General features: G+C 47.5%; 1 protein-coding gene across 1 annotated transcript; it reads right to left on the reverse strand.

Annotated features, from left to right (window-relative positions):
* Positions 1 to 4,839: 4,839 nt before the first annotated feature.
* Positions 4,840 to 47,767, reverse strand: LOC144157751 (stearoyl-CoA desaturase 5-like). The gene is made up of 4 exons (XM_077688524.1): positions 47,554 to 47,767; positions 44,890 to 45,020; positions 15,329 to 15,534; positions 4,840 to 5,344 (listed from the first exon to the last, which is right to left on the reverse strand). Exons 1-4 carry the CDS (start codon positions 47,765 to 47,767, stop codon positions 4,840 to 4,842), a joined length of 1,056 nt encoding a protein of 351 aa, XP_077544650.1.
* Between the last annotated feature and the right edge of the window lie 24,322 nt (positions 47,768 to 72,089).

Raw genomic sequence — 72,089 nt, forward strand, 5'->3', positions numbered from 1 at the left:
CTTCTTTCAGAGCGTCAGCATAATTAATAAAATGTCAGGAATAATTATTTTCTCTTGTGCTCCCGGTGGTTTTAGGAAACAAATAAAAAAATTATATTAGAAAATAACCTATGCTATACTTCGTAGAGTACTACTGTATGTGAATTTGCACTGTTACCGTAACAGTTGATAGGATGTTTTTCTTTCTTTTTATATTTAACTTTCGCATGTAATAGCAGATCTTGGAGGCCATGATGACTATTTAAATTATTTTATAAACCTGTACAAAAACAAATTAAGTTATGGATAAGTGTGTGTAATTTGATCTTGGTAAGTGCTGATGTATGTCACAAGATGTTTCTTTTTTCTTTCTGAGTGATTAGTGTTTCACTTTGTGTGCACTTTACGACTGAGAGGATGCAATGTGATGTACTTGATATCTCGCCAGTGCTATTTCAATTTGTTTAAATTTATGAAGCTATGTAACCTTGCGCCTGTATCCGGGGCAGTCGCCTTGTCAAGCCGCCTCAACCTGCCGCTTCTGCGGCTGCCCCCTCCTTTGTCAAAAAGTAAAAAAAATGAAGGCTTTGAAAAATCGAACCGCTCCTGCTCTTTTCCACCTAACCCCAGCACCTAAAACTACATCGGTTTTCTCCAACGCATTGCCCATCAAAAAACGAAGTTACAAAATTTAAACACTTTTCCGCTTTCGTCGTCGGTGTCTCCGCTGCTCTCCGCACGTCCGTACCGTCCGCCGCCGCCAAGATCGAACAGATTTCGACGGCAGCAGCGCAACGCAGGAGGGTGAGCGATTGTTAAAGCTTGCAAATGCCATGGAAATTGCAGTGGATCACGGCGGATTCTGAATGGCATTCGGAACCCCTCATTTGAGTCGAATGACATTCGGCTCGAAGGCACAGATGCCAGTGTAGCAGGGGTAACAGAAAAAATGTATAGACTCATTGCAGGTAGATGGGAGTGCGCCGGTTTGTACGTCTGAGAGTCTGTGGCTCCCGCATATTAAGCTTGATTACAAGGGCAACTACCTTCTTGTTACTTACTTAATTGATTTGTGTCAATATCCTCAGTGTCATGAGGGTTTTACACAGACCAGTGGGTTCACAATGCAAGCAATGGCCGTTCCGAGTGGAACCTCACAGAATCCCCACAGCTCCTGAGGACTACAGGCTGCGAGCGCCGTCAGGCGTTTCCATAGAAGTAGAGGGGACGACAACTTCGCCACTGTGGCCAAGTCTTGTGACATGGTGGAGTGCTCATTTGTGCCCCAAGAAGTCTTCGTAGAATGGCTGCACCTGTCTAGTTTAGCCTAACTGCTATTCCAGAATCTTTTTTTCTATTGCAGAAGGTGAGGTATGCGAGGTTCCGAAGAAAAATTTGCCCGTGTGTACAAAGTCCACAATCCGTCGTTATAGCCTGGCCACTGAGCACTGCAAAGTGGGCTAGTTGTGTAGACCCGCTGCTTCCCCAAGAGCTGCCCTACCAAGTATTGACCTGCTCAGTGCTGCTTAACCTTTGTTATCGTACGTACACCAGCACCTACATTGCCAAGGCTGACGGGATACAAGCAATATATTTACATGGCTACACCAAACTAGTCAATATTGATGCAATCATGAGGCTACAAATGTCTGCTTAAAATTTGCCCCTTTGTTGGCGAACCCTCTCAAGTTTTTAACAGCGCAGCCGCGTTGCTGGCCCTAATGCATGCGGCGTCATCAGAAAAGTGTGAGTCGTAGTTACTCACGCTGTTTCTTGCGCTCGGGAGCACGCGCTTCACGAGGAGCGCCCGGCGTCGTCCAGGCTTGCGCGTGGCGCTCGCAAAAAGAATTCTTTGAGGCGTCCGCGTCTAAAGGAAAGAGCACAAGACAGCTCGCGCTACAGACGCCCAGTTCGCGAAGCCGGTTGCCGCCGGTTCTATCGCGCGCTTATGAGTTCCCCTGTGTGAGAAATGTGAAAGCCTACGGACAAAACGATCCGGGTCCGCCAGTCACGCATGAGAAAGAGGACGATATAGAAGGATATGACGATCTCTACTAATACTAGAGTGAAAAGCGACGACGGAACATCTAAATAAACAATTTTAAACATAATGCCATGCGTGGTGGTGTGTCCTTCAGTGATTACATAAAAAGAAATCCTCCATATGGTCCTTGCGTGACTTAGTGCAAGCTTCGCCAATTTTTATCAAGAATCTCTGACGAATACAGCGAGAAGCAATCAGGCAAAGAAGTTAACTTACCAGCTCGCGATACCCCTTCCCTCTGTACAAAGCACAACGAAGCCTGGTCGGCCGCTTTTTCTATAATATTTTGCTTGTTTATTTTTTGTGTTTGAGAGCGAAATCTCCATAGGGAAGCGTACCCTGCGATTTGACTTAGCAGTTCGCTAACACACGTAAATCTATGGCAGTGAGCGCGGCATTACAAAGGCGCTGTGGGCGCTGCAGGTATGTTTTCTAGGGCCGCAGAGATGACCCACAGCAGCGTTGCGTAACGGTGAGGGCGCACAGTTGGGCCTGGACCTTCTATGAGACATGGCGAATTGCGAAATCCCGTGCTTGCTTTCGGTAAGGTCCCAGCGCGAACGAGTCAAATTGTATATCGCATCTTGTCTTGGCTTACTTTGGTCTTCTTACCGCTATGATGCCATTTCCGGATAGTTGCGGCAAGGCGTACCTGTATACCTGCGTACCTACTTGAAGGGTGCAATGAAAACAAAGCAGCACTTCAGCAGTGGCCACAACTGTCTCTGTATGGAATCCTCTGCGGGGATGTAGAAGGTCCGCATTTCTTTTTTTTCTGTTTAGAATCCTGAAACACGAAAAAGGTAATTAAATAGACCACTGTCATTTCGTGAGGTTTCATTTCATTTTTATTGTACACAAGATGACTATATACAAAGCTTTTATTGCGAAATCCAGCGCTTGATATTCACAGCACTGTCCCATGTAGTGGAATACATGCTCGGCTTATGAATGGGAGTATATTTGTCGCTGAGTTAGCATTCATATCCTACAACTGGCGCGCAAAAATCCACCCCTTCATTACGACTTCATACACGATGCTTCGTACACTTCGAGTGAAGTCTTATTAAAAACTTCAAGAGCAGCTAGAAAAGGCATTGTATCCATAGGTATTGCAGCCACCAGTTCAGCGCTGGACCGAGGTCCAACTCAGCAAATTTTCAAGAAGAAAGAGTGCATTTCTTGGTCATTCGCTTCCAGCAATTTATAAAAGAGTGACCCCTTTTATTTTATAGCTTCGCATGTTCTAACAATGCGTCTTTTGTTTGCCCGCAATGACTGTAAACATGCGCTATGCATACATTTTATGCGAAAGGGGGCAATAAGTCCGCGATGTAACATGATCTGGTACCAGACACCAGCAGTATTCTGTGCTGTCGATGATCCCATTTTTGGAAGTTGCATATAGCACACAACATTAATCTAAATGCAATCATAAGTTCTATAAAAATATGCTTCAAACATTCTCTAGAGCTTCATTTTCACGTAAAAACTATTTCAATGCTGCACGAGCCAACGCTGCACGCCTGACAATATACCGACGAAAGTGCCTGCGCTTTCTCGCTTTAAGTAGTTTTCGCAGTCAATTGCGCGTATGACATTTTTCATGCAAAGTGGCTCAAAAGAGGGTATTGCTATTGTTTCATATGACGCTTCAACACCAGCATATGACACATGAACCCTACTAACAAAACGTAAAAGCCGCTTTACTGCCAATTCAGTGTTCAAAGATTAAATCTCTGACACGCTACTACCTGATAAAATAAGTCTACCCGAACTTCTGCGGAGTTAATTTGCTGAACACGTTTTACAAAAAGTTTAATGGGTCAGTAGGAAATGAGGATTAAGTAATCAAGGTGTATTAACATGTCTAGTTTAATGGTGCCATTTGGCTGCACTACTTCGCAACGGCTCCAAAAGAACGTAAAAGTCGCAATTTTCAGAAAGGTTGCTGGTCACGGGTAACGTCCACTTGTTTCTAGGCGGCCAGCGTTTAGAATTCAGGGAGGGGGTTTAAGCACAGCGGCGTAGTTCGACTACGTGGAACCGGGGTACAGTTCTTGTATTCACTCGACTTTTGTTGAGCAAATCAAAAATCAACTCGCAGAAGGAACTAAAACAGCTAAGCTCTGCATTTACCCTTCCCTCTACGCGAAATGATTGCGCATCCGCGCACATGGGTTATGCAACTGTGACTGAACAATGTATTTTCTGTCGCCTTTTTTTTAGATAACTTTTCTCACTTTCTTAGAGTAATTGTTATGTTAGGCGAAGTTTCCTCTGTCCGGGTCCTGTATTCTATGTCTACCGCTGTTTCATACTTGCGTAGCTCCTTGGAGCGTTAGTTCTGCCTCGAAGCTGAGCTGTCAACTCTCGGCAGGATGCAGGCCGACTCCTAGAACTATTGCGCAAAGCAAATAGTGCGAAAACCACGGGAAAATGAAGATGATCAGCTGAGCGCTTCATTGTTCTGTCATTGCATGGCTTGCTTCCCTGAAGAATTGCGCAGTGGAAAGCTTACATAAGCGGTATTTCTCTCGTTCCTTCACCTTGCTGGCATTTCAATTTTACGAAGACTCTGGCACATGTAAGTAAATAAACTAGGAAGCCGTCAGTCTGGATATGCACATTCACATACCCACTCAAGAAAAAGTTCTTGCCAACAAAGTATGTTCATCCGCCCGTAGTGCTACACGAAAACGGTGGCTGCATACGCTCTTGGTGCAACGAAACACATCACTAGCGCCATCTCTGAGCTCTCTATCAGCTCACGCCACCATTTTTTCGCATTTCTTGCTTGTCCTAGCTAAACTGCTTCACCCCTGACTGCTGCAGGTCATTGTCGCTGCCGCCGGGTCTGTCACCGCTGCCTGCGCCATCTTACGGAACCTTCCCGGCAGCCGCGTCCCGTCCCCGGTCCTCAGCTTGCGGGCCAAGATGACCTCCTTGGACACGGATTTGAGGTCGTAGGCTTGACCCAGCATCGCCATGATATCAATGAACATGGTGCTCATGTTGAACCGCCACCCGAGCTCGCTGGTCGAGTAGTCCCAAGGGAACGTGTGGTGGAAGTTGTGGAAGCCCTCGCCGACGGCAACGAAGGACACCCAGGGCGTCTCAGTGGGCGATATGTTCTTGTCGAAGGGCTTGGTGCCCCAGAGGTGGGCGAAGCTGTTCACCGACCAGGTGAAGTTAAGCGACAGGATGAGCCGCAGCATGGTGACCGTGCAGAAGGCGTTCCAGTACGACTCGCCCCACAGCAAGGCCGGAAGGACGGTCGGCAGGAAGAAGGAGAAGAACATCACCAGCCGCATGTAGTACCTGCAAAGCACGAAAACGAGGCAGCAGTTGAAAGATGAGGGAATCGTCCGGCAGGCTTACGAGGAGCCAAGCTACTGTCGTCATACGGGTACTATGGCCCGTCCCTAGTGCGACTCCAAAGAAACGTGCGGCAGAAACCCTGAATAAAGACACTCAAGTTTCAGGTCTGCTGGAATTATTACGCAGCATCAACGGCTGTATATTTTGTTCGATCAAGAAAGTAGAGTTTTTCTGAGTTCTTTCTGCTGACGCGTTGCTGTGCGGCTTTAATGTCTCCGCTGTTTTCTTGCGTAAAAGAAAACGACTGGCAGACTACTGACATTTCAAGCGATTTGCATGGCAGTTACAATTGTCACCTGGTTATGCTAGAAATTACTTGCATCTTCCGAAACTTTATTCAGTGTTGGAAATTATCACATTTAAAAGCGACAGTGATGGAGCGAACAGAATGTCGGCGGTTGCATCGAAGTAATCTGAAGTGAATATGAAATGTCAAAGTACAGGCGGTTATTCAGATCTCCGAAGGTAGTTAGCCTCCCTACGGAACCATTTCTTACATTGTAGTGAGTATCTATGAACAGAAGTTTCGTCAAGGAACGTAAAATTAAATTAACAGAAAAAATCCCTTTAGGCTTCCACAAACACGAAGCTTCAGTAGCGAACACAGTGAAGTTTTGCGTCATTCCGCTGATTAGCCACCTCTAACCGCATAATATATTATTGATGGCAGCGAGCTGGCTACTCTTATGCAGCCCCGTTATATGTAAAAAAAATCTGATCCCTGTTTTGTTTCGCATGACAGATTTAGCTATGCGCCGGTGCTATTCTAGGCACAGACTCCACGAATTTTTGAGAGCGACTATTTAGCAGACCCTTTTTTAGGTTCGGAGTGCCTTACGACTTCACAATGGCCGTCCGCGTCCGTGAGCATAGCATTTAGAATTTCAAAAAATCACACAGGCACCGGCAGGATTCGACGCTGTGTCTGGTAGACCAGACAGAGTAAGTGTCAGTCGTCTTGCCCACTGGGCTACGACCGTGAGTCAGTACCCGAGAGTCAAACGGCTTACGCCCTCACATGTAAAGTTCGGAGTACATTAGAACCCCCCAATGTCCGTCCGTGTCCATCCGTGCGCACACCACCATCAAGCGATTTAGGGGATAATCAAGGTGTAACTCACGGCTCAAATCGAATAACGGTCGGGGCGCAAATAAGATGTCACTCGGGGCACAACTTCGATGTCATTTCGAGTCCCCGTACTCCGCACCCTCCCCATCATCCACGGAGTGGAGATGCCGCCATTTTTTTAGACAAAGACCATTTGTATGCAGGCAGAAGATCCATCGACTGCGCGTAAAGAACCTTTAGATGCGTATTATACCTTAAAATTGGGTCGGCTTGCTATAGGAAACCCTTTGTGATGTTTCACCAGGAGGTGCCAATGTTTTTGACAGGTGTTCAAGATAACTTTCACCCACCTCAAAGGTCCGGCAGTCAAACGCGCCTACGCAATGCTGCCGGTTTGTATATCACTTGTGAACCTTCGTTTAAATTTCAACTGAAAGTTGTTCTCGTGTCATCTATTCCCAGGTTCTGTACGCGCCTTTCGGGTGGCTGTAGTGTGAAAGAGTTCGCAATTTTATTCGAAGTGGTCATAGCTGGGCTCCTTTTCCATTTATCTCCGTTAACACACCCACTTCCTCTATCATTGCCAATTGATATGAAGATACCTTATTATATTACTGCCTACCTCCTCACACGTTAGCCTGCCTGGTGTCTTGTTAAATTATAAAGTGTTGTCGAGCGTGGGCGACAAAGTAGCACAAAAAGAAAGTAGGGTCTGGCGACGGCATGCATGCAGGTTTAACCAGCAAAAACCAATATTACTGGTCAGAACCAATTATGAAGAAAAACGCCTCTGAGTTGTCACATAGCCGAGCCAACCACCAAATTCTACGCATCTAGTCGCTATTATGTCGATCAAATCAGATTTTTTTAGTTATTTGTTTACCGATATAATTACAAGAAAAGCATCTTAGACATCTCTGTCTACTCTCAAAAAATAAAAATTACGGGACTATTTCACACGTTGCGCTTACGGATAATATCGGCATCATGCATTTTCACTTTGCTCTCTGTGTCATTTCCCCACAGTGTATACGCATAGGCAGCGTTGCGCACATTTACTCGCTTCTGAAGGACCTGCAAAGCTCCGTTAGGTGGCGAGCCTTACTGATACCTGGCGGCGGACCAACGCCTGGGGTGCGATTCCCACAAGGGGCCATCCTGATTAAACACGTGTGCAGGAAAATGTCCCTTAAGCACATTCGGCGCCATCACACGGATTATTATAAGCACCTGTTTATGGAATGCGTGAAGCTAGCCGGAGGGCTTGCGTATTATGCGATTGAGTGAAAGTGGTCATTTAAGTACGTGTAATACTACGGCGCATTGCTTATGTATTCAACGCATGCGGGTAAAATCTAAGGCGACCTTGGAGTCAACAAAGAATGCACTTAAATGTTTTGTACACTGCGAGGTGTAATTTCTTCTGTAAGGTGGCACATGGAGCTAAGGGGGGAACTGAATGTTAAACTTGTTTGAAAGCACAGAAAAGGGAAGCAGATGAAGATCGAAAGAAATAGAGGGATAAGGGCACTTATGTACTGGTGTGTCTCTTCTCTCGCGCATATTTTCCCATGCTGGAAACTGTTTCACGCGCCGCTGCAGTTCAAGGTGATATGCCTGCATAAACATGCTCTTATCGGGGACTGCAATCAGAAGTTACGGATAAGCGTGGGATCTTCACGTATGCCCGCCTTCGCAAATAATCGTAGTCTGAAAATCACAATGATAGCTACCAACGGCTGTGATTGCTTCCCTCCTTTCTTTTCTTCCTTGTTGTCATGTCGCCGTGATGAAATGGCACGCATAAATTTTAGTCATTAGACGAACCTTTCTTCCTATTTATTTTCTTCACGCCATCATTCATTTGCGTGCCTCCTCGTTCGATTATTTCGCGATTGTTATGATGGTACAGACCACGTGGGTAGCACTGTTGCGCTCGATGAGAAAAATATGAGATTTAGCTTGTGAAATCTTTCCCTGTTTCAGTAATGTTGCCACCCCAGTAAAACAAAACATGGCAGGGAATATGAGTGCTCGGAGGCGTAAATGACATACATGCGAAGCCGGTACATGGTTTAAGAAATGTACCGATTATAATCTGCGTATTCGAATTAAACCTTTAGTCGGTGGCGCATGATTGGAATAGAAGGTCTGGTGATTTTATTCAAGCGGAACCAAGTTACGTTTGTATAGCCTTCTAAAACCCTAACAGAGCAAACACATGGCATCGAACCACCTCTGGGCGCTCTGATGTCATGTTCTTGCTAAACCTGCATGTGCACTGGGCTTGGTAGTATTCGCATACAGCGATTACCATTATAGGGACAAGCGGCAATGGCAGTATAAGCTAATTAACACGTACTCAATAATTTCGTGTTGGTCAAAGTAGATTCTTGCATCGTAACATTCCGGGTGTTGTTACGATGGTCGCCACGTAAGCCCAGAAGGAATTTGCGAGGGAAGATGGGTAGATCCGGTTTCATTAATTTGGTATTCTGAGCAAGGGCTTATAGAAATAAGCATTAATTCAGCGTTTAATGTCACTTAAAATGTTTGTGCGTGTTGTTCTCATTTTGAGCGAATGACTGGCCTATTATTTTTTTTTATCCGTGGAGGTTTTATTGTTGCACACACGGATAGTGATCTTCTAGTCGTGTACTCGCATACAAAAATCCTCTCATTTCGGCCGTGGCCACGAACGTTACTACCGTGTACGGGCACGGTTAACTTAAGCTGGCAAGCACCTCGCAAAATCTTCCCAAAGTGTCTTGTTCCCGTCTGACCCTCTTGCACCTAAATTCAGAAGAATATTTTAGAGGTAATAAAAATACCAAAAGCCACATTTATGCGAATATCCTCCAAGTCACGTTCCGCAAAATGGGTGTTCAAAATAAATTAATTCAGTAAGTGTCGGAACTTGGTTTGTGTTTGTTATTTAAAAGAATAAATTTTACAATACTAAAGTACAATGATGAGTAGGGTATTTCACCTTCGCTCTACTTTCTGTTCTGCGATCGGGCATATCTTCGGCGGGCTCTTAAAAACCTTGATTTCATCTCCTTAACTGACAAAAACTGACTGCTTTTTCTGCAATGCATTCAGTTATCTTTCACGGGTGCACAAGCCGTCCAACCTTTGTTTCAGTTGGTTTCACCGACGCAACCCAATAGTGGAACTCAGGCTATATTTTTAGTTCCTTAGTCGCTCGGCGTAGAGGGCGAATTTGACAAGGCCTTCAGCGTTGAAGGGGAGTGTTTTTATGGGCGAAGCCTTGGCTACGGAGCACGGAGTAGAGCCAGGCTGGGAAATAATAAGTCGACCAAGGGTTGCGGAACACACGCAACAACGACAGCCGCGATCGGGAATCGAACCGCAGGCCGCACAGTCAGAAGCAGTGGCGTCGCTAGGGAGGGGGGGGAGGGGGGGGGAGCAGGAGGAGGGGGGGCTGGGTTCGGGGTACCAGCCCCTCGGTAAAGAGAAGGGGGTGCCACTTGTGCCCCTCTAATGTGTAATGCGCACGTCGAAAACTAGAAGACGACTGTAACTAAACCACAGCTTTGGCCTGTAAAATTTACGTCCCCACCAGTCTATATAATTTGCTTCCTGCTATAATGGAAGAAATCGAGGAGAATTTTGGCATCCAGGAATGTCGCGGGAGTCGAGGATGTGAGCGGAAGCGAACAAACAACGACTCCTCCAGAGCGGGTGCCGTCGGTATGGCTGCGACGCTCGGAGTGGTGTATCGAGCGAACTTGTTTTTCAATGGGGCGACAGTGGGGCCAACAGAGCCCCTTCATCACGTCCAGGACCAGTGTTAGCGCGGCAAACGAGAAGAGTACGGAGGGAGGCATCAGGGGCAACGAGACTCTGGTTATGTCCTCGGCAGTTTTCCACGTGGGTTTTTTGTTTGTTTGTTTTGGTTTTGTTTTTTTGCACACATGAGATGATGTGTACGGGCGCACGATAAATGGTGAAACGATTAAATAATTAATTAGTTAATTAATTAATTAATTAATTAATTAATTAATTAATTAATTAATTAATTAATTAATTATTAATTAATTAATTAATTAATTAATTAATTGATGGATTGATGGATTGATGGATTGATTGATTGATTGATTGATTGATTGATTGATTGATTGATTGATTGATTGATTGATTGATTGATTGATTGATTGATTGATTGATTCTAGGGTTTAACGCGCCGACGCAACGCAGACGATGCGGCGCGCCGCAGTGGGGGCTCCGGATTAATTTCGACCACAAAATGGTGAAACGAAGCGCGAAGAAACAACGAAAACACCAGGAGGAACAAATACAACGGGATGGAGCGCTGGTTTGTTCCTCTGTATTTGTATTTGTTCCTCCTGGTTGTCGTGTCTTCGCGCTTTGTTTCACCATGAACCCCCACCAACTCGCCCAGTTTTCTTTGCTACGTCATGGTAAATGTTTAGCTTTTTTCTGGCGTGTTTGCATTGACGCGTCGGAGACCGTGCACCCCGGATCCCGGTCCGCTTGTCATATTTTCAAAAGGAAACCAAGGTGTCTCAAAATACAAGATGTGGGGAAGATTGAATCTTGAGGAAGCTGGGGACTACGAATTAAAACGAAATGAAAGTGGGAAACATGAAATGAAGGTTGGTGTTGAGGGGCTAACTGTACAGATTAAGTCTGTGTCGGGCGGGAGGGGGGGGCGCAAGGGGGAGGGGGAGCAGCTCAGGTGTCCAACAATGGGTGAGACGAACGCGATATAGACTATCTCCCACTCTCCTACCGCTCTTCTCTTCCCCCTTCTCTCTTCCTATCCTTTGAAGCCCCAATCCCCTTCCCTGGACTGGGTCGTATGAGGGTGAACTCCCCGTTGAGTTCAACAATATCCCCAGGCCTTTTCTCCTCCCTCCTTTGTTAATAAATCACCACCACCACCACCCAATGGGTGAGACAGTTAAGCCGTCGCGATTTCCCTTGGTTGCACCACAGTCCTTGAATTGTTGCACTAACTAACCAGTTCGCGACCGAAGCAATTCGCGAAGGATCTGAAATGGGGTGTTGATAGCTCATATTTTTTAAGTCGTTGACTTTCGTTCATTGTGCCCAGAGATGCAGTCAGTGCATGGCGCTTGCACGGAGATGACCTTATATTGAAGGGGCGTATCCCGTGCAGTCCCATGCAATTAAGCTAAAACAACAACAACGGACGAATAGCTTAATTGTCCGACAAATTATACAAGAAATTATGCAAAAGTTATGTAGGCATTTATTGTATTTACCTGACTGTTAATCACGTAAATCTACGCTTTTTATTTCATTCTCCTGTAAGTTAAAAGCAAAATAAATGAGTATTTGCGTGTTTTTTTGTGCTGCGCACATGAATGAAGCGGATAGACTTGTGCCCATTTTTTTTCTATTTTATCATGGTTTTCGGGGGGTGGGGTGTCGGGGGTCACACGGAGTTCTATGTAAAGAATATTTCAAGTGGATGACATAAATATTTTGCTTTAGTAGGTGCATTCTTAAAGGTAGCGGTCTAGTAAAAAAAAAAGGACAGGGCAACAAAATTAACTGCATAACAAAAACATAAATACCTGGTACGTCCCCCCCCCCCCCTTCTGTCATTAGCCATTTGATCCGCTGAGTGTTGCCCATCTCCGAAGGTGGTCGGGAGAGAGAGAGAGATGAAACATTTATTGTGCTGCAAATGTAGGGGGGCGATCCTCAGTTCAGGAAGTCATGTGTTGACCGTGGTGTCGTAGCCCTGGTTACAAGGAGTGCTTGGTCCTCCAGGCGACCGCTAGACAGCAGTAGCTCCCACTGCTCAGGGGAGAGAAAGCGCATTTGGAAGGGTGGCAGGTCGGGGTTTTTCCTGCAGTCCTCAATGATATGGCGGAGCGTACCTAACTGATTGCAGAATTTGCATTCGGCTGCTTACTGGGTCGGTAACAATAAATGCATTCTTACGGGGTGTACAAAAGTGCCTGGGTCATAGGATAATTGAGGTGGGCGAGAGGGGCCGTTTCTGTGCCAGGCGAAGCGATCTGCCAAGTGCTTTTTGAACGTTACTAGAAAGAAAATGTCAAAAACTGTGCGACAAAGGATCGGCCGCCTGGTGTCGTATATAAGATTTTTGCGCTGAGTGCCCGTCGTCATGCATTGGGGAGGGGGAAAATCGACCGGAACGAGTTTGGCAGCGCAAGAACGACGCTCGGCTGCAAAACTGTGGCCCAGTAGTGCGAAAAATCAGACTATATAAGAGACTTCGGTGACACGCTCCAAAAGCGTGACCAACTGGAGAAGAAGACTGCTACTTAAGTCGTACGTGTTTACAGAGCTGCAAAGAATAAAAATACTTCCCTCCCAACGTACCCTCCCACTTGTGTGCACGCGGGCACCGCGCTCCACAGCGAGGCGCTTTGTGAGCGACCGGCGCTACAACGTGATCCCAGTCACCCCTGAGGAGGGAACCGAGCTGATTCCCAAAACGTTTGGTTCTTGGTTAAAACTTTTGGTTGGAGAGGGCGATTTTATTTCTTCAGCTATCGGCGAAAGTCTGATTCATCTAGGATCCGTCTTGGGCTAGTCGACTGCACAACGACGTGAATGAAATCGTTGCCGCCAACATGTCGGGATGCCCAGCGGGTGGCGCCAATAGACTCGGGCTGTAGGAATCTGATATTATACTCACGAGTTCCTTCTTTATCGCTTCGCAACCTCCTTCGATTCGGATTTCCTCCGTTGGCTAGTGGCTGCTTCACTGGTGAGCGCCAACCTCACATTTTATACTGTAGGTTCATTTCCCCAGAACAAAATGTAACTTAACTTGGTTGCAAATGTGCGATGGAATACTTGGTATAACTTACGAAAGGAAACAACGACATCGTCGCCGACAAACATCCACGCGATCAGCCGTGCTCTGGCCGTAGACGACTCATGTACGGCCAATCGTCTCCTTCCACGCTAAATGTCCTCTTTCTATCTGCTTCCCTTTTCAGTAACCAGATAACAATTGTAATAAACAGAGTTGACAATGTATCTATTTCAAAGGCCCTGAAATGCTCACACAGATAAATTGCCAGTATGCAGTTGCTGCCACAAAGGCTGCCTTTAGTGACAAAGCAGTCGGCGCAGGCGTACTTTCTGAATTTCTTGGGTGGTCATTTCCTTTCACATTGTACACCACTTTTCCTGCACAATATTTGGAAATGGCTTTTTTTAAGCCAGTCCGACTTTTGTTTAATTGCTCGGACAACTTTTATTTCTCCCCCAGCCTCCTTTCCCCAGGCTCCGCCTGTGGTCCTTCAAGCTTCATTTGTTTAAAGTGTGTTCCTAGACACGAGAATTTCTCTGTATGAAGCAACTAGTTTTCTTGCGTGTGTTGCCTTTAAACAGCCCTATTGTTGCTGGTAACTCTCCTTTAATCCCGCGCATTCAGTATCCGTGGAAAGGTTTTTTTACATTGTTATCTAAATGAAAGGTACAAAATTGGTCGAGGCCAATCGCTCTTGTCGCGCGACAAAAGCGATGCCAAGCGACGCTATCGCTTTTGGTATCTCCAGTCGCAAGTGTAAACGAGCCTTAATGCGGTAACGATGGGAGACATTAATATAATTAATAATACCAATAATACTCTTTTTATTATTACTTCTTTCCTGTATTTGAGGGGGTGACAAATTTTCTGGGCCCCGGGTGCAAGTTTACCTAGCAACGCCACTGGTCAGAAGCTCACCGCCACAGCCGCAAGGCGAATGCCAGTGCAGCTGCATGCACGTTCAGCTCTGGCGCAGAGCGCTTGGCGTTCGCTATGTCATCATCGAAGGAAAGGGCAAAAGTAAAAGGCGCAAGAGTAACCTTGAGAGCCTCGATGAACAAAGCGCGTGCGATAGCGGGGATTTGAATGTTTGCAGAGCAATACGGTCCACACTACGAGTTCTTCCGGCGGCGCACTTTTATCGCTCTAGTCGAAACAACCTTGGCCTGGAAAGAAGACGGAGTTTTGCTCGCCTCCTCATGTTCGCTCCTTTCGTTCCTTCGTTTTTCACACAGCCGATTGTTTTCTTTTGAGAGCCCTCCGTAACCACGCAAGAACAGTGCTATCTTCGACCTTTCATTAGCCGACATCAATGTTTTTGGGGCATGTCCAGGTTATCAGAGTCCTAACTGTGTCGATTCGGGTGTGAATTATGTAGCTCAGACGACGGTGCACACGAACTTGCACACTCACCGACCAGATCTTGTCGCATCACGGACTCATTTATATGGGGTGAATGATAAAATCCATTTTAAGTTCCTGGCATTTAAAGTTATTTTCCGGCATCACAATCAAGCAATGTTACCGCCCATTACATGTCAGCGTACTCGCTTTCACGAACCAGTGTGGTACATGTTTTTCCTCAGGAAAATAAGTTAACTACGCACGTACAGTCATAGACAAAAGAAACGCAAACACAAAGTATGAAGCAGAACACACAAACAGCACGATTTCTTTCCATGCAAGTCAAAATGACGCGTGGTAGTTACAACAACAAAGTTGGAAAATGTGGCTTTCCAACTGTACCAATAGCGCGCCATTATTTGACCTCAACGAATAGTATTCGTTGAATTTTGCGTGTTCTGGTTTTTGCGTGTTCTGGTTCATATTTCTGTGTCGAATTTCATTTGTCCATGACTGTACACACGAGCCGACACCTAACAAAAGCTCGTTATACCCATGCGGCAAGAGATCTAATCTTCCTCGTAACAGCATATTCGGTATGCGGCACCAAAGATCTCCGAGTGCTGTCGACGGGTTTGCAGCGCCGTTACAAGATTTCCGGGCGCGTGTTCGAACGAAGAAAAAGAGATATGATGACCCTTACTTCTTTTGAAAGCGGACCACGGGGTCATCCATGACGTCACTGCAATCGATGTGCTTGCCCTTTTCGGTGACATCCGGGTGCTTCTTGCACATGAGCCAGCCCACGTGAGCGAAGAAGAAGCCCCTGTTCACGTTGTGCGGATCCGCGTCCGTCTCTGAGTACTTGTGGTGGACCCGGTGGTCGCGCACCCACTCGTACAGGTCGTTCTGCAGAGGAGAGCAACGGCACGACGGTTTTGGAGGATAATTGCAGCTGTCTTAAAGTATAGGGGCCGAATTGGGAGCTTTGGTCGTTTTGAAAGAGTCCTTTTTCATGCAGCTGTTTACTGGAAGCAGAACCCTGCCACTTCCGGTGTCAGTTTCATCCTGTGACACTCAAAACTGACGCTTATGGAACAAACAACACTCAGAATTTCGCCATTGACATGAACGAGAAGGCGCGTACATCAAATAAGAGATCGTTCCAGGAGTGGCTGAAAGGATACGAAGGACACATTGACAGAGTAAGGTAACGACTGCTCGCCGTCATCACCATCATCATCACCAGCCTATCTACGCCCACTGCAGGGCAAATGCCTCTAATCTCCAATTATCTAAGGAACAAAAGCTAAAAAACACATGACAGCGCTGATGTAGACGAAGGCTAAGGAGGCACATGCTACAAGCGCTTGTCACGTCTGCCTTCTTTCAAGCCTTCATCAACCTTCGTGCTGTAATGTGCTTCCTAACATCAATCCTTCGTTGCACTTGGCAGTACGCAGCTTATCACCGGCTGTTTTTTTTTCGTTGGGATATCTAAAACCCCCACAGGGCACTGTTCGAGGAGTTATCCATGGCATAGACCAAGGCACCACACAAGAACAGCTGAACAAAATTAATAGCCAAGTGACAGGACCGAGAATCATCGACGCTCGCATGGTGGGGACTTCTACTTCTGCAGTGATCACCTTTGAAGGCCCTCAAGTGCCGTTTTACATCAAAGCTTACGGCCTCCTTACGCGCTGCAGACCATACCAACCGGCAGTCCAGTGTTGCTCACTGTGTGGTGAACTGGGCCACCGGCGAGACGTGTGTCGAAACACGCACACATCTACCTGTGTTAAGTGCCACGCGAAAGGCCCCGCACCGGATCATGACTGCACATCAGTGTGCCAACTTTGCGGACTTAATCACTTTGCAGCTAGCAGGGGGTGCGGAAAGAAATTGCGCCCAACACCTGCCGGAGCGGGCCCTCCCCGAGCAAGCGCATCGATACTCCTGGTGCCATCACCAAGGGTCACCGCCTCCGCAAGCACCACGACAGCGCCCTGCCCAAGTCCAGGTGAGCTGGTTAGCTGTGGCCGCTACCCCACCCACTGCTCTAGAACAGCTCCCACCTGTACCCACTCACGCTGAAATACCCCCACACCCATAAATGACCCCAGGTACACCGCGCTTGAACAAGAAAACGCGCAATTGCGCGCTCAACTCGTTAACAATACGAAGCACCTCACCACCCTCGAACAAGAATTGCAACAACGTCGTATCCAAATACAATGGCATTCTCCTCCTGTTCAGAAACCACAGCCTCATCTACGTTGTAAACCACACCCCCCGCTAACAACTCCACCCCTTCAGCTGAAATACAACAACAAAATTCCTGTTCCTTCTCTGAAATACCATCATCCGCATTATCTACCTCACTTCCGCTGGCGGCGCCCCGACTTCAACAATGGACGACCTCGAGCGGTTCATATTTGATATGGTCTCGCAACTCCGATCCGAAATCCAGGTTCTCGACAAACGCCTCTGTGCAATTGAAGCAACGAAAAAGAAGATGCACCAGAATCCCAAACACCGCTCATTACCTTCCAGCTCGACGGCAAAACTCACCCCCTTCGGCGACTCCCTTTTCCCCTCCACCTAATGCACCCACAACATCCCCACCCTCCATAATACTTTGGCAATGGAATTGTCGATCTTTCTGTACCAAAAAGTCCTCACTTCTTTCACTCACCCAGCAACATTTTCCTTATGTCATCGCCCTACAAGAAACCGACACAGTCAATGTAACTCTCCGAGATTAGGCAACATACACCACGAAATCCACAGCACGAACAGCCGTCCTCGTGCGAACCAACCAAACAGCACAGCTCCATTCCCTCCCTACAACCATTGCTACACCTTTGTCGAAAAACTCCCTCGAAAAAAGATTCTCAGCCAACCGAACTGCGTGAAACGCCGTTTTTTACGTCCATAGCGCACGATATGACTCTAACGTCGGATAGTCTGAACATAGCATTAGTAATCTTAGGCGACTTTAACGTACAGCATACGGCATGGGAATATTCTCGCAACAACCGCAAAGGCAGTCAACTATACGAAGCCATCCAACAAAATCATCTCCACCTCTGCAAAGTTCCACACACCCCGACCCGCATCGGAAAAAGCGTATCCCGTGATACCGCGCCCGACCTGACACTGACCTACAATATCAAGAACGCCATTTGGACGTGCCTGGAAGCAACGCTGGGGAGGGATCACTACATAACAGAGCTACAAATTCCTTACAATAAAGACGCTCAACAACGCATTAGAACAGCCCGCCTGACCGATTGGAAGCAATTTAGAAAACACTCCCCCACAGATCCAATCCACAATCTGGAAGATTGGATCGCCACACTACTTACAGAAATGGGCAAGCACACCAAGGAATTCCCACTCACACAGGAAAACCCTTTCGTAGACAACCCCCTTCGCCACCTGTGAAATGCCCGTAGGGGAATGCTCAAACGCTGAAAAAAAACTGAAAACGAATTTATAACTCCGAATCCGCATAGCCCACACCACGCTAGATGCAGAAGCATACGCTCACCAACTCAGCCGGCAAAACTGGACGCAGTTTTGCGACAGACTTCAAGGAACACTCGGAACCCGCCGCACCCGGTATTTACTTCAGTCTCTTATGGGTACAAAAGAATCGAAAGCGTCTACAGCACACAAATTACGACGCTCATCCACAACTACCCAGGGACTGAACAAGACCTGCTATGAGAACTAAAACGGCCCCTTGAAGCACCGCCGTCAGTCTCCCATGATACCTCACCATATACCGGCCACTCCAATGCGGAACTCGATGCATAACTGAAATGGAAGCTGCAGTGCACAATCTAATCAGGAACACTACCCTCGGCAAGGACAAAATTCTCAATAAACTCCTCTGTAATCTGGATCCCGTTACCCTCGACAATCTACTAAACTACATCAACGAACACTGGATCGCAGGCACTTTGCCTTCACAATGGGAGCACGCAGACATAACACTCATCCCAAAACCCGGAAAGCCACTTAACCCCAAGAACCTCCGACTTATTTTCCTCACATTTTGCGTAGGAAAACTCTTCGAACATATGGTCCACAATCGCCTCTCACCCCACATTGAAGACAACAATTACTTTCCTCACACAATGTTCGGTTTTCGGCCGCACGTCTCCGCTCAAGATATTTTACTCCAGCTGAATAAAGATATATGAGCAAGCTGTCAAATCACCACAAATATATACACCAACATGCCCACACTGCAGTGAACATGCAACACTATACCACACCACGTGGGCTTGCCAGAACACACCAGCAGCCCCCATTATTCGCACCCCCACCCTCGAACAGTGGGAGGCCGCGCTGTGCAGTTCGGACCCTGAGGACCAGCGACAGTTGGTGGACCGGGCACGCAGGACCGCAGCCGCCGCAGGGGCCCTGGACTGAGGGCTTCTCCCGCTTTCAAGCGCAAATCTGTTGAATAAATGTTTTTACCACCACCACCACCACCATTCTTTCATTAGACATCAAAGGTGCTTTTGACAACGTAACACATCGGGACATCCTGCGAGGACTCAGCTCAATCAATTGTGGACAACGTCTTTACAACTATGTCACCGCATTCTTCACCAAGCGTACCGCCACAGTGGGCATTGGGCACCTCCGCTTAGACCCCTTCACAACCATACCACAGGGGACCCCGCATGGCTCCGTTATTTCACCACGACTCTTCAATATCGCGATGAATCACCTCCCACCACTTCTGGAAGTGATCCCCAAACTCCGACATGGAATGTATGCAGATGATCTGACACTATGGACCCCTACAGGATCCATCGGTGGCCAAGAAGAGGCCCTCCAAACTGCAATACATGTGACACAACCATACCTCCAAGCCCGTGGTCTTGAATGTGCTCAAGAAAAATCGGCCCTTATAACACTCAGCAAAAGAACAACCAGGAAAACGCGCAAGATATACCCAACCAGTAACTCAAGATCAACAACCAGCCAGTCCCCAACGTCCCCCACCTCCGTATATTGGCACTAACCATTCCAAAGGATGGCTCAGGTTCCCAAACAATCCTCCCCCTACAGCGGAGCATCGCACAGCTCATGCACCTCATACGTCGCGTCTCCCATCGTCGCTTCTACCTCAAAGAAGCCGACACGCTTCGCCTCATAAAAGTCATCCTCATCAGCCGGATAGCATATGGTTCTCCATTACTAAGCCTCAAACCAACCGAGATCCTTAAACCTAACTGAGCGATCCGCCAAGCCTACAAGACAGCCGTGTGTCTCCCTCCCAAGACCGCAACTACGAAACTTTTGCAGCTTGGCGTCCACAACACATGGGAAGAAATTGAAGAGGTACACCCCACCTCTCAAATACAAAGGCTTAAACTAACTCCAACGGGTAGGGCAACGCTCTTGAAAGTACAGTACTCTATACCGCCCAACCACGACCAGAAAATTCGCATCCCCCCGGCTATACGACAATTGATTGATTGTAGGGTTTAACGCGCCGACGCAACGCAGGCGATGAGGTGCGCCGTAGTGGAGGGCTCCGGATTAATTTTGACCACCTGGGGATCTTTAAAGTGCGCCGAAATCTGGTACACACGGGCGTTTTTGCTTTTCACCTCCATCAGAAAAGCAGCCGCCGCGGCCGGGAATCGAACCCGCGGCCTCGTGCTCAGCAGCGCAACGGCTTAGCCACTGAGCCACCACGGCGGGTGGCTATACTACAAAACATTCGCGTTTCTCCGATCCCACGAAATATGCACCCCACCTACAACAAAGCACGCCGAGCAGCAAGATCCCGCAGCATTCATAACCCCCATACCTCCACCTCCCATGCACCCGATATACGGACGCATCGCCATACCCCCACAAATCTGTACAAGAAGCCAGAGGGGTCAATGCCAGAGGAACTGAGCTCACGGCAGTGACTGTTTTCACCAACTCCATGGAAACAGTTGAAGAGGTTGCCATTGCCCTTGCCGCCACAACAGGCCAAGAATTTTTAAGCATTCTTACTGACTGCCAAGCCGCTTGCAGGAACGACCTAAAAGGACGCATATCGCAACCCGCCTTGAAAATTCTACAACAAGCGAAACCACTCCCACAATTGCAAATAATTTGGACTCCAGGTCACGAATCCCTCGGGGTTAACGAAGTGGCACACGCTGCTGCCCGCGCTCATTCACACTAGGCCGTTTCCCACGAGGGCCACGAACCCCCATCTGAAGCAACAGTTAAGCCCACCCAAACATACGACGAAATACTCACCCACTACAGGAACGAGGGTCGCAAATACCCATTCCCCTACCCGAACCTCTTTCGTGATGAAGATACGATTTTCCGGTGGGTACAGAATAACTCCTATCCACATAACACCCTGCTACATGCCATGTATCCCACCCTATACCCTGCCACATGCAAATCCTGCCCCCAACCAGGCACCCTGTACCACATTGTATAGGAGTGCCAGCAATTCCCTTCCCTCACCCCTAATCCCAACCCTACCTATGAGCAGTGGGTGGAGCTGCTGACCAGCTCCGGCCTCCCACACCAGTGACGATTGGTGTAGAGTGCACGGATGGCCAGCATAGCCCAAGGCATTCCGGACTAAGGAAGCCTCCCACCGGGCGGGTGCCCTAACATCAGCACCTGGTCTCAAATAAAGTTTATTCATCATCATCGTGTAGAGGGAGGGTGTAGCATTTATTGCAGGAACCTTAGACATAGTGGGAACTAACAGCTTCCACAATCGAGCTGACTACAGGACTGGTTTTCCTAGATACGCTTGGAGCTTTGCAAGGAAGCCAGATGGTGTGGTCGGGTACGGAGTTCCGAAAGAACAGATCGCGAAATACGAAGCCTGCTGCTCCAGGGCTCCACGCATGGGCATTCAAAGAACGCTGAAATGAACACTCAGAAATATCTGTAAGTCAACGGGGTCATAAACTATAGACAAACTTCACCATGATGCCCGCCTTCATTTAGTGAGAAAAGTTTCACTTTGCCCACCTGACTGATTCCGGGAAGCATACTCCGCTAGCCTGCCTCAGCAAATAACTTAAGCGAGCACTTGAGAAACTCACGAGCAGCCAGTAAACGAGTCACAAACTCTCGTATCGAAGAAAGCGACCTATTCATAGTAAGGTAAAACCAACATCAAAGAACATACAAAGGCCTATGTTGCTGCACGCTAAACATTTAATAACGAATGCTCATTTAGCCTAAAACATTGATTTCAGCCGTATGATACACATTTTTGCGATCCCATCTTACCTAAAGGTCATAATAAGGGCAGGCTTCAGTAATGGCTCCTTTAAAAGCAGTCATCCGTCACCCCACACCCCTCCCCAAAAAAATGTATCTACCGCACAGTAATTTCCAGGTCTGTATGGTCGGAGTGTTATGGCTGAAGGCGAGGATTTGCGAAGGGTGCGATTTTTTAACGCGATGTGGTTATTAGGCTCATTTTTCGATTTTCCCGTGGCTCATGGCCGTCCGCTGGCGTCCACGGAAATACGTCATCGCTGCCACCCGGAAGCTACGACTGAGGCAGCAAGATTCGAAGGCTCCGCTGAATGCTTAATATGGCGTGACGGTAACAGAAGTTTGGAAAGGAGGACAATGATAAAACGTCGGATACGAAAGAAAGGACACTCGTTTTCAGCAGGTGCCCTGCCTGCGCGCTGAATTTTGCTCTATGCCCAGTCGGTGGTAGCATGCCCGCCAGTCACGGTCGCCAGCCCTGTCCGCAACTTAAGCCATCACACCAAAGCGTGTTTACACCAGACGATAAAAAATACAAATTTTCGGTAAATCATGCCCCGAAGCTACAAGTGGGCTACGAGGCACGCCGTAGCGGATGTATCCGAGAGGATTACAATCCCTTTAGCATCTTTACGTGCACCAAAATCTCAATGTACCAGCGTTTTTTTTCCTGCTCAAACCAGGAAAACGGCCGCCGTGGCTGGGAATCAGTACCTTAACGCCTTACCCACTGAGCCACCTCGGCGTGTTTTCCAGCGGGACTTATGCCGGCACCAACATTGCGTGTCCTAACTAAAGCAGGGGGCAAAGGATTAACACCGGTCTCTCAGAAAACAAGGGAGGCAGAGATTACAATCATAAAAGAATTCAACTAACGTCCACAAAGTAGCGTATAATCACATAAGTTTTCAAAATACTTTTCAATATTTCCACGGTTCCGTCTCCCCTGCAAGCTCCGTTTGGCAAACGACAGATGGCGCCACGCGGTCAAGCTAAAAATCATCCTAAAATAGGTACGGATGTCCTCCCAGACAACAGTCGCGGAAGAAATCTCGAAGTTGCTCTAGAGACCAGCGGTAGTGCCAAACTCACAATCGCCAAAAGAAAACTTTAATCAACTGCCCACAGACAAAACACCCAACAGAGAGCAGAGCAAGGAAAAGAGAAAAAGGAATGATAAGACCCATGAAACCACTGATCTTGACCCGACTATTTCAGCGCCTACCGTTCCACAAATATACTCGCAGCGAAGAAAGTGCAGAGAACACCATCATCAGGACAGCGTATAAGACACTTCTTAATCTCGCAATTTGACAGTAAGGCGAACTAACAAAGGGTGGACCATCACGGTAACACGGTCAGACGCGACGGAGCGGGCCGGCGGGCGTCTGCTTCCATTCGATACCGCCGAAAAGCCGTCCACCAAACGCAGTCGTTTCGCGATGTCTGAGGTGGTTAAACTAAAAGCAAAGGGTTGCCCACAGTATATTGTTGCGTGGTCGGCTGCCACAACAGTAGAAAGAAGACGAAGGATAAGAATCCACCCGTGAAATTCTACAGGTTCCCTCGAATAGCTTACCAAGAGGAAATACAGCAAGCATGGATCACTGCGGTTCGAAGGGCCAAGTAGGTGGCACATTTTTTTTTGTACTTCCCCACTTTTAGTTTACATTTTCCGTCTTTGAAAATGCGGAGTAGTGTTCCAAAATTATTTGGAGTTCCCGGCTCCTTTTTCTTAAGAAATGCAGGCTGCCAATTGTTTCCCGCTATAATAAGTGAATTTGGCCGTTGTTCAACTGGTGCCGTTTGATAGCGTCCATATATGGCGAGTTGATTGCTGTTCGTGCGTTTTTTTATTTTTCCTACATTTGCTAATACAATTAAAAGAGCTTAAAACCGCATTGCGAAGATAGCGGGCACGTCCTTGCCTGCACCATGACTCTCGGGTCCCTCAAAATTCCTTCAATGACAAACAAAATGGAAATGCGGGTTGTCAGCGCACCGCTTTATAGCATGTGCCTCTTTAATGTGTCTCTCATATTAAGCAGCTGATCATTCGAAGGGTTAGAAATAATTCATTAATGGGAATCAATCACGTTTATGTCCCATTTCTTGTAAGCCTCATTGTTCCTGTAGTCCATAAAATCCAAATGTTCAAAGTGCGAACACGTGGAGAAAGGACGGGTGGTGAAGAAAAAAGCGCTCTGACAAGTAGCACAGCTGTCGCCTGGCCGACAAAAAGACGGCAGCCGACGACCACCCAAGAGCACGTTTCATCTTGTGAAACCGCCAGGGAACTCGGCCGTTCGACTGGCGCGTAGCAGACGACAAGACAAGCGCTGGTAAAAATGGACACGAGATATTGGTAGCGTAGGCACGCCCCAGGGGTCTGTTATCTCACCGCTGCTGTTTAACATCATCATGATCCCGGTCGCCGAAGCGGTGGCTGGCGTCAAGGGCGTCCGGCATACCATCTATGCTGACGATATTACGCTGTGGACGACCGGCGGCACGGACGCCAGTATTGAGAGGAGGCTGCAGAGAGCAGTCTCGGCTATCGAAGAGCGGCTTGACGGGACGGGCCTGCAGTGCTCGCCATCCAAGTCAGAGCTCCTGGTGTACTCGCCTCGCAAGGCCGGCCGACCTCTGTTGCCCCCGAGAGAGTGCGATCGCCTGGTTCTGATCACTAAGACCGGTCAGAGAATTCCCGAGGTTCCTGAGATCCGGGTGCTGGGCATGCCGATCAGCAGCAACGGCAGCAAGGATACTCTGATGAAGAAGTTGGCGATCAAAACAGCAAGTACCCTGCGGCTAATCCAGCGCGTGTCGTCCAAGCAGGCGGGCATGCGTGAGGAAGGGCTCGCGAGGCTGGTACAATCCTTCGCTGTCAGTCACATAGCGTACACGGCGGCTTACCACAAGTGGTCGCAGGCGGACAAGAAAAAGATTGACACCATGATCAGAAGGTTGTACAAGCGAGCGTTGGGGTTGAAGGAGTCAACGAACACCGAGCGGCTGATGCAGTTGGGCGTTCACAACACCCTGGACGAGCTCATCGAGGCGCAGCTGGCGTCACCGCGAGAGAGGCTGGCGGGGATCAAGACGGGCCGGGCCATACTCGAGACCTTGGGGTACGGCTATCAGGTCACGGGAAGGCAGCTTCACGAGCTCTGTGATAAAGTTCGAGAAAACGTGCGGGTGAGTTTCATCCCGAAGAACGTACATCCAGAGCACAACCGGGAGCGGAGGCAAGCCAGGGCCAAGTACCTCATCGAGCAGTACAGCGGTGACCCGAGAACGAGATACGTGGATGCAGCAGACTACGGAAAGGGCAGATACGCAGTGGTTACCATCAATGCGAGAACGGGGGAAGTGTCCACGTCAGCGAGTATGCGGTGTGTTAATGCAACCGAAGCAGAGGAGATCTCCATCGCCCTAGCAATGGCCGTGCCGGGGTGTGGCACCGTCCTAAGCGATTCGCTAGAAGCCGTACGAAACCTAGCCAACGGCCGGATCAGTGACAAGGCAGCCAAGATAATCGAACGAGTGGTTGCGCAGAAAGAAAGAAGAGTAGAAGTAAGGTGGATCCCCGCGCACGCGGGTGAATGCTCTCCGAATACACCCAACCACGAGACGGCCCACAGGGAGGCGCGCGCTATTACTCATCGCGCTCCCAATGTGGAGAGTCGTCCCGAGTGCGAATGGTGGTCGGAGACCAAGGACTGAGCGAGAGGCTATGGCGAAACACTCAAGAACATGCGGCTTTCGAGACGGGCGTACCCGCCGCCACATCGGTCTATGGGTCGCGAGGAAGCAGTGTGGCTAAGAAGACTCCAGACAGCGTCGGTCACATCACCGGCAGCGTTACATCAGATGTTCCCGGATGAATACCCCGAGGCCCTGTGCAGTGTGTGCAAGAAGGGACCGGCCAACCGGTGGCACGTTATGTGGGACTGTGCCACCGAACCGGACGGTGCCAGTTTCGAGAAGTATCCAGCGAAACTTCAAGGAGCCATCGAGTCAGCCAGCAATATAGATCAAAAATGGGCCATCCAGCAGATCTTCACCGCGCTTGAAAGGCATGAGCTCCGGAAAGGAGCTAGTGCTCAGTAGGGCTGCGAAAGGGGATGCAACGTTAGGCCACGTTGAGGCGGAGCCGTAAATCGGCCCCCGCCTACTGCAGGATCTTTGTAAATAAAGTCTTTTCCAATCCAATCCAATCCTACTCTACGTGTAAACCGAACTTGCTGGGCACGTGCTAACGTGCATGCTTTCATAAGTCGAAATAAAAGTTTACCCGGACCTCATCGCAGCGCGAGAAATGCAGCACACGTGCAGCAAAAAAAGCACGCGCCGAAGCGGCGGCAGCCCCCGCGTACTCCCGCGGAGGGTAGCGGAGGGGAGAGTGCAGCGCCCTCCGGCGATCGTTCCGTAGCCTAGTTTCCGCTTCCCTGGTGCGCTATGATGTTGCCAGGGGCGTCATTAGGCGTGAGGTGGCCGCCCGCCACCCCTGCAAGCGAGTGGCCACCCGCGAGGCCCCGCGGCTCCTTCCCACCAGAGGGATAACCCAGACTGAGCGGTCCCTCCTCCTCCGGCTCCGCACCGGCTGCTACAACACAGCAGCACGCCTCCACAGGCAGGGCCGCAAGGCCACACCCACCTGTGCCCGCTGCACCGACCCCGAGACACTGGATCACATCATCTGCTCCTGCCCTGCGTACGCTGGTGCCCGGAACAAACTGGTGTCTGGGTACCGGCAGCTGGGGCTACCATCAAGCACCGCAAAGGACATCCTGCGTCCTAGGGGGCCCTTCATGCTGCACCGGGAGGCCTTCAGGCTGCTCCTCTCGTACCTCGACGAGACAGGCCTCAACACCCGCCCATGAACTGTAAAAATCAGATCCCACCGGCCATCCACCCCCTGTTAGCCCTCTTGTGTGCGTGGCTGTGTATGTGTGAGTGCGTGTGTGTGTAAATAGGCTGTAAGTAACCTGATAGCGTATGTATATAGTTTGTACATAGCCTTTTATACATAGTCTGTACATAGCCTGTTATCATACTTAATTAACAATTCCCTCTCACTCCTTCTTCCCCCGGCGAGACCTGTGCCCTCTACCGAGAGGCAAAACTTCGCCCTGTAAATATTTTCATATTAATAAACACTTTCTCTCTCTATTCTCGGAAGCATGCGAGGGGCGGGGGCTATGTGGTTTCACACCGGGCGCGTTGAGTGCCCAGGCTGGGGCGCGGGTCCGCTAGCGGCAGCACAGTGGCCGGGTCATAAATCGTTGGGTGGACTCGTCACGAAGACGTAAAATGTCAAAGCGGCGGCAGCGGCGGCAGCGGCGGCGACGGCTTTCTTTGAAACTGTAACACGTCTGGTTTGCTTTGGAGTAATTCGCGGATGACCGGAAACCGAGCGACAACTGGACATAAATACTCAGAACCGTTGGCCGAGGAAACGGGCATGGTGCGGCGGCGGTGACCTTTGGTAAACAAGCAGCGACACGCCGCAGGCGTTTGTTGGCATGTGGGTTTCGGGGAGTATAGGCCTTGTCCGGCCCTTTGAGGCCACTCCAGAATCAGTGTAAGAACGCTTCAGCCTTGGTTAGTTCGTTTGTTTTTCGTTTCACGGCTTCCGGTGCGAATCGTTTCTGAGTATTGGCGTCTAGTTTGCGTGGGAACGGGAAATGAGTTTGGGACAAGGGGTGGGCCAATTGCTTAACTATGAACTCCGCCTGTGGCGGCTGTGTGGCCTATGAATGGCCGGATATTCTTATTATGTGTCCTTCTCTGCCTCTTCGGTTCCGCCTTCCTTGGAGGCATGTTTTTTTTAATAAAACCAAGGCGTTTGTTGTAGAGAGGAGGAGAGAGCCCCACCTGATGCGGGCTCGTCTCTAGCTCTCCTCGAACAATGGTGCTGCGATGTCTGCTGTAACTTAGCTGTAAATATTGTAATAAAGTGTAAATTTTGTATCGTGGAGTAGACCATCGTCAGCTATGTGCCTTCGATCAGCGAGCCACCTTCAACATCTTCATCAACATCATCATCGACCGATCGATTCCATCGTATTTCAACTCCTAGGAACACGATCTTTCCCCTTGCTACAACGAGGTCTCAATGCCGAAGCATCACGAACTTTGCCGACGAAAAACCAACAAAAGTATCTAAAAATCTATGTGCGTTATTTATTTATTTAAAAATACCTTACAGGCTCTATTACGGAGCATAGAGTAAAGGGGGTACATAGTAAAGGATGCCAGTGGGTGACACTTATGCCACAATACAAATCAATACATTGGAACTAATAACAGTGGTTGCACAAATGACAAGGAGGGGTTTCAAGCAACAACAAGAATTTTAGAGTCGCAAAAAAAGCACAAAGAACAAAAACAGTATTGAAGGAGGTTATATAATGCTATTGAGATAGATGCATCATTAATTGCTCGCGAAAATTTTCATGATTAGTTAAATTGACAATGACTTCGGGTAGGCCATTCCACAGTACTATGGCACGAGGCAAAGCAGATGAATTGAATGAATTTGTTTTTCCAAAGATGCGTGTGATGCTTCGCTGATTGTGTAGTCGTTTAGACATGCGCAATGGTTAAGGTGCTCGGTGGGAACATCAGATATTAACTTTAAGCTGAGCTAAAACGAAAAACATCCACCCTCTGCACGCAACCAAGCCATGTACAAGGGTATGGTTAAGGGAGAACAACTCGAACAAATAACATATTCCTCAAAGAAATAAGATATTCAACTTGGTCCAGACAGGGGAGGCAGCTTCGACCAGCTCTTTCTCAAGATTAGCGCGAGCTGATTGAGAGAGCAAGGGAAGGAGCTGCTGCAAGTGGTGCTGTAGACTGGAGTTCTACTTTTGAGTTCCCTGCCGTCTCTTTACCCCATTTTCCTACCACAACTATTTCTCCCTCAACAAAGATCTCTGTCTCTCCCTCCCTCCCTCCCCCTCCCCCTTTCTCTCCCCTCTCTCTCTCTCTCTCTCTCTCTCTCTCTCTCTCTCTCTCTCTCTCTCTCTCTCTCTCTCTCTCTCTCTCTCTCTCTCTCTCTCTCTCTCTCTTCAAAAAAGGAAAAATTGTTCAGATCGGCCTGGACATTACAGAATGCAAATTTTTATACAATGACACTGACGTTTCCCAGCTAAAACTTACCAACACCTCGCATCCGCAATCTGTCGCGCTCACATTTTAAGCCACAGAGGTGCAGAGAGGCTTTGTCTCTCCTTCGATTAAAAACCCTCGCTTATAGAGTTTCTCTTTTCGATAACCTTTAGGGCTGGTGAAGCATAGATCGGAAATGCAGCAGCTGCGTACGAATACGCTCCGTGGGAGTCAAAGTATCGCTATTGCGCCTTACATCTTAGGATCGGAACGTAGATGTCTCTGCACTTTCTTTCTTTTTGTCTTTTTAGCCGCGGCTAATGTCTCGGCAGCGGCGACACACAAAGACATTAACGCACATAAGAACCCGATTTATCGATTAGCACAAGAACAAAGTAGCTTGCCGTAAAAAATAGCCCAGGTTTAAAAATTCTAAATCTAGCTAGTACGAGGGAAAGCAAAGACTGTGCACACAGTCATTCGGGAAAGTTACCCGCCACAGTGGCTTAGTGGGTAAGGCGCTGCGCTGCTGAGCACGAGGTCGCGGGTTGGATTCCCGGCAGCGGCGGCAGCTTTTCGGATGGAGGCGAAAAGAACCATCCACTACGGCGCGCTTAATCGCCTGTGCTGCGTCGGCGCGTTAAACCCTACAATCAATCAACCAATCGAATTCGTGAAATTTTGCCTTTGCTTGTGATTTAGGAGGATGCCGTCGTCTAGCTTTAGCTAATCATTGAATTCATCCTTTTTTTCCGCTGAAGAGCACGCGCACGCAGCCCAGTCAGCGCATGTATCAATCGTTAGACCCTTGCCTAGTCACTTTGTTCGCGTGCGCTGAACCGTCCGCACAGACGGCCCAGCCGCAAACAGTCGCTTCACCATCGCCTAGTCACGTGATACCACATGTGTCAAAGCTAGAAGCAAGCGAAGCGATAGGAAAAGCACAGCATGCGCACCTGTGGCTGAAGGTCATTGCGACGCGATGAGTGACCTTGAAAGTTGTAACTTCATTGATTGATTGTAGGGTTTAACGCGCCGACGCAACGCAGGTGATTAGTCACGTTGTAGTGCAGGGCTCCGGATTAATTCTGACCACCTGGGGATCTTCAACGTGCGCTGAAACCTCCTACACACGGATGTTCTTGCTTTTCGCCTCCATCAGAAAAGCGGCCGCCGCGGCCGGGAATCGAACCCGCGTTCTCGTGCTCAACAGTACAACGCCTTAGCCACTGAGCCACCACGGCGGGTTGAAAATGGTTGCGTAGTAGAGCTTTCGCTCTAAAAAAGCATGTGCGGTGAAGGGTAAACACTGGAGCACTGCGGCCATTCCTTCCATGAAGGATTGGTTCTCCGGTTTTCTTCGGTGTTTGGAGGGCGCGGATAAAAACGTCGAATGGCGTGCGTCAGGCTCACTTACCAAAGCTGTACGTTTGCCAAGCGGCCTTGTCTTCGATCTCAAGAATAACAGTGCCCAAGCAGGCATCAACACGTGAGATGAAAGAACGCAGTAACGACTGCCGCGTGGAACGCGTAGGGTTGTTCCAGCCGTCCGGCGGGAGCACCCCATTTGTCTAATAATTACTGTCGCCGTGCAAACGTCAGCTGCGCGAATTTACCTGCGGTGGACAAATCGATTTCTTCACACAGCTAACGTTCTCTTCGCGCGCACAATATTTTACAGAGCCTCCATGTTTAGACAAAAGAAACAAAAAATATATATGTCAGTCCCAAGCTTTTCTTTGGTTAAAATGAAGCGAGCCTGTATAAAAATTTCGGCTCGCAAGTCCTGCACCATTCTTATTCGTTTCAATGTGCCCATTTGTCGCCGCAGAAAGCGTTGCCTTATATTCAGCAACCAAAATTTGTTCTTGCGTGTCTGGCTCTTCTAGGTCGGCCTCATTATGACATACGTCTAAGCAGTGATGAAGCTGTTCCCCTCTATTGTTTTCGCCACCCGTCCGCTCCCGCTTGATTGTTTTGAGATTTCCCGGCCGGCAAGCTTTTATCAAGATTGAAGACCAACATGAACGTCCTCCTCGGGCTTACGCGTTGTTTTCACAAGCTCGTTGCCTCATCTTTCCTGGTCTCTCAAGGAAGATGGTTGCATAATGCTTCTATTGGTGCTTCATGTTTCGCGCTCCATTCGTGCAGCCCCAATTGTAAAGCAGGCCTAGTAAGAAATTTTAAGGGCATCTAGGAGGGTCTAAATATGCAAACAAAAAGAATTAAGGACGAAAGAGTTAGGAAAAAATAATTACTGGAATTCTTAGTCCCACCCTATGTGGCCTATGAGGTCTCGGGTAGATGCACCACTTTTGCTGCACACCCGCAATTCGGTGTATGAGAAGAAACTGCGGCCTCCCAAGAAAGCGACAAACCCCCGACGTTGCCCCTTGGTTACGATGGAAATAGGAAGAAACTCTTTTCAAAGTCTTTGTGTTAGATGATCGGCGCGTCGCTTTGTATTTAATTAAGGGACTCGGATAGGGCACAGCCCGCCTCATTGCCGCTGGTATTATTTTTTTGTGCGTGTGTACCATTGACCATGAATTGAAATCAAGGCTTTCAAGGCAGCCCTTCTTTCCCAGGAAGCAATTTTCGACCGTCTACGTGTAAAGGCAGCATACACAGGCGGTTACCTGTTCTGCCTACAGAATGACTACAAACTCGTTCTGGGCTAACCTTTGACCGACACAAACCAGCCCAACAAACTTTATTGGTATGTTCGTTCTACAGGAAACTCATTTCCCGTATTCTGCAGGACAGGGAGGACTTAAATCTCTGGCCAGCGATGTTCAGAATCATTTAGTACGATGGAATTGTTCGCCAAAGCAGCACCAAACGCTCATTTTTTTTTTCTTATCAGCGTGAGACGAGTACTTTCAAGCGTCAACTCATTTTCATTCGCTCTAAAAGAGGGCTTCGATGGTTTTCCCCTCGTTCTTCATGCGCAAAGCGCGTACTATTAAGATCCTTGTTATTCATTCCTTTTCTCATGCTTACCCTTTACCAAAGCTGTTCTTCCCCTCTCACAAGGAAGGCACCGAGGAGGTCATGGAATAAAGTCTAGGTTCTTCCTCTCTGTATGTTTTGGTAGCTGATCGAAGAATGTTATTACATATTAACTTGATCTGGTTTAAATATCCACACCAGGAAAAGATGTCAAAGCCGACCAGGAAGGTCGTAGGCAGCGCAAGCTTGTGAGCTCTGTTGTTAGCTTCCAACCTATTTGACTTCGGCTTCCGCTGGCGTTTGCCTGAACGCGCCCTGCTTCCCGTACCTCGCTAACCATCGCTCATATCGGATCTCTCCTTTGTGCAAATACACGAATGTTCCCACACGTATTGCTTGTCGTGAGCGAGCGCGGCTGCTTCGGAGTTTGTCTTTCCTCGGTTGGAACTGCAGACTCGCAGAAAGTGAATAAAGAAAACAATAGAAAAACAGGAGAAATAAATCGGGCGCCAGACATTAAATTAACTGTTCGCCCACTTGATCCACACGCTGAACATACTTCCCGGCATGAAAAGCGCTCACCGGAACAAGCTTACCAATTTTTATCCATGCGTGCGTTGACATTTGACGATGAAATTCATGTGTGGTCAGTACTGGCACTCACCATACGTTACACGACGGGAATCATGCCTAGTACATGGCCAAATTGGCGTCCAAGTGATGCACAATTTATTTAATTTTTCATGACATCCATGACATCCTAGGTTGCGGCAAATCAATCACTCATGTTTGTCAGATTAGGAGGAACTTGGGAACGCCCTCGAGATGCTGGAGGGTCACTGGGGAGACAGGTGTAACAGAAACAAATAAACAAGAAAACTACCGCCTCAGGCATGTTCCCTTAACGACCGGAATATCCTCACATCATTGTCACGTGTTCAGTCCTAGAAGGACTCTCATCAGCTCTCATATTTTCCTCTTTGTCATAGTGACGCAAACGCCACGGCCCGCATCCTCATCAGAGGTGCTACGAACAAGGTACAGCCCGAGTATACTTGAACGTAATGTTCATCAGCCGCTTATTATTTCAGATGGGTTGAAATTCCAAATTTACAGGACAGTACTTGAAGAAGCACCAGGTTGAGGTATTCTGACAATTATAATTAGACAAAAAGTGTATCGTTGCGTTCATGAAAGGGCCATGCCTGCTGCACGTAGCTTGCTGCGTACCCAGAGTGCCCGTATTGGACACAACCGTATTCTCTGGCGGTAGAGCTGCGTATGCATCATATGACGCCTAATATTCCGCCGGCTTCTCTCCGGAGGATACACTGTCATACTTTCTCAATCAGTCACTTCAATGGCTTCGCTCTGTCAAGTATGGACACAGAATTCTGTATAGCTTATGCAGATTACCTAGATGTTTCCGTTTCGGACAAAAGAAACGTTTTGGCGTTAATGGAGGTGAAAATGGAAAGAACCCATGTGTCAAAATGTGATCCCCAGGTGGTCAAAATTAATCCGGAGCCCTCCACTACCGCGCGCCTCATAGCCCAGGTGTAGCTTCGGGGCGTAACCCCCCCCCCTGTTCAAAAGAAAAGCTTTTTATTGGCCATCTGGAGCAGAGGGGAATGTCTAGAGGATTTCTAATGGCCTGGTGGGGTACGCAGCGTAAGCAATGTACAAGGCGTAACATGAGATCCTGAAGTGGTTCAGTATTTTGAGGTTCATGTATGTACATCGACAGTCGACATAGTGAAGCGCAGTGGCTTACTACGCTTAGAGATACGAAGCATAGAATGCCAGCTTGGGTGGGGTGGAAATTGGCTATATTTCCCTCCACTGAAGGGGTGTTTCCATACTAATTTATGTAATGCAGGTCCTTATATGCACGTGAGTAAAGTCCAAGCACGTCACAACGTTTGGAACTTCGGTATGGCGGTCTAGATAGTCGCCAATGCACTGCAGTAACCTTTCTTTCCCATGTACATTAATTTATTCATTGACTCGTTTATGTTTCTTCCCTTTTTGCCTAAATTGGCTAATCATTTTTTTTTCTTACTGTCATCATTGCAATGTCAGCAACCACGAGGCTGTTGACATTTTTAACTTTTTAGTGCATATTTTTGACTCGAGTAGCTGTTCGGGCTCTTCTAGATGAAAATCACTGGCGTATAAATCATACTTTATTGCTGTTCCCATTGACGTCTACCATATGTAACTTTTACATAACTGCATTGCAGCGACTTTTAACTTCTTATAAAATGTGGGTGTCTGGGTGTCTGTTACTGTAGCAGGATACGTCTTCAGAGGTTTCAGCGGTAGTCTGCCGTGCAAGAAAGAAGTAAAAGAATACCCGTGGCCGAACTGTTATGATTCCTGCTTCAGAACCAGGGAAGCCTGGGTTCGTTCCTTAGAGCTTCCGAGCGGGTAATAGCGTGTGTTTAGACCTGTGGCCCGGGCCGCATAAGCCGAGACTCGTGCAACACTCGCATGGGGAGGGACACATGGCGACAGACACTCATAAGGGTCTAGTGACAGCTATCGCTGTAACCCGTTTTCCGAACGCTGTTCTTATCACTTTCGGTGATTTTAATTTTCCTGCCATTAATTGGAGTGACCTTACCGTTCCACCAAGTGATGTTGAAGCGCACAAATTTTTGCAGAGTTGCCTTGACTTTTCTTTAACTCAACTAATAAGTTTTCCTACACGCTGCTCAGCAACAAGTTCGAATATCCTCGACCTAATTTTAACAAATGAACCCGATGCTTGCTCGAACATTAATATTTCTGATGGTCTTTCCGACCATGCTATTATTACCGGAAACCTGATTCGCCCACTTGTCGAAAGAATAACAACTAACAAATCGATTAGGTGCTATAACAGAGGTAACTTTGATGGCATAAATAATGAATTATCGGCCTTTTACGAAGAATTCATACATGGTCACCTCCAGCGCACCACTCAAGAAAACTGGTTGCTATTAATAAATAAACTTACTGGTCTCATCAACAAATTCATACCTGTCATCACTGTGAGAACCCGAAGCACGGTTCCATGGTTTACTCAGCAGCTCCGACGGTTGAACAACAAAAAAAAAAACGTTTATATAAACAGGCTGTCCGAACGGATACCTCTAACTCTTGGGCGAAATACAAAAAATGCGACAAAGAATATCAGTCGCTTTTAAAATCTACCCGCAGCCGTTTCTTTAACCATGATTTATCATCTATACTTGCAAATAATCCACGCAGATTCTGGCGCGTTGTTAACCCCAAATGTTATCCTGATATAGTCCTAAGCAATAACGATGGCGTTTCCGTTCCCACATCGCAATGCGCAGAGGCCTTAAACCAGGCGTTTTCTTCAGTTTTTACCAGAGAAGACGTTTCATCCGCTCCCATATTGCATAGTATCAACAGCACAGTCATGCCGGAGATTGTTATCAGTGAGGCGGGTATTCTGTCCCTTTTACAGAAACTGAAAATTTCTTCCACCTCGGATAATATAGGCTTTAATAATAAAATCCTCAAATCTATATCATTCAGCATCACCCCCTTTTTATGCGCTCTCTTTTCACAGTCTTTGTCTACCGGAACTCTACCTCAAGACTGGCAACAGCTAAAGTCGTCCCCCTCTTCAAATCGGGTGACCATTCCTCAAGGCTAAATTACAGGCCCATTTCCTTAACTAGTACCATTTGCGAACTCATGGAGCATATTATACACACTCAAGTCATAAACTATCTGGAACGTCACAATATCATCTTCAATTTTCAGCACGGTTTTCGCAAGGGATTTTCATGCGACACCCAACTTGCCGGTTTTGTTCACGACCTTCATACATCTATGGATGCTGGTTGCCAGGTCGACGCAATTTTCTTAGATTTCGCTAAAGCTATTGACCGTGTTCCTCACCACAGATTACTACTAAAGCTAGAACAACTTAACATTCATCCTAACGTTCTTGCATGCATAAAAGCTTTTCTTTCCTCCAGGTCTCAATTCACCTTTGCTATGAATGTTTATTCTTCCTCTTTACCGGTAACATCTGGTGTACCCCAAGGAAGTGTTCTTGGTCCTCTACTCTTCCTCGTTTATATTAATGATCTACCAAATTCTTTATCTTCACACGTTCGACTTTTTGCGGACGACTGCGTAATATACCGTAACATTTCTTCTGATTCGGACCGCTTAGCTTTGCAATCTGACCTTAACAAAATTAATCAGTGGTGTTCAACTTGGCTTATGTCGTTAAATGTTTCTAAAACAAAGTGCATGTCTTTTACTAACGCTGCTACCCGTTTTCCTAGTCAATACTCGTTGAATAATATGACACTTGAGTTAACATCTACTTACAAGTACCTCGGCCTCCACTTTCAATCGGATCTATCATGGCACCATCATATAGAACTCACTCTTGCAGCTGCTAACCGGTCTCTCGGGTTATTGAAACGAAATCTTAAACAGGCTCCATCGCACTTAAAAAAGCTTGCTTTTACCATTTTAATTCGCCCTAAAATAGAATACGCCAGTGCCATTTCGGATCCTCATCAAGCCTACATCGTATCAAATATTGAATCCTTGCAAAACAGTGCTGCTCGTTTCATTTACTCAGATTATTCTTCTTATTCCAGCGTCACTAACTTAAAAAACCGTGCTGAGCTAGAGGATTTGGCCCTTCGTCGGAAATATGCGCGCTTATCACTTTTCCACAAACTTTACAATCACCCGTCATTACATGACAGTTATTTGAACCCCCCTGTTCCATCTTTCCACGCCGTGATCATCCTAACAAAGTTAAGCGCCCGCTATCTCGCACACTTCGTTTCGCTCAGTCATTCATCCCGCGCACTATTATTGAGTGGAACAGTTTACCCGCACACTTTGCCACCGAGAAAGACTCGGCTAAGTTTTTAAAAAGAGCTCATGCGCGCTACGCTGAGCAACTAATTTTTTTTTTGCTTTTGTTGTTCTGTTTCTGTTTCGCTTTTTTTAACTTTTTTTAACTATTGTATAACGCCGTGCAATTGCTGCCCGTATTCATGGTTTGCGTTTTGTTGCAGTTGTTACGTTGCATTGTATCTTGTTGTACTGCTTTTTTTCTGTTTTCTTTTCCTTTTTTTGCTGTTGTAGTTTACACACCATGTGGTATTGCCCCCCCCCCCCCCCCCCCCTATGTAATACCCTCTTCTAGAGGGCCTTTAGGGGTAACCTGAATAAATGAATAAATAAAAAAAGCACCCAATTTGTAAGTCATGTCCAAGCATTTCAAAATTGTCGTCCGAGTGCTGACAGCTTGAATGGCTCCGCAAAAAAAAAGGGGGGGGGGCGCACGCAAATGAGGGTTGCATGAAAAAGAAAGAAGAGAGGGAAAACAATAAAGCTGAGGTACGCCTCTGGACACAATAGTCGAAGCGGACGGATAGACCGTATGGCGACAGCCGGGAACGTACGCGGTGGTCCGAAGTACTATTCACGGTGCGCTCTGACGTAATACGGCTACGACTGCTGTCTAATGTTGGCTTTGCGTGCAATGCCGACATCACGACGAGCGCCGGCCGTGACGTGCGAGCGATTGGAGGGGGCAATTTGAAAGTCAAGCCTGCCGGCGGCCTTGGACATCGCGGGAGGGACTAAACGGAGTAGAACGAGGAAGGGCCAGGGAACCGGCACAGACCACGCCACCACTCGCGTTGTGGGTTTTAGTTAGTGAAAGTCCGCAGCAAGGCTAATGCAAAAGAGCGAGAATATGGACCCATTCGTTGTTTCTTGATGCTTCAAAAACAAGCGCAAGTGAGCTGTTTCGGACATGATCTGTTGCGCACGAACCGTCCCTGTGCCGAGTAAATCATGCACGGCTACACGTTGTGTACAGGGAGGGAAAACGACACTCGTTGCAGGGGAGGACAAATGCTTGGGAAGAGCTTTTGTTCAGCGAAGCATGTGGTGTACTCGCCAGCTTATGCTCATCTGACGACTTGCGTTCGGCGCGCGTGAATACCCCTCAGTGACGTCATGCTACCGCTGCATACGCACACACTGGCGGTAAGGAACGCCGAGCCAAAGTTGATATGTAAGACTGTAACGTAGTAGCTTTCTTTCTATTTCATTGTAATCTTTGGGGCAAGCGACAGATAGATTTTATGGGCTGAAGCATTTTTGTCTGCGAACAAAAAGCCTCCTGCCTTTTAAGCGCCAGGTGTTGGAAAATGAAAGTCCCGGTGTGTGTGTACTATTAGCACGCGGTCATAACCAAAGGCGGGTGCCATTCAAGATTGATTTAGAACTCAAGCCTATATACTTTTCAAGCTGGGATATGCGTTTTGACTAGATAATTGAATTATAAGCACCATTTAAAGAGAAAAAAAAAACTATTTAGACATCAAGTTCATGCGCTTTATTACTTGGATAGGCATTTTGAGTAGTAGGTCAATAGGATTCATTTTCGAAATCAGTACAGCCTCAGGTAAATAAGTAAACTTTTATCAAATGTTTTCTGCTGAGCAACTCGATATGAAACTCTATCGTGCAGTGCTATCGCATGCAGATTTCGTCCACTATACAAGCCGACATGCACGCGATTTCTGTGCGGTACAAATGTAATTACTTGAACCAGAACCCTCCGAAGATAGGTGGTATTACATATACTGGAAAATTTTTTTTCTCCCTTTGCCTATGAGCAGTACCTGATTATCAATTGATAGACAGGGATAGTACAGCACGAGGTTCCGGTGTGTTGTTAGATTCTAAACTTCAGTTTATAACTCGTGTCAACTACATAGCACGCACTCCTCGTACTCAGGGTGCATGTTCCAGCGCAACACAGGAATTCTCAGGAGAACCATGGTTTTTGGACTTTTACAGAATCGCATATATGAGGAGGGACGGTCACCGAGTTTCTAGTTAACATAGACAAGATGACGTAATCCCTAAAGCGAACATTTATTGGCTGACATAGCTTGACGAGACGGGTGGACAATCGAATAAATAAACTCAACCAGTTAAAAATGAATTAATTTCAGTATACAAATAATTTCATTCAATATTGACTTTAGTTGACGCTACAATTCGCACCAGCTCTGTGTGGTCGTTCCAGGATTTTCTTTAATAGAATGTAGGACGCCAGATATATTTCCACTGATACCTGCGAAATGCCAGCTTTGGACAAATATGAAGGATACTTGTGTTTTAAGGTCGGGGCCAGGCTATGCCGACCATTTTCCGGCAACGTCATAATTGTTCACGTCACATGCACGGCAAACATGTTGTTCGCTTTTATTTTGAGTCACCATTGCCGCCGATGACTTTTTTTATTCGTCTAATTAGTGTTATGATGGCGAAATAATCAGGTCTGTCAGTTGGCTGTACAGTTTTCTCTCGGGAATTGCTATCTTCCTCCGAGTATAAATCCGGCGTTCGGCTACTCCCGCCTTGTCTCGTGTAATAGCGCGACCTTGGTTTAATCTACTTCGACGCTGCACTGTTGACAATCCAAACTCGCATTCGAGAAGGGCGTGAAAGAAGCACGACTTCCTGGACGCCTCACATTTGGGGGAGACATTTCATGATCCTTAAGGTGGCGTAGAAGGTCCGGGAAGTGCTACGGCGTGAGTACATTGGCCAGATGAGCGATGGATACAAATACAGCGACTAGGATATTTCTATCTTGACAAAATAAATCTGGAAGAACAAAGTAAATAAAGCAGTGATCCGCTTGTGGAAATGGGACAGGATTGCGCCTGCAAGGCAAACATACTTGCGAGAAGATGAGACAATGCTCCCTGAGGAAATTATTTTGGCTCACACCTGTCCTTGGAATTAAAGGTTTTTGGTGGATTTGCTGCATAAAACATGGATTTGCGTAGCTGCAAATTAGTTATGGTACATGTACTTTATGGCGATATGGGTTAGGATTATTCACCGTCAGTATACGCGCGTGCTGCCAGAGTATTGAGAGAAACGCTTTAAATTGGTGTAGGTTCCAGCTTCCCGCTCCCTAAGATTTCACGGGAAGGCTTGCAAGTCTTAATGAATGTGCCAAAAACGGTGAACGTTTTCCGACAACCTGGACAGGAATACTTAAGTCTTGTTTTTTCGTTAGTTTAGTTTAGTAACAAAAGGCATGGCGTCTACAGTCGGACTGCCCTGCTTTCGGCACGAATGCCCGGTATCTCAATTTAAGGGAACCCGTAATAGTACCAAGGTACTTTCACGTGTAGTTGAGTCGAGATTCCGATAGCTTACCGGATTCTCTTGCTGGCAGCAAACAACCTCTCCGACCTCTCTGTCAAAAATAAGACCAATGCCCACTTGCACGCTCATTGTCTGGCTTGCACGAGTGGTACCACTGTTAAAAGAAATTAAGGTTCTGCGCAGTTGCAGCGACACGAAGGCACGGGAACGTTTAGAGACCTATCATATAAGAAAGATGTGATTGAGCTGCTTTTACAAATTGTTGTGTTTGTAGAAAGTGCGCATGAGCGACCTGGTAACAAGTGTACTTATATTTGCGTGATCTGTCCAACAAAAGGTATTTGAGAGTATGCGATTGTCCCGTCCTTTCTGTATGTGCTGTCTTTTTCGCGCAAAGCCCGCGTTTATTCACCAAGATGCACCTGCTCGCCCAACAACAAGTTCTTCTATACACGAGAACAGCGTAAGCTATGGTACGTACGAACCATACGCAGCAGCCGAAGACCTGCATACTACAGAAACTTCTTTTATTTTCAGTTCGTGCATTGCGCTTGAAAAGTGTGCCGAGAATTGTTTCATCTGAGACTTGTTCATAAATGTCTTGTTTGTTGTGCGCCCAAATTAAGGATCACGGCCCGCAGCCGTAGGTTGTCCGTCTTCTATGGGTTTACAAGACAGGAGTTGGGGCCTCCTTTCTTCAACTAGTGAATGTGATGAGTGGACAAATATTTGGCCGCATTTAAGTGCAGTGATACTTTAGGGGCCTGGCTTATCGTCGTAGCTCGTCCGCAGTCACGCGGCGTCACGCACCAAAACAGAGGCTTCGAAAAATACCCTCTTGTCCCTTTATTCAGTCTTCCGACCAAAAGTAAAGAGCCTACTTGAACAAGAGGTTTATGTAGGCTCAACAGTTCAAAACTCCTGCAGCTGCTGGCACTTGAATTACATGTCCCCATTATTTACGAAAAAAAAAAACTGCAGGCACATTTGAGGCAAAATATACGTAATTAACGGGCAGTCCCCGCGTCCATTTAGTTAGGAATGCTTATTGGGTTGGCTTTTACGATAGCAAAAACAAGTGGCCACTGAAGAAAAAACGACGCGTACAAAATGGCGCAGAAAGGCCCCAGCACACGCGAGATGAAAGCAAGCACAAAAAGTCAGGACAACATAACTCCCGCTCGTGCTCTTCAAGGCAGAAGAAGAAACAAAACATAAAGAAAAGCATGCGAGCTGTCCCAGGAGAAGGCGCGCCAGCACTGCAAAGGCGGGAAAAATGATTTGCACTAAATAAACCTCCGTGCAATTCATCAAGAGAGGAGTGAGACAGGGATGGGAAGAGCGTGAGGGGTGGTAGCGAAGAGCAAAGAATGGCGCCGCAGCCTCTATGGCAAATCTGCTTTGCACTTCCAACAGCTTTCATGTTGAGTGGAACTGCTTTAATTTTTCAAACCGCTCGTACCTCGTCTCTGATTTGATCGCAAAGGGGAATACGTTTCATTTTTAAGTGCGGAGCACTTTAGGGGCACCGGGATGTCGCCAGTCCAATGTCATTGGCCGTCACGCACCCTGGCTGATACCGAAACCAGTCAAGAGAGGGTGTCACTCCGTTTCGAAATCGACCCTGCGAACAAAGGAGCCGGTCTTTCCCACCATGAACGCGGCAGTTGGCACGGTACAAGCCACAGCGGGCGCTTGCTCGCGAAAGACAGCAACGCCGGAGGGCCGATTCGACCAGATTCGACTGTGCGACAACGTGACGCAGCAGCCAAACGTCAAAGAAGAGAGGAAAATCCCCAGCTTCGTCAGACAGCAGTCAAGGCTCAACAACCGCGATGGAAATACGCATTGTCAATCAAGAGCCAAATGGTAATAAATGTACTTATGTAGACAGCCTAAACCATGTTTAATGTCATTACTAAATGTACTAAACTTGCGGAAAATCAACTCTTAAGTCAACCTAAAGTAACTAAGGAAAAGAAACAATGGATAAATACAACAAGACAAAAGAAAGAAAAAATAAAAACAGCAAAACACAGAACAAGAAAACCTAAGCACTGAAAAAGAAAAGCAACACACACAAAAAACAGCAAAACACCGAACCAGAAAAGAAACCCACCGAAAAACAAGAGCAAAACACAAATAAGCAGAAGATAAACACAAGGTACTCACAACAATAACACAAGGGAAACTCTGGCGAATCACTCCTCCGCACTTCCGACAGCTGACACGTTGAGTGTAATGGCATCATTTTTTTCACTTCAACATCATTTATTAGGCATATGCGTCAGGATAACCAACTTCATCGTTAGTGTTTAGTGTCGCCTTCGTAAGCTTTCTTATTGCATTTTTTACTGTTTTTGCTATTCTGATTCTCTGGCATACAAATGACCATTAACTTTCACCCAATATACCAGCTTTCACTTCCGGATTCTATAATCGCAATCCCACGCTTCAATAACCCAATTTCAAACACTGCGCGTAGCTTTAAGGATGTCGAGATCCAACTCTGAAGCCTCTACTAACCATTTTGAGCTGCTGTCTTTCCTGTACTAGGAAACAAAACGAGAAGGATGTCTCGAAAATCGGCATTGCGCATTTCCCCACGTCCCTGGTGCAAGGTGGGATTCTACATACAGATGTTCAAAGCCCAACCATACAAGAAACCTTTGCTGTGTTGTAACTTGCATAACCTGAGAATTAAATAACCAGCCTGGAGGGCAGACCCGGATACATTGATGCCTTCTCATCAACTGCGATAGCCGGTCTGTGAATGAAATACGTCCCAGTTAGCATAGTGTCAGGATAGGCTTTCACTTTGTTCCTCGTTATTGACGCTCTTCCATGCCGTGTATGGTCAGTCAGGTAAGAGGGCTCGCCTCTTCCCGTCCCCACTCTACTTAAAGGGACACTGAAGTGATATGTAAACATTGCGGGATTACTAGCGCAAATTGTAGCCCGGAGTCCCCAGGCCATGTTTAGACCACTCTAGGCGCGTTTACGCGATTTTATTTAGTCGAAAAACTAATTCGAAAATGCTGTCCTCCTCTCTTTACGCTCGCCCATTTTCTGTGGCGTTTTCGTGTGACGTCAGGAGGGGATGAGCTGGCAATTAGCTGCGCCACGGCTGCGCTAGTGCACGGCTCCCCGGCCGACAGAGTCAGTCGGCCCAGCGTTTCGTCCGCCGGCCGCCGGCGGGTCGTCGCAATCAAGCAGGTTAAAAAAAATTGCTTGGTCGCAATTCGTTCGCTTAGTTGAAACGAAGCCAGGACACGTTTGTGAATGGAAGAATGTGCCTTTCTTTACTTGGTTTGTTTGTACACTGTATCTAGCTCCAAGTCAAGGTCGCTTCACACAAGCGCTGCACAAGCGCACATGCGACGCTTCGCTGACTGGTACGCCAGTAGGAAAATATAAGGCCTCTTGAAGGCGGGAGAAGAGTCAGCGAAGTCAATATAGGTACTAAGGAAATAAAATCAACTGATATTTTTACCGTACAGCGTAAAACTAGGGCGCGGGAAGCACTTTTTTGCGCTGGGCGAACAAGCACAGCGGTCAGCAGCACGACTACGCATCTGCGAACGCTTTTCCGTCTACGAAATGCAATTGCTAGACGTGAGCTACTGTGGAAACTCGGGCGACGCTTACTGCACGATCGCAGTACAACAAATAGTCACCTAAGCTGCTTGAAATGCCAAAACTAAATAAAAGTGTAAACCGGTTGTACAATATATACCCTAAAATAACTATGCCTTCGCGTCCCGCTCCGTGGCTCAGTTGTCTGGGGCGCTAGGTATGTCAACGCAAATGTTTTGAAAGTCACGAGTTCGAATCCCCGTGGGTACGTGCTTTTTTTTTGTAAGTTAACTTTTTTGTTTTCCGCCGATGTTTTCTATATTGAGTTCCCCTTTTTTTGGGCCGCAACGTTCATGGCTACACGAACTAGTTCACAAAACGCGCGCAGGCTGGCACTGGCGCGCTAGCGAGTTCTCGTTGGCGTGCTGTTGCCATAAGCACCGACTGCTTGCAGGCAGTGGGCACAGGCCAGAATGAACAGACCCTTGGCCTGTGCGAACACGCTTTTTACGATACAGGCATGAGGGAGGCAAGCTCCAAATATGGGGGAAAAGCGCATGACATTTGGGCGTCTGCGGGTACGCGGAGGGCGTTCATGCACTGCGTAGGTCTCGGCTAGTGAATGCTACGACTACAAGCCGTTCTGGGAGGCTTATCTTGTGCATTTTACAGCCGACAACATGGCAGAAGCGCGGTACGATGATTACTGAGATATTGAGAATGCCCATCCAACAACGCCATTGGTTATGTTTTACAGAACCGAAACCGAAACCGAAACTTGTGTGATTGCTAACCTTGGGCATCGTCCAATCACGGCGCCCCTCCTCCCAACGTCACAGCCTTAGTTGGTGCGGCCGCCGCAAACCGCGCATGGTAGTTTTTCTTCTTTCGCGCTTTGTAAAATAATTACCGATTTGTCAACCGGATAAACGCTGAAAAGTGTGCTAATTTGAGCCAGTCTACGCAGTGCAAGCAAAAACGGGAGCTTGACAAATTCACTTCAGTGTCCCTTTAATGACAAGTACCGTGTTCTTCTGAGACTCCAGAAAGTTCCAACAGCCGGGATGGCGCCCAAGCGTGTCCCTTACCACTTAGGCTCAAAAGGGAAAACAGGCCATCCGCTCGAACCCTTACCTGAGCCGCTACGCAGTTGAAGAGCATGAGGAAAATTCTGAGCGGCAGCTTCGCCTTGTACGACCGGTGACACCACAACCTATGCGCTCCGGCCGTGACACTGATGCCAGAAAAGATGAGGTAGATGTTTCCTGGGAGGAAACAAAGAGGTAGAACAAACATAAAAGCGGCTCCAAGCCGCGAGAGAGGAGCAGGAACTCATTGTTTATTTGCGCTGTTACCGCATACGCACTGCTATTCGTTCCCGGCATCAATATGAATGGTGTTTGTCTTCGTATACGAAACCTGGATGCAATACACCGAGCTGCTTATGCCTGCTTGGCGTATGCGGACGGAAATTGTTCGGGACGGAAAGCTCGCTGCGAAGGCGAAATGACTGCTTTCCCTTGAGAAACAGCCAAGGATGTTGGCCATCAGCGGAATCTCTCTTCGGACAGGCTGTGTTTGTCACATCAGACTGGTGTCATGCTACAGCCAGAGTTGACAGAGCGTCGTCCTATGCCGTCTGTGGTCACGTGCAAACTCTGGGAGACATTAAGATAGAGAGGGGAGCTGCGCTGTGAGTCACGTGAAATGCGTATAAAGCTGTCTACAAACACTTCCCAGTGTTGTATACGCTTATTTCGAGTACGCATTCCTGTCTTTCGTCGCCAACAGCCTTATTTCAAGTTTATTTCTTGTAGTGTTCAAATAACGAGTAAAGCAGTTGTGAGACGCCACCAACCAATGTGCTTTGATTTAGTTTTACAAGACAGACAGCTGTACCTCTACATGACATTTCTCCTGTGACGACATTGTCTCACTTCAATTCCTGAAATACAAAAAAATTACAAGCCTATTCCTACTCAGGGTAGCTCGCTTGACAGCTTGCTTCACTCATTTAGGCACCTTTGTTAATGCACCATTATAGTTTAACGGTAACACCAACTAAATATTCGCGTATATATCTTGCTCGTGCACATGGTAGTCGTGAAGTCGATACTATCTTTTAACTGCGTTTCTTGCCAACTGCGCAAGGTTCACTCAAATGGCTGTTCCGAAAAAATAATATGAGCATGACGTAAATACCTAAGGGTGGTGTGTGTACTTAGCAGAATTCTCCGGCCGGCAGGATGCATCATAACCATAGCCAACCCTCGTGCCAACTCGCGAACGTTTGTAAACCGTCTCTTGCCGCTCTCTCCGCGCCGCCGTTTGTTCGCGGCGCCTGGCGCGAGGCTGACTTCCGCACTTTGCCAACATGGCGCTTTGCAACGGAAACCGTAAATTCTGGTACTCTTGATGTGTGGCGTTTATATGCGTCAAGTTAACCCTTTCGGCCCTGGTGTCCTATATTTAGGACATTAACCAAAAGTCCTCTAGCAATTTGAGAAGAAAACGAAAACAGATAGTTTTCTGGGAAATAGTTCTTTAAGGATGCCCCTTCCGATTGATATAACTATTGTTCGTTTTTTGCTATAGCTCAACACATGAAAAAGGAAGGCATTGCAGTGAAGACCAAATTGACGTCAGGGTGACTCCAAGGACTGAATTCATAGTTAGTTTACATGGCTGTCAATCGAAAAATATTTGCACTACTACCATCTTCAATTTTTGTATGTGGGTTAAGTTCTTTCCAAAATTTCGGAAAACAAGCAAAAATATTTTTTCTACTCGACTTTAAAATTTTAATTGCCTAATGAACTAATTAGTTGTCATGCCTGTAGATTGCTAATTACATGCATCACAAGCTCAGTTTTTGTTTGTAAACTAATAGGGTACAAATAATAAAGAAAACACATAGAAAAAATCTTTCCAGTAGAAAGAAAAAATTCAGGGCTGAAAGGGTTAACGTACGACCCAGTTGGATATCCTGTATAGCCACGGAAGGTATTTGTCATGGCTTGATAACCCTCGGATCAATCAATCAATCAATCAATCAATCAATCAATCAATCAATCAATCAATCAATCAATCAATCAATCAATCAATCAATCAATCAATCAATCAATCAATCAATCAATCAATCAACCAATCAATTAATCAATCAATCAATCAATCAATCAATCAACCAATCAATCAACCAACCAATAATTTCAATACATAACATCTTCACGGGATCCTGAAAATCGCCGACCTGTGAGGTAGATCGCACATTTTTTCCTTCACTAAAGAAACGTCGGCGTTATCTTCTGTACTTCCTCATTAATCCAGTATTTATTGCTTTATTATTTTCTGCGTACGTGCGTACGTGCGTGTGTGTGTGTGTGTGTTTGTGTGTGTGTGTGTGCGTGCGTTTATGTGAATGTGAGTGAGTGAGTGAGAGAGAGAAACAACCCATAATTTGGCGGCTGCTTGCTTTTCCTTATACCAGGATCTAGCCTGAACAAGCGAATTTACCTTTCGACGTCATATTATAAGTCCGGTCGTTGCTCTCGGCCGGCGGTCACCACATGTTCTAAGCCAACTTGCTTGGAAAATAGTGTTCTCTCTCTCTCTCTCTCTCTCTCTCTCTCTCTCTCTCTCTCTCTCTCTCTCTCTCTCTCTCTCTCTCTCTCTCTCTCTCTCTCTCTCTCTCTCTCTCTCTCTCTCTCTCTCTCAGGGGGCCCTCAGCAGACAAGCTCAATGGCCGCGCTCAACTGCCTTCAACTGCAACTGCTGTTTTTGTTAGGCAGCTGTACGTACCAAAAATGTGCGACTGCCACGTGCTGTAAAACATCTCATAGAAGCCGTAGATGCCGATGATGTGTACGAGAGAGATCTTGAACACGTTCCACCAGACGATCTCGATCTTGTACTTTTTTGGAACCTGCTGCTCCACGACCTCGTCCGCTGGCGGTGTCGTTTTTGCAGAGGCCGCCTGGTGTCTCTCGATCAGTGTTTCGGTCTGGGGAGCCATGATGAAGTCGACGTGAACTGCTAGACAGAGTAACAAGACAGGAAGCATGGAAGTTATCAGGAAAGTCTGGCCGTTACAATTCCTCCAAACCACTGTCCCTCCCATTGCGCCCCCTCTTTTTTGACGGCTCTGCCAACAAAATGAAAGTTTAACCCCAAGCCCATTGTCCTTGTGGAGCCACCTAAGGCCCGTAAAAAGTCCATTCAACCCAGTACGCAGTTCGCACTGCGCACTTTGACCCCGACAGCACCAGCTTAAAAAAAAGGAGGCTCGGTTATACAAAAACATACGTACGTACATAACTGATTGTCTTAGTAACCTTCTCCCGGACTTCAAGCAACTATTCCAGTGCTGCCAAGACGCACCCAAATGACCAATGGCCCTCAGTGAACAAGCCACCGGGTGTCGTGCGGACCATTGTGGTAGCTAACATACAGTTCGCAACTCGCCACTCTTCGGGTGTCATTTTAGCAACTTCTATGAGCCTTGTGTGGCAAAATGGCGCATTTGTCGCGCTAATACAGTTGAATTACAAAGCCCATTTTAAACACAAAAAATATGAAGAAATAGAAGAAAAAGAGCAACGCAGGAGTTGATGCTCAAATTTAGTTGTAAAACTTTTCATTATGACCAAACTCTTACGACTGCGTGAAGTGCAACCTTATAATACAAGGCCAGCTTCGATACAGCTTCGATACAGCTATGACGCTTTTTCGATACCGGTTACGCTTCGATACCGGTTCGATACGCTTTTTCGATACCAGCCCTCCTCCTGGCTACCTGTTGCCCTGGAAGCAGGTAATGCCAAGGCCTTGTCCTGATGCGCACGGAGTGGTCAGTGCCATCATTGTCCACACATAGGCTGTATTTTCCGACCAAGACGACCAGTAACAACACCCGTCTGTGCGAGATATCGACACAAGTTATTCAAGTCCGCTATAAGTACATGTCCAAGCTCCTGTCAAGAAGCTGTCATCAGTTGCACCACGTACGTGCGTGTAAGAGGGCAGGAGAGGCAGTAGCGATCCCAGAGATTGGTTTTGGGGGGAGGGGGCGAACTTTTTCTGGGGGGGAGGGGGCAGGGGGTTGGGGTGGGGGAATAAAGGACCGCTCCCCTTCTTGCGCCAGTTCTGCAGAGGAGGTGATAACCATGCAGGCGTATGCGCGTATGCGGTGTGACCCGCTTGCGCACAAATCACTTAGCGACAGATCACTTTCTGGTGCCCCTCAGGCGATTTAACGGCTGGCTCGAGCCCGCATTTCTGACGGTCGCAACACGTTTGCGGCCTCGCCCAAGAGGGATTTAACCTCACGCAAGTGGAATGCTTAAAAAAAACTAAAAATAAGCAGCTGAGGACCTCATTGGGGGGGGGGGGGGGGTCGCATCCTTAGCGCCGTTGATCAGACCCCCCCCCCCCCCCCCTTGAGCCTGCTCTACAACTGAAGACATGAAATCCCCGCATTTTTCGCATTTTTTTTCTTCGGAACTCCGAGTAGTCGCCTCTTCCTTGAATGCACTCATACACATTGTCCTCGATTGTTGTACTGTACGCAACCGGCGTCCGCAATGAATATTGAAGGTTGGCCGCTGAACTCGCACAGCTCGATGGGCGTGCAGTAAGCCTAAAAATACAGGCTGAAATGACTGATTTTCAACGTTAGGGCATCTACTTGCGACGTCTAAAGAACGCCGAAAAGTTCCAGAGCCGAGAACTTAGATTACACAGCCGAGCATAAAGTAAGGAAAGAATGAATGCCACCGGAGCGTTCCTTTGTGCCCGAGCAGCGAGGATGAGTATTGGAAGTGTTATAAAAATGAAAGAAGTACTGCAAGGTCACTGCGGCATTTTTGTCTTTGACTGCGTGCACGCCCGTGCTGTTTGTTTTGTTTGTTTCATTCTGCAAAACAAAGTTGCACGTGCAGGATCACGAGCACTCGTTTGCACTGGCGGCTACGCGCTCCTGGTCGCGCAATGCAAACAATCGTATAGTGCTTTCTCATTGAGAAGTCCCTATTCGCTAAGGAAAGCACCGATGACGAAATGGCCAAGCGCAGTCGGCGGGGGGCTTTTCGCAGAAGCGTGCTGTCGGTCACGGTCATCGCGATGTCCTCAGGCGGCGTGCCTCAAGGTCGCGTGCGAGGTTGTCGCTTTTACCGTTATAGCTGTGTTGCAACGTGCGGGGGCCACCAAGAAAGGTTTCCCTGTTTGTCCTCGGCGCAGCTCACCTTGCCTGCTGTTGTCGGTACTTGGCACCACCGATGACGAAGGCATGGCACATTCATAGCCAGTTGACAAGTTACGAATGACGCTACTCATAAATCGTTCAAGTGCTATCACTAGAATTGAGCAGCTGCCTTTGAATAAATAAATTCGGTGTCGTTATTGACACTCGCATAAATTTTCGCGTTTACTTGCTATATCTACAGGCGAACCTGCACTGTTTACTGAACTGTTTTGTCTTAAGCGATTGAACCAGAGAAATTGTATGTAGGGCTCGGATATATACGGCACTCGCCTATTACAGCTCAAAAGGATGAATGTAACTGAGCAATCTATGTAAAACTGTACCAATTGCTTTCCTTACACGGACTAGCATTTCACCATATACGTGTTCCCGCACATAATTCTTTGTTGTACAAGCTGCATTCAGACTTTGGAGAAGGCCACACCAATAAATTGAATGCATTGTAAATATTTTCTGCATTTAATCCTTCAATCCTTGGCTCTTATCTCTTATTTTTATTCATGCTTCATGTGCCGCCATAAGCGCCGACCGCGAGGGCGGCAGTTTGAGAGTTCTCTCAAACTGCCATGCGAAGGAGAGATTCGTATGGCAGTTTGAGAGAACTCACAAGCTGCCACCCTTGCAGTCGTGGAGTGTGGTGCGTGCAAAGCGTGGAGTGTGGTGCCTATAGGAAAGAGAGATTCTAATCTCTCCTTCATATGACGGCCATGACAGATTAGGCAGATTAGGATGACTGATGACATGATGACAGAATCGATTCTTTCCTCCATATGACAGCCAAGGATGTAACGTAAATGTGTTTACGATAATTTATAATCTAAACAATCACTCACACGCACACAAAGGTTTCTGGCTGCAACAGCAAAAAAAAAAAGAACCCTTAAATATTCACTATCTCGTACTCCGTCAACTTTCACGCGCCTTTTACATCTCCTTTAAGTTTACAGAAATCTTTCTGGGTAATTTGCGACTTTCCCGCTGCCTATAGACGTGTAATATTTGGATGAGATGTTTGTGGCCGTGCAGCCGAAAGATAGCGCTCATTTATTAGCAGTGTTCAACGAGTATTGCAGGAGACCTTTAAGCTTTCAGACCGGCCCTTACAGGGCGAAAAAGGCCAATGAAGTTTCTGCAGTATTTCCAGACGCTATGAGGATACGCGTGTGGATATCAGACTAGGTCTGAACGCTTTTCTTCTAGGGGAGGGGAGAGAGTAGAAGAAGGTGGGCGTGTAACAACCTGAAATCCTCGACTGTGTACAAGTACTCTTCTTTCAACTTATTGCCCCTGCATTTCGAAACACTTGCTGTACCTTCTAACAGGGGAGCATGAACCCTGAAATACCCTTTGGGAGGTTTGTATCTCAGCTGGATGGTTGGCGTACACGATGAGACTCTTCAAAGCAAAAAGTTTTAATTCTTCTTTGGGAGGAATTGGAAACGACACATATTGTGATCATCATCAGTCTGTCTACGCCCACTGCAAGGCAAAGGCCTCCCCCATAGATCTCCCGTTATCCCGGTCCTGTGCTAACTGCGCCCAAGTTATCCCCGCAAACTTCTTGATCCCATCTACCCATCTAACTTAAAGGAGCCATGAAGAGAAAACACAAGTTTGGTTCATTCAAAAGATTGTCTCGTTAGAATCATACTGACACCACTTTTAACCTAAACTTCGCTCAAATAAGCTACATCATTAGGAAAAACGGGAATGGTCATGCGACCCACCAGCTCATTTCCCGCAACAGAACCTATGACGTCACATGAGCTAAGCTCTGTGATTGGCGGAGGCTGGCAGAAGCAGACGCAAATTAGGTAGAGCTTACAAACTAGATGAACGAGCGATTTGCGCTTAAATTTAGGGCACATTCTTTACCAAGCAATAACAATGATGGGACAAACAGTGGAAGTTACGAAAGCACATGTAAACATAGAAGTACTGATGCGTTCTGCTGTTCGTACTGCGCACAGCATGCTTGGTTTAGCTGCACCGCACTACAGGGCTTGGGGTTGTCTCAGACGACACTGGCCGATTGACGCAAGCAACGGTGTCTTACGTGACCCCATTTGTCGAGCGAGCACTGTTTCAGGGAACGAATATTTTCTCCCAGAACAAAAACAAGCCAGGTTTATATGCGGCAAAAACAAACCAAACGCTTGTTACGGTATGGTGGCGCCATCTAGGTTACGGAACGTAAAGAAACGCGGGAACAAACCAGCACCGCTGTACAGGGTGGAGACAACCTTTGAACGGTCCCGTGCCGCCGCAATTGGGCCAACGGGCTCAACGCGTTATTCTTTTCGTTTCCCACGAGACCTAGCAACGCGAAACAGACAATATGATTCAAACTTCTTCAGTAAACCGCGTTGCGGCGATAATTTTAGCGCGGTTTTGACACAATGACTTGCTTCGGCGGCGAGCGAGCAACCGAAAATGGCGGCGGCAGCGTATACGTGTCTCTACCCTGTACGGCGGATGCGTGAATGAAGGTACTCTAGGCTGCAGAGCGGTCGGTTCCTGTGATGTCATTTGGGACCACGAAAACGCACGATTGAGCGGGAAAATCAAAATTTTAACCTAAATTGTTTAATTTCTCAGTGAATATAAAGCACCGTTTGTATCCGGACAAGCGCTGGGGGCACTATAAAGCACGAAATCTTTCGAATAAAACCAACTTGCATTTTCTCTTCATGGCTCCTTTAATGCCCACCTGACCAACGGTTCTCTTGCCTTCCCATTACATGTTTTGCCACACCCAATTGTTCTTAATTCCTACTAATATGTCCGTAACATGCGTTTGTTCCCTAATCCACTAAGCTCGCTTCTTGTCCCCTAATGTTACACCTATCATCTTCCGTTCCATTACTGGCTGAGTCATGCTCAATTTAAGTTGAACCCTCTTGTGAGCCTCCAAGTTTCTTTCCCGTAGGTGAGTAGTGGTAAGATGCAGCTGCCATACACTTTCTTCTCCAGGGACAATAGTAGGCTGTCATTCATTATCTGAGAATGCCTGCCGAATGTACTCCCCCCCATTCTTATCCATCTAATTATCTCTGCCTCATGGTTGGGATCCGGGTTGGAATGACCATAATAAAATATTCGTCGTCGAGAGCAGGTATATTCGTGTCATAGCTGGATTCATGCTATAACTTTGCAGCAGCGTAAGACGTCCAAAGTCACCTGCGCCTCTTGCCTCAGCCACTACTCAACCGTGAAAGAGGGGAATGAAACGGTGCTACAGAGATTCCGTGACGCAGGTACAAAATTTTCGCAGCAGCCTTCTGCAGGCAAGAATAACATGCTGTGATAAAATATTTCTTGATGATGCCTCACCACAAAGCACCTGAAAGATCAGACCATGCATCCAAGAGAGCAAACGAGATGGTGTGACTTATGGTGCGACAAGAATAAGCTTCGAGTCACATCACATGATTGGTTATTCAACCTTATTTATCCCTGCGACTTGTCACTCAGACGCGATGTCGCGAAGCAGGCCAACGGGCATTTTACTGAAGTGTGCAAAAGCGGGAACGGTTCGTCTAGGGAGTACTTACTTTCTTCCTGCTGCTGCAGTCTTCATGAGCCATTACCTTAGATGATTGTTCAGGTGTACATGATCACTCATGTAAGAAAAAAATGATTGTGAAGACTGGGGTAGAACACGTACAACCTCTTGTACGCCTCGGAGCCCAACATGGCTTTATTGTCAGCGAACTTTCTTAGGAGCCATGCCCTGCCCATCGGTAAACAAGAAACAATTTAGAGGTTCTCGAGGAAATATTCGTCCCTACAGGAAACACAGTAGCCGAGCCCGAGCACAATTAGCGAGAAGTAGGATGGCTAGACAAGCCTCGAAATCATCTGCTGAGCCCACGTGCAGAACTAATGATGATTTGGGAAGCGCCGGCATTCATGTATCGAACGGGAAAGATAAGCAGACAGAAGCTACACTGGCGCGGCCGTGTGCGGTGAGCCTGTGCCCTCCGTGGCGTTTGGGAGCTCAGTGCGGCTCCTTCATCCATTATGTCCGTGACTAGAACTAGGCCCTCCTTACCAATAGCCTGAACCCGGCTGATTAAAAGTGATTTACGGAAACTGCGTATGAACCCCTACACAGCCGGATGTTCCTAATTTCTTGTGAAACTTAACAAGCGCTCAACCCTTCCATTTAGTTAAAAATCACAGATATACAAACATGCGCGTGCCCAGAATAGGCAAGCTTTCCTACTAAGATGCTGTCCATCAAATCAATTGTCCGTAACCCTCTAACCTGACTCACAAGAAAAAATCCACAACTTCAAGCAGAACATAACTTCTCTCTGCGGCCTGAGTAAACCTTCTAGCCATCAAAAGGGGAAGATGTTTTCCTTTTGCCATTTGCTAGGACGCTTTCCCTGAAAGAAAGAAAAAAAGGAAACTACTCAGGGCACATTCTGCTTAGGTTCTTGCAAGGCGAATGCATTATGGCTTCCGCAAGCGACACTTATCAAAGACTTCTTTACAGCGACATCGTACTTGTGTCTTTTTCTTTGATTTCGTTTCTTCGGCTTCTCGCGCGGATCACTTCGCCAGGCAGCATGTCACGGCACAGCTTCCCCGGCAGAATCAGAGTTCCCCGTGGCTGTCGTGTACCTATTCTACTCACGTGGTCTCCCGTTCACCTGTCACGTGATGTGACGGCATCGACGCCCGTACTATGCTAACTCTTGTTCTGCCACTGGGAATGGGCTGAGGTAGAGCGGTGGTAACGCACATACCTGTGCTTACTTTCCGCGACAATTCAAATGTATTTTCATTTACTGTTTACAGCGGCGACCATTATCTTACCGGACGACAACAAAAACAACACCGGTTGTCGCACAATGCGCACTTAAGGGCTTCACCTTCTACCTTTCGAAAGTGGTGTTCACGTGATTCTTGACGCCGGCGGAGTAACTGATGCTTCGGGGTGCACTAGGTCCCCGGAAATACGTCAATCGATTTGTGGAACCCGCATCAGTGCCGCTCCATGCCGGAAGGTTTCTTACCATCATTCATACGCAGATTCATACGCACACGGCGCTTGCGAACTAGCCTAATCAGCGCAAGGACAGGAATGTCTGCGACACACAACGCCGGGCACTTGGGTTCCTGCGTATTACGGACGTCTGTGCGGGTTGAACACACCACCACAGCCTCCTGCCTTATGCAAACAGCCTACTCCTAGTGCTGCATACAGCAGGGTGGCTTGTGAGCGCGGCTGAATCAACAAAAGAAAGAGGCATACAATCGAAGATCGAGTGACGCACGCACGCACGCGGGCCTGTCTTCGTTTGTCGTCAGAGCCTCACGGTAGTATTTCGGGTCTCCGCGTCCTTCGCATAACGATCTCGAGGCGGAGGAACGTGTTCCGCAGAGTGGCTTTCGGTGGTGCGTGGCGCGCGATCCTCGCACTGCACCTGCAGTAACTGTTGTACACAGCGAGTTTTCCTCAAAATTATGCCAGTGGACGCACCGGTATCTTGTCCGCCCGGCGGAGGCACGAGGTGAAACCACGTGCGGAACGCGACGATTATGGCATCGGCCATGCGTGCAACATCTGCCAGCCTCAACCATGCCGTGTACCCTGCAAAATGTTGGTACTTCCAGTGGCAACCAGGCGTGAGTTGCGTTTTGGGACGAAGAAAAAAAAACGCAGAATGGAACGAAGTGCTTAATCAATGTGAGATGCAGCAAGATAGACAAAAACGTAATCTTAACTTGTTTTTCAGCAAAGAAATGTCATAGTTATGAGCTTACTGAAGCTCTGAGAGAAACATATTACAGCCGTGAAGTCGAAGGAAAGAGAGATGGTGAACTTCATTGTGAAGTTTCCCGCGACTAGTGTAATTTCTACGAAGTTCGTTTCTCCCAATGGCGCCTGTGCCGCTAGACAGGATGGAGTAGCGAATCTTACGAATTTCAATAATGGATAGGAATTCGCAAGAGATCACTTCTAGGGTTGAACGAGGAATAGGGCGCACGTTTATTGGCTCTGTAGCGTGAAGAGAATTTAATTACCCGTGAGCCAGTTCTTTAGTTCTCACGTTTCGAACATACCTGCTTCCAATGGCGTGATTGTCGCGTCCATTAATCACCGTGCGCCTTCTTAGCAGCGCATCCGCTCTTTAAGGGAACGTTGGAGTTGACAACTATGCATTTGTCAAAGAGGAATCGATCGCAGTTCTCGAACACCGCTAAAGGTCCTACCACTCCAGCGGCCAAACGCGATAGTTGGCCCAGAGAACCAAAAAGCTGCGGCTCCTTTTTTTGTGCGACCATGCACGGATGCGTTCCGGTAAACGGTCAAGCTCGGGAAATAAACGTTGTTTTCAAACTAGGTATGGGATAGAACAAAAATTAGAGCCGCATGATCCATTTGGTACCACAAAAAAAAAACACGCTACACTAACGCTGCCTTAGCGTTGTAGTACCAACGTTATTTAGGGGCAAAGGCACAAACAAAAGACACAAAAATCTCAAATGAACAGGTATTTGCTAACGCCAACATGCACGTTAGGTTTCCAGCACGCCTGAGCGCGTTTCGCGATGAAAATATTAAATAGCAATCTGTTGCAGCTTCGTCACAGCTGCGTCAACCCCGATATTCCATTTTGCCTAATGCATGGACAAAAAAACCAGCGCTCGCAACGCCACGGGAGCCTCGCGGTGTCATGCGTACACACATACAACGGTAACCGCGACGGCATCGTCTCACTACGGCGGACAGTCGCATTACGGCTAAGAGTGCATTACGGCTGAACGTCGCAACACGGCGGAGAGTCTCACTACGGCTAAATGTGCGTTACGGCTGAACGTCGCAACGCGGCGGAGAGTCTCACTATGGCTAAATGTGCGTTACGGCTGAACGTCGCAACACGGCGGAGAGTCTCACTACGGCTAAATGTGCGTTACGGCTGAACGTCGCAACACGGCGGAAAGGGGACCCTTTCAACCGATCAGCCGTTCAAATGATCTGCTGCTAGTTGCGTTCAGCATTGTCGCAGCTGGGCGTTACGGGCAAGAGCCTGCAGATATATTTCGGCGTGTCTTTCCGGCATTTTCATTGTTTTCTGGGACTTGTTTTATTTTTTGTTTGTTAATTAAAAGCTCTCCAACGTATATCTTCCACGTTTTTGCATTAAAAACAGTAGCCACTATGCCATCAACCCTAACCCCGCGCGCAATATCCCTTAGTTGTGTTCTTCAGTGTATTTAGATTGCTATTGTAAAATATACACATTGTGGCAGAAGCTGCCAACGCCAGAAGCCGCCAACGCAAAAAAAAAAAAGCAGTCGTTGCACAAGACAGAATCAAGCGCATTTTCCTGAATCGCCGACAAATGCCGGTCAAAGATTTCGTAAGAGCGATAAGATTGCCTGTAATATTGTCTGTTTGAAAGATTGATTGATTGATTGATGGTTTTACGCGCCGACGCAACACAGGCGATAAAGCTCAAAATATCCCTAGTGAATTTCCTTTCCTTTTCCCGTCGCAAACCACAACCCCCAAGGCGCGCTTTAGTGGAGGGCTCCGGATTAATTTTGACCACCTGGGGATCTTTAACGTTCGCCGAAATCTCGAACACACGGGCGTTTTTGCTTTTTGCCCTTATTAGAAAAGCGGCCGCCGCGTCCGGGAATCGAACCCGCGACCTCGTGCTCAGTAGTGCAACGCCTTAGCCACTGAGCCACTGCGGCGGGTTGTTCGAAAGATTGACTGAAAGATTGAATGCTGTAGTGTTTTCTCTGCCCATTTTTCGCCCATCCTGCGCCATTTGTTAACCACTCATTTTGTTTTATTAAACCCAATTTATCTCATGCTCCGGTGTCATCTCCATAAGCTGCTTCGCATCTAAAAGCAAGTTTTAGGTACGTTAAGATAATTTCTTAAGAGGACACAATAGTTTAAAGGAAAACAGGTCAGCCTTTAGCATTTGGATCAAGGCACAGCTATTTTGATGGCAGTTAAAGACGGTGGTGCCGTCTATATGCAGTATGCATTGAGGAATTAAAACAGAGAGGAAGATCATTTGTTAAATTAAAAGGAGCAATGGGCCCAAGATCGAGCCTTGTGGAACTCCTCTAGTAACTGTGACAGGGTATGATATTCCTGTAGAAATTAATGTCTGTTGCATGATTAGTAGACGGCTTCGTATCAAGTTATGGCAGGATCTGTTACCCCATAACGCTCAAGCAAAATGAAAAGAACGTCATAGTCCCTTGTGTCGAATGCTGCCGAGAACTCTAAGAAAACCCAGCAGCAGCGTCACAGTGGTCAATGAACGAGTTAATTTTGTCTGTTAGGCACACAGTCATAATGTTAGTCCATAGGACAGCATGAAAACCTAACTGAGAAAGGGGGAGCAAGCGGATGTTTCTAAAATGGCGAAAAAGGCTGGTTTCAATTAGTTTTTTTTAAACCTTATCTGAGAAGAAAAGGATAGATTTGGGGCGATAATTATGCATAAACCCCGCGAGACCTTTTTGGAGTAAAGGAATATTGTTCGATACTTCAAATTCTTTTATAAATAATACGTATTTAAAAATTAATCACGTATTTAGCCGTACCACTACTTCAGCCGTAAAAAATAAACACGCGAAATACGCAAGAAATAAAACAAGTGCCGGAAAACAATGAAAATGCGGGAAAGACACGCCGAAATATATATCCAGGCTCTTGCCCGTAACGCCCAGCTGCGACAATGCTGAACGCAACTAGCTGCAGATCATTTGAACGGCTGATCGGCTGAAAGGGTCCCCCTTCCGCCGTGTTGCGACGTTCAGCCGTAACGCACATTTAGCCGTAATGAGACTCTCCGCCGTGTTGCGACGTTCAGCCGTAACACACTTTTAGCCGTAGTGAGACTCTCCGCCGTGTTGCGACGTTCAGCCGTAACGCACCTTCAGCCGTAGTGAGACTCTCCGCCGTGTTGCGACGTTCAGCCGTAATGCACTTTCAGCCGTAGTGAGACTCTCCGCCGTGTTGCGACGTTGAGCCGTAATGCACTCTTAGCCGTAATGCGACTGTCCGCCGTAGTGAGATAGAACCGGTGTTGGCGCGTGTGTGCCCACGGCCTCAGCTATCAGCAACAGCGAAGCGACGGAGCTTGGTCGCGGATGGTTCTATCTCACTACGGCTGTTGCTGATAGCTGAGGCCGTGGGCACACACGCGCCAACACCAGCCACCCGCATATAGTTTCGTACTATATATACATTCGATAAAAATATGTCGCCACAATCGCGTACCGCACATGGGCGCTGCCACAGCAGTTGAGAACGCTCCTCCCGCACTTTGCCTGAATTGCAACAAGCTTTATTGTGGCCCCGACGACAAAGGCAACAACAGGAACCTTTTTTTTTAATTGGCACTAAGCTATCAAAAAAATTGACGGAGAAGGCTTATGAGCAACATTGTTATGTCCATCGAAAAACTTGAAATAGCAGTTTATTAACAATAATTACGGTCTTTCAGCCACAGGTAACTTTTGAGCTTGTTGGCGAGCCATATAATTGGACGCTTCTTCACGGTACATGACGGCACACTCGCTGAAGCGCGACTTGCGTACAGACTTGCCCCGGATTTTCTCTAGCTTAAATCAGTATGGAGCTGTATGGTAACCCGCAAGAGCTCCACCTCGCCTGCCCACTGCGCAGGCGCAGCTCGTGCAGACATCATGCGACGTCTTTCTTATCCGCGGTTATTTCCTCCATTCTCTCCACTCGTCGCTCGCCTCACTAAAGCGTCACATACGGGGCATCACTTTTTTTCCAGTCGAGCCCCTATGCTTCCGCTTAAAAGTTGACACTCACGACCCACTTTACTTACATAAGAGTGCGCGTTGATTTTGTGGGTATCTGCCCTTCCGCACGCTTAGTTTGCACCATGGACATTTCTGCCGCCATACATTCTTTATTGAGCTAAATTTGGTGTGGTAGTGACGCGAGGGAAACAAGCAACAAGAACTAGCCAAACGTCCCAAGACCGAACGACCTCTCATCATGTGTGTCGGCAGGATTTTGTCTTGAGAGGGGCAAACTTTTAGATGCAGAGCATCTGATTCACTCGCCTTGTCCCTCCGGCGTCGTCGTCGTTGTTGTCGGCGTTGTCCACCCCTCTGCCATTCTCCTCGCCGCGCGAGCTGCGCTCTCCGCCGCTCACTCCCTCTCCTCTCCGATAACGAACACTCTCTCGCGAGGGGCATTGGATTTGATTTGATTTGATTTTATTGGATTGGATTGGCTTGGATTGGATTCGGTTGGATTGGATTTGGATTGGATTGGATTAAAGTGGATTGTGTTGGATTGTGTTGCGTCATAGCCGCGGCACGTTGCGTCATAGCCGCGGCAGACGCGCTGGGGCCGGCGCATGTGCAGTACTCTCTCTTCCGCGGTTTCCTCTCCTTCGGGCGCGCTGCGCATATAACCGGTGTGCCGTTCTCCGGCGAAGCAACATCCACGCTTGGCTCAAACACCTAGAGTCCACGCCGCTTTACAAGTACGCCAACGTCGTCATCGACTGGGACCAGCTTACGCAGTCCCCTCAACGTTATGCGCGCTATAAAACGCGTTCCCTTCGCCGCTCCGCCTATGCGTCGCATCTACAGAGGCGTTCCCGCGAGGGGAGGTGGGAGTTTTTTGTACCCCAGAAGGCGGGGGGAGACGTTAGGCGTTAAACTCATATAAGCGAGATTTCGCAGCATTCAAGGGGTATTATGCAGAATGCGGAAAGCTCCTTTCTGTTCTTAAGTATTAAAATAATGTACTCCGTTACATACCCGCAACATTTTATGAAACATAAGGATAGAGGGAACAGGTTTCTGGAACGATGGTCTTGCGCCGACCAAATTACCACGGTCATTAAAGGGTACTGCGAGGGAAGTACGAAAAATTCGTATTTGCTTTGTGCAGCCCCATCCGTACAGTCACTGATCCGTAAAAGCGACTTGTGTCTACAAGTGCACGCATCACGAAGTGGTTATCTCTGCGAACGCTATTTTCTTTTCCTGTTCAATTTTTCAACGATGCAGCGAAAGCATACATAGTCCAGACAAACGATTGCCGCAAATATTCGAATGAAGCCACGTTCTCCCACACCGAAGCGCGCTAAACGAACGCTCAATTAATGCAGGGTTCATTTATTGCGATTCGGCGTGTAATGCCTGTGCTACACGGCGACTTTCAATTGACAATTGAACGCTCGCCTGCAAGTGCGCCCTGTGCATTTACAATGAGACAATCGATAGACAATTTGTTTAACGGCCTTCGGAAGGCCTTTGAAGCGGCCGTGTAGCACAGGTGTAAGTCGCCGCGGGCAATATGATGGCCGTTTGCAGAGCGTTACGGATAGGTGGATAGATCGCCTCAGTAAATGCCAGAAGGTCCATTGGGTATCTGTTGAAGTCTGTGTTCATTCACGATCGATGCGAAAGTGCAGCTTCAAGATGAAACCTATTTAGGTGGCTGTATTTCTTAACTGGCTCGCTGAGCTTCGTCTTGAAGTCTTGATCATTCCTTCCACACTTTATGGTGATGAAATAAAATTAAAGTAAATGCGGGGTCTATAAATTTTTCTTCTCGTACTCATAACAGACAGTCTAAGTAAGGAATATAGATGCATGGAGTATTATTCTGGAGTTCCGGAGAGTTTGGTGGGGGCATTCGACGTTCAATGATACCGGCACACCGACTTCTGTGCCAAGCTGCAGTCCTGCTGTTTCCTCGTTCTGTGAATATAGGCTTGTAAAGACTTCTTTCACTTTTATCCTATGATCGCTAATTGCTTCCATAAGGAAACGCATGTGTTGCTGCAACTTTGAACACCGTCCAGATCCATTTGAATTGCCTGTTTTTTTAGCAAAGTGCGCACAACAGAATAAACTAAAATGGTACATGCTGCGCTTTTCTAGTGATGCCCTTTTCATATGCGCTCTTCCTCTAGCTTCCCGGTTTGAACTCAGGCCCATCCAATACGCAAGACTAAAGCTTGAGAGGCAGCTTTCGACGCAGTAATCCAAATATGCTTACTTAGCAAAGGGTAAAAACAAACACACTACAGTTCTATTCAATAAGCCTGTGAAACGCAGGCTAATGGGTGAACTGCAAACGGGCTTCGCAGAACAAAGATGTTGGCCCCAAAGACCAGCAAAAAAAGTAAAAAGAACGAACATTTAGTAATTACATCACCTTGATTAGCGTTTTGGCCAAAAAGTGGATGTATATAATTTTTTGAACGGCAAAGACAGATGCTCTAGTATTGCGCCCGATTAAGTTCACGTGCGGGGAATGATTTCAGGCTAGAGAGAGAGAGAGAGAGAGAGAGATAGAGAGAGAGGGGGGAGAGAGAGGGGGAGAAAGGGAGAGAGAGAAAGAAAATAACTATTTGGCCGGAAGGATTTGTCCATTCTGAGGGTCGCGACGACTTCACACGCTCGAGTCCCCAGCTCCTTCTGGAGCTGGGGGTCCGAGCGGCCCAATGCCTCCACCCACTGGTCAGAGGAATTTATGGGACTGAATGGGTTTTCTTCACAAGCCCACATTTGGGGTTGGACCGTGGACCTTTTACCGCAGCGGGGGCAGAGTGTGGAAGGGTCGAGGGACGGGTTGATGGCATCGTCCCACTACGGCGGACAGTCGCATTACGGCTAAGAGTGCATTACGGCTGAACGTCGCAACACGGCGGAGAGTCTCACTACGGCTAAAAGTGCGTTACGGCTGAACGTCGCAACACGGCGGAGAGTCTCACTACGGCTAAATGTGCGTTACGGCTGAACGTCGCAACACGGCGGAGAGTCTCACTACGGCTAAAAGTGCGTTACGGCTGAACGTCGCAACACGGCGGAGAGTCTCACTACGGCTAAATGTGCGTTACGGCTGAACGTCGCAACACGGCGGAAGGGGGACCCTTTCAGCCGATCAGCGGTTCAAATGATCTGCAGCTAGTTGCGTTCAGCATTGTCGCAGCTGGGCGTTACGGGCAAGAGCCTGCATATATATTTCTGCGTGTCTTTCCCGCATTTTCATTGTTTTCAGCAACTTGTTTTATTTTTTGTTTGTTAATTAATAGCTCTCCAACGTATATAACATCATTTGTTAAATTAAAAGGAGCAATGGGCCCAAGATCGAGCCTTGTGGAACTCTTCTAGTAACTGTGACAGGGTATGATATTCCTGTAGAAATTAATGTCTGTTGCATGATTAGAAGACGGCTTCGTATCAAGTTATGGCAGGACCTGTTACCCCATAACGCTCAAGCAAAATGAAAAGAACGTCATGGTCCCTTGTGTCGAATGCTGCCGAGAACTCTAAGAAAACCCAGCAGCAGCGTCACAGCGGTCAATGAACGATTTAATTTTGTCTGTTAGGCACACAGTCATAATGTTAGTCCATAGGAAAGCACGAAAACCTAACTGAGAAAGGGGGAGCAAGCGGATGTTTTTAAAATGGCGAAAAGGGCTGGTTTCAATTTGTTTTTTTTTAAACCTTATCTGAGAAGAAAAGAATAGATTTGGGGCGATAATTATGCATAAACCCCACGAGACCTTTTTTGAGTAAAGGAATATTGTTCGATACTTCAAATTCTTCTGTAAATAATACGTATTTAAAAATTAAACGCGTATTTAGCCGTACCACTACTTCAGCCGTAAAAAATAAACACGCGAAATACGCAAGAAATAAAACAAGTCCTGGAAAACAATGAAAATGCGGGAAAGACACGCAGAAATATATATCAAGGCTCTTGCCCGTAACGCCCAGCTGCGACAATGCTGAACGCAACTAGCTGCAGATCATTTGAACGGCTGATCGGCTGAAAGGGTCCCCCTTCCGCCGTGTTGCGACGTTCAGCCGTAACGCACATTTAGCCGTAGTGAGACTCTCCGCCGTGTTGCGACGTTCAGCCGTAACGCACTTTTAGCCGTAGTGAGACTCTCCGCCGTGTTGCGACGTTCAGCCGTAACGCACTTTCAGCCGTAGTGAGACTGTCCGCCGTGTTGCGACGTTCAGCCGTAATGCACTTTCAGCCGTAGTGAGACTCTCCGCCGTGTTGCGACGTTCAGCCGTAATGCACGCTCAGCCGTAATGCGACTGTCCGCCGTAGTGAGATAGAACCCGGGTTGATATGGTGCGGCACGGCTGTGCAGGGTAGGGATTCCATTTGTATTCGACGCCAGAGACGTCCTTCGATGGTGGAGATATGGCCAGGTGCGGCGGAGGGGGTAAAAGTGCCTTCATACTCGGTGTCGTTCACCAGCTCAGAAAGCTTTCTTTATCAAACACGACGCAAAATTGCAATCGGTATCGGTTTAACTTCTTTAATAAGCTTCTGGTAGTACTTTAGCTTTTCAGTGGCACCGCGCTTGTCTGACACAGCTCTGCTATGCTCACTGGCGCGAGCTCACTTTGGTGCACGGAGGTTGTGAGCAGCCCTAGCTGGACTTTTCTCTTTTTCAACCCGTTTAGTCTACGAGGTATACATCGTGGCCACGACTTGCCTGCGTGAGAATATTAGGTAATTTGGTTAGTGACGCTACGCCAGGTGAGCGGCTGAGCATTAGCGCGGCCGATTTGACCTGTCTCTACCGCCTAACAGCAGAAAAAAAAACGTGTGGAGGAAACATGAATTCGCCTTTGCAACAGAAGAGTGGCAATTGCGATTTCGGGAGGCTCAACAAAGTCCCCCGTCTCTTTTCGGGGGAAAAGTGGTAGTGAGAGTTGTCAAGCGGGACCAAACGGTTTTGCAACCGTGACAGTCAGCGAATGCTTTTCAGCACACATTTAGAGGAACCTGGCCCGAGTTTCAAAAGTGAATGCGTACATCCTAGCATCCTGGAAATGACCGAGGAGTTATTTTGTTGATGCGGATGGTTTCTCTGAACTTTTGGGCTAAATACAGCGGGGGTCCGCAGAGTCGGAACGGATTTTTCTGATCCCCATGACCTCGTTCCTTGTAATAATGGCCTTTCACCTTTATCAAAGGTGTGCAGAAAGAAAAAGTAAATGTACGTTCAAACTCCAAGCCGCTTCTGACCAGAATGTTTCGAAGAACTAAACGCACGCAGAAGCCAGCCTTTCGAACACAAGCCACGGACCTCGAGTAGCTCAGCAACTGCCGTTAGGAGGGGGGCTGCTTAAGAGAAAACCCGCGCATGGCTAATACTAAAATGGGCAAGGTTGATCTCGAATTCGTTCGAAGTGAATTCTTCGGTTTTTTAGGAAAACTGTTAGAGGCATGATTTGCACAGTTAGGGCTTCCAGCGGTGGCTGGTATACATCTTTGTTGGTGGGGTCTACTTGTGTACCTACTTTCTGAAGAAAGTCGAACAGAAACACCCCCTTTTCTTTTTTGACGTTTGGGTCACAGTGGACTATCTGATTGGTTGTTGCTGAGCAGCAATGCTAAAAAGTTTCCGAGCCCCAATTCAGGAGGCAGAGGGGGGGTCAGGTGCTGTTTCAGCTTGGGGGGGAAGGGGGGGGGGGCAAGTGCCCCTTTTCCACCCCATGCCGACATCTATGCCTCTCCCAAACACGTACCCCCAAAACCTATTTTAAACACAAATCTTGACATTTACAATGAACGCTCTTTACTGTGCGCTGAAAGGGTGGATTCATAGTCGTCTAACTGACGGCAAATGTATGCTTTGTAAGCGAATGCAATCAGATAGTTTGAAGAATGCGTCCAGGGGAGGCACTTTGCTTGTCAGGCGTGCGCTTTTGCCGACATTTGCCGAGTTTTAACTTGCGTCACCTGCGAGTGGGGATAGCAAACGGTTTAGTCAACGTAGAAAGTGGGTTAACATCACTATGCCCCTTCTCTTTGCGGGTAATACATATTTCGCAGTGCCAACAGCCCCGAGTACCTCACCCTGCTGAAAGTCAATGTTGTGTTGCCTGGCATCTTGCTACATCTGTTTCATCTTCACCAGTCTTCGAGCTTTTCCGGCCAGAAAAGGTCCTTGAACATTTGTTGGTAATAAAGTACGTTTTCAGTGTAAAAGAGAATCTGGCAGTTGACATTTCCCTGATGAAGTGTCAGCTCACGCTTGGCAGTTCACATTAGCAGTTGGAATTTCCCAGAAGTAGGCTGACCAAGTTTCTACGCTATGCCCTCTCACTGGTGTCCTTGACAGAAAAGCCGTGGCAGCGAACAAAAATTCGCTGCTAGTTGATTTTGCGATCCTGAACAGCTTCTCGCTTTCTTCACGTCGCAAACGCCGTTGCCTCCAGGGATGTCCCATTACAGAAGCACCTATTACATGTAGCCGCTTAGAATTTATTCATGATATGTCACCCCATGTTTTTTACATGTCCTTCCCAGATGGTTAGCCCACTAGGACTTTTCTAGGCAACGTATGGGAACGAGCCAGTTTGTACTCCATCATTAGAGACCGTTAAGAGTAAGGAACATTGATCGGAGGATATAAAACACAAGGACAAAAAGCTCTTGGCCTTGTCTGTTACGTCCTTAGTGTGTTTTTCTTGCGATTAATGGTCGCCTTTGCTAGGCTTAACATAAAAAACGCCGTGTCACTCCTGGGCTATGGGAAAAGGATCCGCGGTCACCAAGACTAGTAGAGGCCAAGGCACTCAAGATAGGTTTACAGAATTACCGCGAGCGTTTATCTGTCTGTCGGCCAACTGTGTTTGCATGCAGCACTCACGTGGCACAAGCCGAGGTATGCATGCATATTTTTTCTGCCTTTTATCAAGGAGCGGGGGGTATCCCATGGCATAAATACTTAAGTGAGGGTACACTCATGAACGCCTGCAGCATATATCGTGAAGCTCATCGCAACCTACAATGTTCGTTGTTTCGGGAGGGGCCTGCGGAATAAAATGCGTTTGAATAATTTAATATAAAACGCACAATTATGTAAATGCTGAATTATTAGAGAAATTACTCGAGAGAAATGAAGGCATTCGGTGGCATTCTCGGCAACACTAAGCATTAAAATACCATTTGGGGGCGCGGGGGCGGAGATGGCTATTTGCGTTATACTAATGGTCCAATGAAATGGTCAACGAAAGGAATAAGTGTTGCTCATATAAGCTTTGCCATCTCTCAGTGTTTAGCGTGCTGTCCATAGGAAATCATCATTAAGATATCGTAATCATTTACCGAGCCGACAAAATAACCACCCGGTTGCACGGGCGCAGGCGAAAGACTATCATGCCGTGTGTGGCCTCTCCCCCTCTAAATTTTAACAGAGGGGCGCATACCGTATTTACTCGCATAATGATCGCACACGCGTAATAATCGCACCTCTGATGTTCGTCGTCAATATACGACTTTTTTTTTAATTCCTGCTCAATGATCGGACCCTGAACTTGCCACAGCCATATGTCGTGCTTACCTATCCTCTTTCGAAGCGGACATGCTACGTTATTGCCGCAGACTTGCCGATATTAGCGATATCGGCAAGCATGAGTTCATTACTGGTGCGGCAGAAACTCTCACTAAATGCACATAATGTACCCACAAGACAAAAAGATGTCTTGGTGTTTTAGAGAGTGTCTGTTTTGATATCCCGCACTGTGACAGCAGCAGCCACTTATTGGTCACCTGTTCTCCCCTCGCAGCCATCTGGTTCCGGCGCGTTCCGTAATTCATGAAAACGCTGCATTCTGCGTCACTTTGCAGTGCGGCTGGCGGTGGTCCGTGGAGTTTTTGTTATGTTTTTATCTAATATTTTTGTTATGTTCATGACACCTATCGTAAACATTCTGACCTGCAACTTGCTTGGGTTTTCTGTGCTGAAACTGTTTTCGCGAAAAATTTACCCATAAATTTGCATCATAATTTAGTAAATACGGTAAATACGGTACATATTGCGGGCGCACGCACGCACGCATGGATGCATACACGCACACACGCACCCACCGACATGCACACACGCACTTATGTGTTACGCAGTAAACAAATAGTTGAACGCTGGTATCCTTGACGTATGAATTCTACAGAGAAGGCACGAGCACAATGGCCACAAATGCTTTGTTTATACCAAAATACAGGTAATTACTGAAATGTTTCACGAGATGTAGGCAGTAGCGTGCATGGCAGTAATTACATTACTGCAATGACATTACAGTAATCTAGCTACTGTTATGCGCTTGTGGGGAATATAACGAATTACGTTTTGCTCGGCTAATTCAGTAATTAATATGTTGATATCACGGTAATTTTGAACTGAAGAAATAAATTACTTCCTAAATTATTTCTCGAAGCAGTGTCATAGTTGTTACCCCAAGAAATGAAATGTTCGAAAACTGCCCCTAATCTTCCAAGTTGACAAGCTTGGCAGAAGCTCCACAGGGTTGAAAGAATAAGGTGAAGGCCGCGTAAGGTGTGAACGCATGTGTCTGTGCGCGTATGCGGGGTGGGGTGATTAGTCCGGAATGTTCCGGGCTCGGGGACGGGTTGGTCTCTTTGTGCCCGGTTTCTAGGTTTCGAGGTATACCCTTCCAAACACAGTGTAAGGATTATTGCTGGGTCGGTTCTACACCCCGAGCGCTTGTACGGAACGCTTAGTGAGATTTTTCTTTCTATATCTTACCAGCAACATAGCTACACACAAGCTGACCGCAAAGTTAGAAACAGTCCTACAGAATTCAACACACGCAAAAATGTTCAACCACAGTGTCGGAGGGCATATGACGGCGGGAGGGAGTAGATGACCATCGTATACAATTTTGTACTCACCCACGTTTCCGCACCTATAGGTACCACTTATGACTTCAATATACCATTCCAGGAAATAGCCGTAGGATTAGCGCTAGCTAGGTGCTAAGGATACCTTCGGCGAAATAAGTATACCGTCGGCCAAGTCAATTAGCAAAAGTAGCTGGAGGTGATTCTCGCGTGCACTACCCTTCATTAATTTTGTTCCCTACACAAAATTGTCAGACTACTACTAACCTCCAGTCCGTCGTTGTATGACGCCGAATGAAGCTTAGTGCTCGGAAGACTCGTCTTTGCTCTAACTCCTTGCCCCTCCTTGCAATGCCGTATTGTACCCTTTGGCATGCTGCCCTCTAAGAAAAGTCGTTTGTTATCAACCCAAGCTATTTTTTTGTATGTCGGAAGCTCTAAAGAACTTATATTGCACGTGCAAGCAAAAGCTTTGCTAGTCACGATTGCCGAATGCCCTGTCAATGGCATGCTGCTTGTCTTCCTTAGTACACTGAGAGAAGATAATGGTTCATCTATTGCAGCCCGAATTCCCTAGCTCATGCAGGGTCAGTGGCTCGCGTGAATCTACATTATGGACTGTAGATACTCGTACAGCGCAGTTATTTCCGTTTTTCACATCTGTTTCCTACTCCTTCCTTCCGCAAGGAGAGAGAAACGCAGGGGGGGGGGGGGGGGGGGGGGGGGGGCTGGAGGGGATAGAAGCTGGGGGGTGGTAAGCTAGGTCGACCCGCAGCTCCGTTGTTTCTCCACCCTTGCACCCCTAGTGTCAGCTGTGCCAATTTTCTTTAATCTCCCGCTTACGCGATTTCTCAGTTTGGACGTTCTGCATTGCGCAGTGCTCACACCGCATATCCAATTTTGTAGCCAAGTTCATGCACGTTGCTGCCATTCGCGTGCATTTGCTGCGAGGTCAGCAAGGGAATCTCGGACTTTTTTTTTTCTTCAATGCTCTTTTCTTCCCCGGCGAGACCTGTGCCCTCGGTCGAGAGGCAAAACTTCGCCTTGTAAATATTTTCAGTTTAATAAAAAATTTCTCTCCCCATCCTCTCTCTCTCTGTCATTCGCCGCGTTTGCTTGGTTGGAGGCACAATTTCGTCACAGGTGTGCGTTGTGGTGAAGGGGAGTAACGGGATGACCTTGAGTGCCCCGTGAATCTATGCCACTGCAGTATATCTCAATGTCTGTTTGAGAAACGTTCCTCTGACTGGGAAGCATACATTGAAATTTGCAGTCAATAATTATGTCAGCGCTAAGGCTAGTTGTTTAGTCAACTTTCCGGCTAGCTTCCTGCCCCCCCCCCCCCCCCCCCCCCTCCCCATTAAACAACTATCCCTTCTGAACGCTATCAGCGCGCGGATTGGTGAACAGTTGAGCCCGGCGACCACCGGCGGCGTTCTCTTGTCTTCTGTTTGCCACCGTCGTAGTTGTGTGAGTTGTGACATGGCGGCGTGCGTGCACAGGAACTCAGTGGCACGGGCCAGTTCCACGCACCGCGGTCACCGAACGGGGTCAAGGAAGGCCCATCAACAGCCGGCATCGAGTGGTGGAGAGGAGTGCGCGACACGATTTGCGAGGCTCAAGGCGCTCAAGGACGCCGAGCTGTTGTGCGGAGGCTCGAGATTGTCCGTTTTGCAACTGACTCTCTAACCCACTTTCACCTCCGCGCCCGAGCGGCGCGCCCGCTCCGCATTGGCCGTGGGGCGGTGACTCTCGTCTCCACGGGTCGATTACATCGCGTCCTTCCTGCCGTGTTATATAACTGCGAACCGACATCGCGGAGATTTGTTGCATTTTCAACCGCTAGCTTTTGTCGAGCGCGGTCAACAAATTGGTTATTGTTTTGATATTTATCTTCGACACCCGCACGTGTGTTATAGTTCGTCGAAGAGTCGGCCTCTTCCGAAGCTTTGCCGTCATTATGAGTCAAGCTCAAGCCCTTCCCAACTGTTCACAGCTACTTTTGAATGAATGAATGAATGAATGTTAATTATTTAATTAACTTATTTCCTAAGAATGGCAAAAGGCGATGAAAGAAAGCGAACATGGTGCTCATTTTCACTTTGAGGTCCGTCCCACGAGCTGTGCCTTCTGGCAAAAAGCCACATCGTGAGTAGCGTGTCCTCAACTTGGTGTTTTGGGTAGATCAAAAACATTTAACCGCACCGTTATAGAATGCGCTCACGATACAAAATGCGCAGCGTTCTCTGGCACCATAAATCACTCCGGCAAGGCGTGTTACACTTGGCACCCATAGTATGCACCTCCTACGTTGCTTTTGAATGCCGCAATCGCATGTGGCAAGGGGTGTCGATTTTCTCGCCACACACGTTTCCCTGGGAGAAACCGCCGACTCTAGGGTGGCGAAAAGAAAAAAAAAGCAGAGAACTTCCTTCTTAAAAGTTCTCTCATGAGTTATCTAGAATTAATTCCCCCATGCCTATTACATGAACAATGGGATGCTAGCTTAAAGTTTCCCGCCCGTCTACTCGGAACGACGCAGAAAAGACTTCGTGCCCGTCGTCGCAGAACATATCAAACATATCAGGCACGTCGTCGCAGACCATATCAGGCAGCCGTGCATTGGTTTTCAAACACGGCCCATCTGAGTTGTCCGATGGTAAATGCCAAGGGGCTGGAGAGAAACTTTCTTTCAAGGGCACTCTTTTGACCAGCGATGATCGCTCGAGTATCTTTTTCCGATGAAAGTTCATGAAGGTCACTTTGAAGGCCGGTAGGAAGCAACCACATCTGTGCCAATTACCTGGGCAAAAAGATATTTTCTTGTTAACGATATCACGCCCTTATTGTGTAATCGTGCCGGCCCGCGCGGTGTTTTTGTACTTGTTCGGTTGTTACCCTTGCCGCGCTCCGACCGCAATATTCTCTATCCAAGTTTCGTGAAGCATACAGCGCTGACATCGGTCCTTATCAAGCCTACAGCTGTGTTGGATGTCTGGGCAAGTGCCGGTACCAGCGCCGAAATCAGCATGTAAAATTCGCAGGAGTTGTGTACTGGACACCTCTGTCATGCGGCATCTCCTATATACTCTAATGCGATCCCGCGGTTCAGCTTAATCACAATGAACCCTAGTTGCCAATCCATTCGGCTAACAAAGCTAATTTGGTGAATGGCATCAACGGTCACACCGTTTGGCTCCAAAAGGTTATCTGCATTGTGGAACTGCGCAATACCGAACGTAATGCTTGCATTGTGTATGGTGCCACAGCTCAGATCAAACTTCTGAGTCGAATCGTAAGGTCGAAATCGACATTGAACAAAATTTTATTATTAGCTGCATGCATTGGTCAACAAAGTGCATTGTGGTGAAGCTGAACCACGGAGTGGCCCCAGGAAAACTAGAAGATGTG

Source organism: Haemaphysalis longicornis, unplaced genomic scaffold, assembly GCF_048455015.1.
Source record: "Haemaphysalis longicornis isolate Haplotype H1 unplaced genomic scaffold, Haemaphysalis longicornis Haplotype H1 scaffold_1, whole genome shotgun sequence".
In the NCBI taxonomy this organism is placed as follows: Eukaryota; Metazoa; Arthropoda; class Arachnida; order Ixodida; family Ixodidae; genus Haemaphysalis; species Haemaphysalis longicornis.

Bases quoted from the DNA above. Each gene is read 5' to 3' on its own strand.
- LOC144157751 (XM_077688524.1), bottom strand. From the start codon at position 47,767: ATGGCTCCCCAGACCGAAACACTGATCGAGAGACACCAGGCGGCCTCT. The intron at 45,021-47,553 runs GTACGTACAGCT...GTTTCCTCCCAG, and splicing joins GTGGCAGTCGCACATTTTTG to GAAACATCTACCTCATCTTT. The intron at 15,535-44,889 runs GTAAGGGTTCGA...TCTCCTCTGCAG, and splicing joins TCAACTGCGTAGCGGCTCAG to AACGACCTGTACGAGTGGGT.